The sequence below is a fragment of the Lactuca serriola genome, chromosome 8, assembly GCF_051521515.1.
Source record: "Lactuca serriola cultivar US96UC23 chromosome 8, Lser_US96UC23_V15, whole genome shotgun sequence".
Lineage (NCBI taxonomy): Eukaryota > Viridiplantae > Streptophyta > Magnoliopsida > Asterales > Asteraceae > Lactuca > Lactuca serriola.
The window spans coordinates 286,311,005-286,383,093 of record NC_136415.1 but is presented as its reverse complement, the minus strand read 5'-3'; the positions used below and the strand labels follow the sequence as shown (position 1 = coordinate 286,383,093).

At 37.9% G+C, this 72,089-nt stretch overlaps 1 protein-coding gene across 1 annotated transcript; it reads right to left on the bottom strand.

Annotated features, from left to right (window-relative positions):
* Positions 1-38,142: 38,142 nt before the first annotated feature.
* On the bottom strand, positions 38,143-63,469 carry LOC145068156 (uncharacterized). The gene is made up of 4 exons (XM_079015132.1): positions 62,561-63,469; positions 61,476-62,435; positions 50,888-51,823; positions 38,143-38,472 (listed from the first exon to the last, which is right to left on the bottom strand). The coding sequence occupies exons 1-4, from the start codon at positions 63,467-63,469 to the stop codon at positions 38,143-38,145; spliced, it is 3,135 nt and encodes a 1,044-aa protein (XP_078871258.1).
* Positions 63,470-72,089: the final 8,620 nt, after the last annotated feature.

Sequence of the window (72,089 nt, the reverse complement as noted above, 5' to 3'; positions counted from 1 at the left end):
CATACCAATAATAGTTATGGGCTTAGACATCTAATCCAACAGTCTCCCACTTGGATAAGTCTAAAATTATTATTGCACATGACTCCAAGATCCCGAGTAGAAATTGTAGCTCTTAAAGCCGCTGCCAAACTCTGATCTAGTCAAATGACTTGTCCATTAGATAAGGGATCATATATTCCTCCATTCTAGATATCGTATGGACTGAGACATGGATTATAATCATTCTCTCTGTCCATTTATTGTTTCCTTATTTCCGATTTATGACGACTGACAAATTGAACAAATCACATCAGTCCAGGCTTGACCAAGTACTTATGTAACACCCCGGATTCCCAGGTATTATTTATTCTTGTATTTTTGGGTGATTTGTGAGGAGACTCGGTGAGTTGGAGTCCAAACTCAACGAGTAGGATCGCGGTTTTGGGCGCGGGTTCGCGTCTGGACTCGGCGAGTCCAAAAGTGGACTCGGCGAGTCCACGCTGGTTAATGAAACCCTAATTTCCAGGGTTTAGGACCTATTTAAAGGGGCTTATGGCCGTCATTTGCGGCCACCAACCCCTAGAGAGAAACCCTAAAGAGATTTGAGCGTTTGGGAGAGAGAAGAGGCCATTGTTGACCTTTGAAGCTTTGTTTGGCAAGGAAAAGGAGATTCTAGCTAAGAGAAGGCAAGGGAGGTGGACATCCTTCGATTTTAGAGCTCAAAGCATCATCTTGGAGGTATATTTTGGCTCCCTTTTCTACTGTTATGATGAACATGGGGGTTTAGGGTTTCTTGACCCCTTTGTTGTTTAGATTTGATGTCCATTTCGTCCCTATTTGTGATGAGGCTTGAGATGAGATCCATAGAGGTCCAGAGAAGCTTTATTCCTTAAGCTTTATGAGGGTTCATGAGAGTATTGGCCTAGAGTTATGAGATATGGGGCTAATAGTTGTTGTTTGAGCACCAAGGTCTGGACTTTACGTGATTATCATGCATGGGGAGGCCAGATCTATGATTGTATGGAACAGATCTGACCTCAGAAGTGAGTTTGATTTTATGCATGGCATGGACTCGCCGATTCTGAAGAACAGACTCGACGAGTAGCATGAAGTTTGTCGTAACCACTCAGCGAGTGGTCTTGCCGAGTTGAGGGGTCGACTCAGTGAGTCAGGGAGAGTCAGGGGGGGGGGGGCTGAGTCAAGCCGGAACTCGCCGAGTTGTTCTTGAGACTCGGCGAGTTGAGTCGTGGTGGCCCCGCGATTCATGCAAGGTGGAACTCGTCGAGTTAGGGAAGTACTCGACGTGTCAAGAGAGGATCCAAGGGAGTCAGTGGACACGTATAGACTCGCCGAGTCCGGTCAAAGTTGACCGTCGACCTTGTTGACCTTTAGGGTTGAGTTCAGTTGTATTTATGGGTGTATTACTTTGTGTCATTAGGCGGAGGCTAGATCACATTTATTCCGAGACAGATATTTACCGAGATACCCGAGGTGAGTCTTCTCACTATACTTTACCTAGTGTGGTAATAGAGTTCAGAGACAGAGTATTATAGAGTTATATGCCAGTGTGATTGCATGCTATTATGTGTTGTGCTTGTGATATGTGATATGCATGATTCAGAGTTACAGAGTTGGGACTTTCGGGTCCCTAGAGTTAGGGCCAGAGGGCCCACAGAGAGTTGGGGCTGGAAGGCCCCACTGAGACACATTGACCAGAGGGTCAACAGAGTTACAGCCTCGAATGGCTATTATGTGATTAGTGTGGTATTTTGGGGAACTCACTAAACTTATGCTTACAGTGTCCAGTGTTATGTGTTTTAGGTACCAGTGATGACCGCGGGAAGGCGCCGGCTTGATTCGTACACACATATGGGATTGGATGTATTTTGATCTTAGGAGACATTTGTGAATTGAAAACATGATGTTATAACATTTTGTGAATGAATGGTTTTATTTAAAAATGTGTTTTCAAAAGTGAAAAATTGTTTTAATTTTTACGGCGTTACAAGTTTGTATCAGAGCCTAGGTTTGAGGGATTCGGGTGCACCTTCGGGCGTATCTGAACTTAAACCGAGGATTTGAGAAAAATTTTGATAATAAAACAAGTTTTCAAAATAAGAGCTTGCGAGATAAACAGAGCAGAGTCGTGTGTACGAAAAACCCGCGCCCGAACGGTGATAGAGACATTCGATGAGAAGTACGCTGCTCTTTCCGAGGCTGCTGTTGCTGCAGCCACTGCAGCTATAGCTGCGACGAGGCCGCAGCGTGGTGATGCGTTGCTATTCCGAGAGTTCAGCAACACAAAACCACCGGAGTTTGACGGGACCCAGGACCCGATTGCGGCGATGAGGTGGATTTCATACATAGAGGGGTTTTTCTTCACTTGCTCATCTCCTGAGCATTTGAGAGTCCGGTTCGCGCTGAACCAGCTTCGCTTGGGAGCAAAGGACTGGTGGAAATTTGTGACAGCGCACTATACGCCTGCTGAGCTTGCAGCAGTGACCTGGGAGAGGTTCACTGCTATGTTCCGAGATGAGTACGTTCCCCAGGTGGAAAGGGAGCGTTTGGCCCAGGAGTTTCTGACCCTCAAGTAGGGTACTGAGTCTGTTACGGTGATTATGAGGATGTTTCATGAGCGGGCGATGTTCTCCCAGAGCACGTGTCCTCCGAGCAGGCACGTATGAGTCGATATTTGAGCATTCTGAGGAGGGATATACGTGAGTTCGTGGCGAACTCGACGTACCGGACGTTTTCCGAGCTTCAGGCGAATGCCCGGAAGAGGGAGATAGAGCTGGAGACTCAGGCTAGGGAGGAGGCTGAGTCTCAGGGGAGGGAACGGCGACCGGTGCAGTCTCAGTCGGTAGCCAAGCGGGCCAAGCCCGCCGATTCGAGATCAGGGAGCCAGAGGGGCCGCACTTATGGCAAGTGCGGCAAGAGCCATGACGGTGTGTGCATAGCAGGGTCTTGCTACAAATGTGGCAAGGAGGGGCATATGGCCAAGGACTGCCCCAAGGGGTTTGCAGTATGTTTTCACTGAAACCAGACCGGACACCGGAAGGCAGAGTGTCCTCAGTTGTGGGGATCAGCACAGGGAGCACCTCAGGGATCTGCCCCTGCCGCCATTAGAGCTACCGAGAGTCGGCCAGTGAAGGCCGAGGCGCCGAGGGCACGAGGGAGATCCTTTCAGTTGACCGCGGAGGAGGTCCGCGCAGCGCCCGATGTCGTGGCTAGTATGTATTCTTTCGTGTATTTATGTTGAGATAGTATGCTTATATCATATTATGCGTAGGTACTTTTCTTGTGAATTCTGTACCTGCCTTGGTGTTATTTGACTCTGGTGCGAGTCGGTCTTTTGTATCTATGACTTTTAGTCAGCATATCAGTGTTAGTCGTGAGGCGTTGAGTCGGCCTCTGAGACTTTCCATAGTTGACGAGAGAGTGATATATGCCATGGAGGTGATCCGTGGGTGCCTATTTGAGATTTTCGGTGTTGAGTTCCCGATTGATTTGGTTCCTATTGCGATGGGTGATGTCTGTGTCATTATGGGCATGGACTGGTTGAGCAGATTCGGTGCGGTTATCGACTACGAGCGACAACTGGTGACCATACGAGACCCTAGTGGGGGAGTTCTTACGGTGTACGGCGAGGGTACACGTTCTGGGTCAGCGTTTTGTTCGGCCGCTAGGGTGAGGCAGTGTCTACAGCAGGGCTGTAAGGGCTTTGTGGTGTATGTGATGGATACACGGATTGATTCAGAGAGACCGAGGTCAGTTGAGGAGGTTCCGATAGTACGTGAGTTCCCGGATGTATTTCCAGAGGAGTTGTCGGGGCTGCCTCCCGTGAGGCAAGTGGAGTTCAGTATCGATTTGGTTCCGGGGGCCGTGCCTATTGCCAAGGTGCCCTATCGCCTTGCACCTCCAGAGATGTAAGAGTTATCCTCGCAGCTTTAGGAGCTATTGGGAAAGGGGTTTATTCGGCCGAGCAGCTTTCCATGGGGAGCGCCTATCCTTTTTGTCAAGAAGAAGGATGGTTCACACCGGATGTGCATTGATTACCGGGAGTTGAACAAGCTGACGGTCAAGAACCGTTACCCGTTGCCGAGGATCGATGATTTGTTCGATCAGTTGCAGGGAGCATCTTGGTTCTCCAAGATCGATTTGAGGTCAGGGTATCCTCAGGTAAGGGTGCGAGATGAGGATATCCAGAAGGAAGCGTTCAGGACTCGTTATGGGCATTATGAGTTTGTGGTGATGCCTTTCGGACTCACCAATTCCCCGGCAGTGTTCATGGATCTCATGAACAGAGTGTGCAGGCCGATGTTGGATCGGTCGGTGATCGTGTTCATCGATGATATTTTGGTGTATTCGAGATCCAAAGAGCAGCATGAGGAGCATTTGAGGGAGATCCTCGGAGTTCTGAGATCGGAGAGGCTTTACGCCAAATTCTCCAAGTATGATTTCTGGTTGCGAGAGGTCCAGTTCCTAGGGCACCTCGTTAACCAGAAGGGGATTTTGGTCGACCCGGCCAAAGTGGAGACAGTGATGAGTTGGGAGGTGCCGAGGACACCGTCCGAGATCAAGAGTTTCTTGGGGTTGGCAGGCTATTATCGGAGATTTATCAGGGATTTCTCCAAGAACGCTGTGCCACTCACCAGATTAACCCGGAAGGGTGTTGCTTTTTCATGGGGACCAGAGCAGCAGAATTCTTTTGAGACGCTTTGCCAGAGGCTATGTGAAGCCCCAGTGTTAGCCCTCCCAGAGGGGATGGAGGACCTTGTGGTGTATTGTGATGCGTCAACCTTGGGATTGGGAGCGGTGCTGATGCAGAGAGGGCATGTGATAGCATACGCACTGAGGCAGCTGAAGCCTCATGAGATGAGGTATCCCACCCACGATCTAGAGTTGGGGGCAGTGGTGTTCGCCCTCAAGATTTGGCGTCACTATCTATACGGGGTTCGGTGTGCGATATACACGGACCACAAGAGCTTGAAGTATTTGATGGATCAGCCCAACCTAAACATGCGACAGAGGAGATGGTTGGATGTGGTCAAGGATTATGATTGTGAGATCCTGTACCACCCGGGAAAGGCTAATGTTGTAGCCGATGCACTGAGTCGCAGGGAGGAGAGCACCCCGTTGTGAGATATATGTTTGAGATTGACCGTGATAGCTCCAGTGTTGGACGCCATTCGTGGGGCACAGGCTGAGGCTGTGCAGCCTGAGATGCAGAAGAAAGAGCGAGTTGTTGGGTTGGTTTCGGAGTTCGTTACCGATGGTCGGGGGCTTATGACATTCCAGGGGCGTATCTGGGTACCGTTTGTGGGAGGGACGCGTACCATTTTGATGGAAAAGGCTCATCGGTCGAAATTCTCGATCCATCTTGGGGCCACTAAGATGTATTTAGACATGAGAAGAGAGTATTGGTGGCCCTGTATGAAGAGGGATGTCGCGTGGTTTGTTGAGAGGTGCTTAACCTGCAGTAGGGTTAAGGCCGAGCACCAGAGACCACATGGTAAGTTGCAGCCGTTGGAGGTTCCCGAATGGAAGTGGGAGCAGATTACCATGGATTTTATCACCAAATAGCCAAGGACTGCTAGGGGAGTCGATGCAATTTGGGTGATTGTGGACAGGTTGACGAAGAGCGCCCACTTCCTTGCTATCAGTGAGAGCTCTTCCACAGAGAAGTTAGCAGAGATGTACGTGAGGGAAGTGGTATCACGACATGGATTGCCGATCTCGATTGTCTCAGACCGAGATGTGCATTTCACTTCCAGATTCTGGAAGAAGTTTCACGAGGAGTTGGGTACTAGGCTGCATTTTAGTACCGCATATCACCCCCAGACTGACGGACAGAGTGAGCGGACGATTCAGACGCTCGAGGACATGCTCCGGGCATGTATGTTGGATTTTGGGGGGAGTTGGGACATGTATTTTCCCTTGGCAGAGTTTTCCTACAACAACCATCATTCGAGCATTGGTATGACGCCCTTTGAGCTGTTGTATGGGAGGAGGTGTCGGACCCCCATTTGCTGGGGAGAGGTCGGGCAGCGTGTTATGGGTAGTACTGAGATCGTGCTTCAGACGACAGAGCAGATCCAATAGGTCAGACAGAGGTTGTTGACCGCTCAGAGTCGTCAGAAGAGTTATGCGGACAGACGCCGGTCCGAGCTTGAGTTTCAGGTCGGCGACTTTGTGCTCCTGAAGGTCTCTCCTTGGAAAGGAGTGATTCGATTCAGGAAGAGGGGCAAGTTGGGGCCCCGATATATTGGTCCATTCAGGGTGGTCGCGAGGGTAGGCATGGTAGCCTATCGTTTGGAGTTTCCAGCAGAGTTGGGTCAGATTCACGACACTTTCCACGTGTCGCAATTGCGGAAGTGTATAGCCGATGAGTCGGCAGTGGTACCATTAGAGGATATTCAGGTGGATGCGAGCCTGAATTATGCTGAGAGACCGGTGGCCATCAGAGATCGGAAAATCAAGGTTTTGAGGAACAAAGAGGTACCTTTGGTTTTGGTTCAGTGGCAACATCGGAAGGGGTCCGGGATGACTTGGGAGCCAGAGAGTGAGATGTGTGAGCAGCATCCGGAGTTATTTGCAGAGTGAGACTTCGAGGGCAAAGTCTAGTTCTAGTGGGGGAGAATTGTAACACCTCGGATTCCCAGGTATTATTTATTCTCGTATTTTTGGGTGATTTGTGAGGAGACTCGGTGAGTTGGAGTCCAAACTCACCGAGTAGGATCGCGGTTTTGGGCGCGGGTTCACGTCTGGACTTGGCGAGTCCAAAAGTGGATTCGGCGAGTCCACGCTGTTTAATGAAACCCTAATTTACAGGGTTTGGGACCTATTTAAAGGGGCTTATGACCGTCATTTGCGGCCACCAACCCCTAGAGAGAAACCCTAAAGAGATTTGAGCGTTTGGGAGAGAGAAGAGGCCATTGTTGACCTTTGAAGCTTTGTTTGGCAAGGAAAAGGAGATTCTAGCTAAGAGAAGGCAAGGGAGGTGGACATCCTTCGATTTTGGAGCTCAGAGCATCATCTTGGAGGTATATTTTGGCTCGCTGTTCTGCTGTTATGATGAACATGGGGGTTTAGGGTTTCTTGACCCCTTTTTTGTTTAGATTTGATGTCCATTTCGTCCCTATTTGTGATGAGGCTTGAGATGAGATCCATAGAGGTCCAGAGAAGCTTTATTCCTTAAGCTTTATGAGGGTTCATGAGAGTATTGGCCTAGAGTTATGAGATATGGGGCTAAAACATCATTTATGAGCAAATAGTTGTTGTTTGAGCACCAAGGTCTGGACTTTACGTGATTATCAAGCCTGGGGAGGCCAGATCTATGATTTTATGGAACAGATCTGACCTCAGAAGTGAGTTTGAGTTTATGCATGGCATGGACTCGCCGAGTCTAAAGAACAGACTCGACGAGTAGCATGAAGTTTGCCGTAACCACTCAGCGAGTGGTCTTGCCGAGTTGAGGGGTCGACTCAGTGAGTCAGGGAGAGTCAAGGGGGGGGGGTTGAGTCAAGCCGGAACTCGCCGAGTTGTTCTTGAGACTCGGCGAGTTGAGTCGTGGTGGCCCGACGATTCATGCGAGGTGGAACTCGTCGAGTTAGGGAAGTACTCGACGTGTCAAGAGAGGATCCAAGGGAGTCAGGGGACACGTATAGACTCGCCGAGTCGCCTTAGTGCACTCGCCGATTCCGGTCAAAGTTGACCGTCGACCTTGTTGACCTTTAGGGTTGAGTTTAGTTGTATTTATGGGTGTATTACTTTGTGTCATTAGGCGGAGGCTAGATCACATTTATTCCGAGACATATATTTACCGAGATACCCGAGGTGAGTCTTCTCACTATACTTTACCTAGTGTGGTAATAGAGTTCAGAGACAGAGTATTATAGAGTTATATGCTAGTGTGATTGCATGCTATTATGTGTTGTGATTGTGATATGTGATATGCATGATTCAGAGTTACAGAGTTGGGACTTTCGGGTCCCTAGAGTTAGGGCCAGAGGGTCCACAGAGAGTTGGGGCTGGAGGGCCCCACTGAGACACATTGACCAGAGGGTCAACAGAGTTACAGCCTCGAGTGGCTATTATGTGATTAGTGTGGTATTTTGGGGAACTCACTAAACTTATGCTTACAGTGTCCAGTGTTATGTGTTTCAGGTACCAGTGATGACCGTGGGAAGGCGCCGGCTTGATTCGTACACACATATGGGATTGGATGTATTTTGATCTTGGGAGACATTTGTGAATTGAAAACATGATGTTATAACATTTTGTGAATGAATGGTTTTATTTAAAAATGTGTTTTCAAAAGTGAAAAATTGTTTTAATTTTTACGGCGTTACAACTTAGGGGTGTCATCACTAAATCATCGAGAGGCCCATAGATATCGCTTTTATCCCTCAAAGGGTAAAAGGAATGGATAAACTTTGACTCATATTTTTTTCTACTACTTGTTGAATCATACACAAAGGCACGTTTTATAGCATTGAGTTACCAATGCATTTTCGTGGAATCAATGTATAACCAACTCATAGTCAACAACTCATATCTCTAGGTTTGAAGAATATAAGATATTATCGTCTCATGATCACTCGTGATAGAATCCATGAAGTGATTCAAATAAGTGTGGGTTTAATCCAATACTCAGAACTTATGAGCACTCATGAATGTTGTAGCAACTCTTGCTATGTCCAACACCTTAGACATCTACAAACCAACTTCATGACAGTCTTGCCTTAATACCTACTTCCGACGTATTATCGACTGTGGATGGTTTGAATAACTTAGTCATTCGGAAAGAATGACCTAGTTGTTCTGGAAGTCAAAACATGCAAAGTGAAACACAAGAATAATCGAATCCAATATGGTCTCAGAACTTATGAATATAAATAGAACACCTTTTATTTATCACCATATTGATTACACATTATTCATTGGATAATGTTTCAACTAATCAAATTTATACTTGAATCAAAACAATAGTCATGTCATGCTCTAAGCATACACACTATGTTTATCCAAACAGTAGTTATACCATACACCAAGTATGCACACTATGTTTGTCTATGATCTTTACTTTGTGGAATAGATCAATTGAACATAATTCCAATGATTCTCATTTCACAATCCCAAATCCTTATCGTAAATGTAAGAATTCCAAATTCCTACCATTTACCGAACTCTGTTAGATTTTAAACCTATATGCATTGATCCACTTTCAATGATTATGCACAAAGTCACAAAGACTTTTCAATAGTCATTACATAGTTTTCCAATGGAGATCAACTCCATGGTAACGAGGTCTCATATTCAAAGTACATTGCTTTGAACATCCTTCTTGCATTAAGTTTTTCTAATCTTACACAGATTGAATAACTTCCATTTATGGAGACATTTCCATATTCCCATTTTTACTATCACTTCTGAACAAGAGTTTCCTCTCTTTCGAAATATGTCAATATGGTCCTTCCAAAATTTTAGACTATACTTCCAACTATCCATAAGCAACCAATCTTTGGTAAACCTTAGATTGTCCTCGAAAATTGCTTAATCATTTTAGTCATATCCAATTCTAGACCTTTTCCCCTCTTAATGCCCCCATACATTCAGAAAATTTAGAAAGAATAAATATTATAGCACATGCAATCGATCCTATACCCGAAGCATGTTGGACACGATTCATGATGTATCACATAGACATGATTCTAGACTAGTCTTTTGCTACAATATTTTTATTTTCCGTGTTTTCATAATTCGACTATGAAGAGGGATGTCGTAATCATAATCGAATTTTGAGAATGCAATATATATAGAATTTCCTCATGTTAAACCATTCCAACATAAAATTCATATATATATATATATATATATATATATATATATATATATATATATATACTTGACTAAAGATGATTAAAATCTCAATCTAAGCTTTTAGAATTGAAATGAAGTATAATTTCCTCTCCCTTAATTATATCAAAGCAATTTTTTCCAATTGAAACTTTTGATTTCTATAATTAATATTGCTAACTTGCAACACTTATCATAATTATCATACTCCCACTAACATGAAGATTATTAGCATAGCACTTACGCTCCTACTAGCTTTGACATGTATCCAGAAATTAGCTAGAAATCAATACTTTATTGACTTTCTTACCAAAGTTCAGATTTCTGATACGAGATGCTTTGATAAGACTTTATCAAAATCATACACCTTTCCTTAGACAACTCATATGTGTGTCTAAACAATTTTAGAACTATGAAAATGGATGTTGTAATCATAGTCTCAACTGTTTAGACCTTTTCCATTTCTCACAAGTCTATGTTAGTGTGTCGGTTAACCACACACGCTCCACTAACGACTTTGAGAATGCAAATATCACAATTCCTATCTACTTAAAAATCTACTTAGTGAAAGCGTTTCCTCACCATCATTTTCATGAATCGGAGAGAAACCTTATGACACTTAGATTTTATGGTGTATGTGTTCCTATCCATGTGAATTTGTCAAAACCATAATCACAAGACAAGGTTAGTGACAAATTCAAATTCATATGGATTGAACTTGTGCAGTCTTAACTTCTTGCCACCTGGCAGCACAAGGGCCTGCCATTCCTTCCAAGTTGTTATGCAACCAATTGAGAACTTTCAAAACTCATATGAAAAGACAACTTTAACTGGAATGGGCACATAAATAGGAATAGGTCAACACGGTAGGTTATAAACCTCAAGTCGTGTGCTAGTGATAAACTACAGGTTTTATTCTTGATTAGTCCTTGAAACTCTTTCATGATCTTTTAGAATCCCACTATCTACTTGACATATAAGACTCTCTTGCCAAGTACCATGCCTTGACAAAACAAATACTCAAGAGATAGTGCGGATTCTTATCAAGACAAACACTTCACACAATTGGCATTAGTTGGTCTTTGTTTTATCCAAAACATCACAGCTTACCAATTTCAAATGTACAAGAATAGAACACATTTTACTCTTACATTTGACAAGTGTTATAAACCTTCTTTAAGATGTGTCACTCAAGTTACAATCTTGGAGTATGACTCTAAGACTTGTTTTGGAACGAAGTATGAATCATCTTCTTGATTTAACCATTTCAACAATTCATGACTCCTCTTTTTAGCCATAAGAATGCACCAAGGTGTCCCTAAAGGATTAATTGTGATATGGTTTCGTAAACATTAAGATGATCATAAAACATGATACTAAAGTACTCTCCCATCTTTTCAGATTTGAGAAACTTGTATCTTTCTGGCTAATTTGATTCTTCTTCTTTGTTCTACCATTCATTGAAACCTTTTCAATGTTTCAGAATTATACTTAATCCTGTAAGTATAACCATATTTACTAAACTTTAGTAAATCATGACTAATAGTCTTATCGATCCTTTTGTGGTGGACTTTGACCAGTGCACAAGAATATGTACTCCATCCCTTAGTCCTTCACTTGACTCACATATACATGTGAACAAGGAATTAGTCATAATTTTCCAAAGATGAAAATTCTCACTCATCATACAATTAACTTGCATGATTCCAAGTTTTGGTCCAATTGAAACTTGGGTGATGAGAATCTTTCCTTATTTGGTAAATTTAGACATTACCACAAATGAAAGAATCAAATTCATATTTCCAATATTGCTAGAAACATACAAACATCAATTTTCCATAAATGTTATTGCAAGGAGATATAAAATAAAGTAAAACAAAATTTTATTTATTTATAAAATACAGGAAATATTTTTTCCTTACAATGCAACTTTGAATGAAAAACTATGCTATTATATATTTCCTAGCAATCTATCATAACTCCTAAGTAGCAGCTCAGGAATCCGATCTTCGAACCATGCGATTGAAATCCATCTTCGTGATCAGATTTAGCATAATCTTCCTTTAAATTTCCTTCCCTTTGCTTGATCCTGCAAACATCAAAATGTAACCGAGTCATATTTTGTATTAAGAATCATCAATTAGGAACTTAACAGAGTTAGATAGTGGACTTCCCTGAAGCAGAGTCAAACTTTTTGATTCTTCCTTCACTCAGATCTTTCAGGTAGTTAGGGCAGCTTCGCAACCAATGTCCCTTCTCTCGACAATGAAAACATATAGACTCTTTGGGAATGGTACACGGGGCTATCACATACTTAGCCTTTCCCTTTACCTTTCGATCAACCGGGTTGACCAAGGCTGATCCCTTTCCATGAGGAAGAGAAAGCTTTTCTGGACTTCCAATGTTACCATTGTCAATGTCCATGAAAGTTTGAGAAATAGACCTTCCACCCATATTTGTTTGACCATTGCGCCAAATCATTTCTGATTCAACAGCAACAAGCAAATAATAAAGATATATTAGGGTAATGTCATGATCTATCGCACAGTAGTTCTTAATGAACTCATTATACGAATCAGGAAGTGACTGAAGAACGCAGTCAATAGCCAACTTCCTTGGAACAACGACACCCAACATTCTCAACCTGTCAATGTGTGACTTCATCTCTAAGACATGAGTACACACAGGTCTTCCATCTTTATGTTTCATTGCAAGTAGGGCTTGAGTGATCTTGAACTTTTTAAGTCTTCGAGCTTGTGGGTCAGGGAGAATAATTGGAGGAGATGGAGGAAAAGAACTATGATTTCCATGATCCAATCGCGAGACATCATCTTCATTAGGGAAGCTTGTTCCAAGAGATTTGGGAAGATCATAGTTGTGTGAACCAGACATATACAATGGGAGAAATTCAAGTTAGTTGATTTAAGTCCTTAGTAGAACACCCAATATGGAATATTAAGGCTAGGACACAACACAATATTTTATAACTTGGAAGAGGGATGCCGTAATTCAAGCTATAAAATATTTGAAGGTAGGCTAATGACAATTCACCAATTCCCACTATGAAAAACGAAATAGAAATTAGATTTTAATTGGTTTGAACCTCCTAGATCTTTTGAGATTCATTGAACTTTTCAATGGCATGTTTAAATCTCGATTGTGCCCTCTCAAGTTTGTGATTGGGATGTGTCACAAAAAGGTGTGAATAACCATGCAAATATACTTTGTACCCTCAATATTTACCACTTAATCGATGTGCCGATTAACCACACGCGCTCCACCGATCCTATGATAAACATTAAGTTACCCTTTGCCTACCTTGTTAATTCCAAGCTAGTGTGCTGGTTAACCACACGCGCTCCACCACCGACTTAAGCAAAGCGCAAAGTGTAATTTCATGGGTTTAGCACCAAATTCATATTTTCCTAAAGTAACTAAGATTGGGAATTTATAAAGGTTTAGTCCTTGTAGCACCAAATTCATATTATAGTCCTTCTCCCACCCGTTTGGCTAACGACCCTCCACCAGTCAAGGAAGCGGTGGGTGAGAGTGGACACCCATTAAGCTGCCATTTATTAGGCAACAACCTTATACCCCCTTATAGACCGGCATCATGAATGAGGCCTACTAACGATAAGACTGACTTGATCTTATACACACACACACACACACACACACACATATATATATATATATATATATAATTAACTTATAATACCATAAAGTATAAAGGTTGAATTTTAACTTTTAAAACTCTAGGGTTTGGAATTAAAGTGTGCGTGAGACTTAACAAATTCCAAAACTTGAGGGCAAGTTTTGAACTATTCACAAACTTTTGGATTTTCATAACTTATGAGTTTAATTAAGATTTTAAAAAACTTTTAATGTAGAGACTCTTGAACATCCATAACCTGAGGACAAGTTATGGAGTTCATAAAACAATTTATGATGAAAAAAACTCTTCAAATGTGTAACATATTCATTTTAATGGATCTTTAAAAGAAATGACTTTTGGTAATCCATAACTTGAGGACAAATTATGGACTCCATTAAAACATTTAGATCAAGAATTAACTAACAAACAATTTTGTAAAAAATTCCTATGATCTTCCAAAACTCATAAGTGTATGAACAATCATATCAACAATTTCAAGAATTACATAAACACACATGAAACTTGAAATTTTGATTACAACCTTGAAACTGGTTTACCATAATCATTACTACATCAAAAAACAGGTTTTATAAGTCTAAAACAGTTTAAGGTAATGATTCTAGACCAATTCCAGCCTTAAAACTCAAAGATATGCTGTCAGGGGGTCCAACTCGTCGAGTGCATGAACCAACTCGACGAGTTGGATGAATTTAGGCATGGACTCGTTGAGTCCCTTACTGGACTCGTCGAGTCAGCTGTCCAGATAGCATTCAAACTTCGATTTTCAGTAATTTGCAACAAGTATAAATGAAAACAAGCCTAGGCTCCGATACCACTGATGGGTTTTGAGCATTCTAACACTCCTATGGTGTATATGCAACCCTATAAACCTTGGATCTATGTTTTCTCTATTATACATGCAAATATTAAATATTCCAAGGTTTTATCCTAACTAGCATAATATAAAGAAACTATACCACAAATGTCTAGTTAGATAACATACCTTTTGATGAAGCTTGAAGTCTTGAACTTTAAGAGCTTAGCTCCAATAGTGTGGAAGCCTCAAGTGGAATCAAAAATCACCAAAAACACCTTGGAAACTTGATATAATAGTAAGCACACTAGAAATGACCCACTCTTGTTTTCTCACACATTAGTCCTATTTCATGTGCCAAAGACCTATTTATATAGTATGGTGGATTAGGGTTACATTCATGTAAACCCTAATACCCATGACCTTTCATTTCCATAGGATCCATGGGTTAAAAACTCCATGGACTATCCATGCAAGCTTAGCCCAACCTAAATGAACTTGGCTCATTCCATATATAAGAGTCCATATTTAATTAGTTTCTTTTTTATCACTAAATTAATTCTTGATCAATACTAATTAAATAATATGATTCCATATTAATATATTAGAACTTATTGTAAGGTCCTGAAAACGGATCTTTACCAATGATCAAGCAATCACACAATCAATTAGAATAAGAAATAAAGTAGAAACAAAATTGAAACAAGCTTGCACATGCTTATATTGCATAAAACGTCTGGTACAACTTGCACTGTATATGACCGTGAATGCTTGTGGCATCAACAACCATTAATGACCTAAACAACCCCTATATATAGTGGGCTTGAGGACTTGGGCCGGATTACTGGGTTTACGGCCGTAAACAGGTTTACGGCCGTAAACTCTCTATCAGGCCATAAACTCTAAACAACACACCAAAAACCTGATAATGACTCAGAAGAACTTATTACAATGTAAGCCTAGACCAAACCACTAACTAGACCCTTCAATCTCCCCCTTGGTTTTGTGCTAGCTTGAGCTCAATCTTTGTCAACCACCATCACATCTGACTTCCCTATTGATCCATTCCATATCTGTTTGTTAATGATCTCCCCAACCATAGATGTATACTCTTTGGAAGATGGCTCAAAGATGTCTTCTGCAACCTTAATCTGATGAAGGCTCAGCTGATATGTATCCCACTTTCCAAATTGAAGCAAGTCTCGTTTTTCGTACAAGCGGATGCATCCCTTCTCAAGTTTGATGACAGCAGATGCAGTAGTTTCATCAAACACCTAGTACTGCATGGTTCGCAGAGATCCGTCTGGATGGCTTTGGAATAATCGGAATCTGCTTAACTTGATTGGTAGCAGGCCACATCACAGTTCTAAGAGGTTGATTGGTCTTGGGATCAATTACACTTGGGTATATCTTAATGATTGACTTTGTAGTCTTCATTAAGGGAAAAACCTTGAGTACTTGATGCTCCAGGAAATGCTTGAATTGTGTAGCCTTGGGATTCTGAGATGGATTTGCAAACGAAGCCTTCGACAACTCTGAAAGATCAACTCTGGTCCAAGAGTGGAAATCATGAGCATCTTTGTACAACTCAATGTTGCCACTCTTTCGTCTTACGATCCACATGTTTAGTGTGTCGTGAAATCCCCATGAAATGATCCCAGACCTATCACCATATACATTCTTGAAGCCATTCTCTCCAAGATCTGTAACGGTGATCTTGGGTTGATCCCCAGGAGCATTTGATCCAAGCTCCTTTTAAATAGAAGTTGACCCTTCGCAACTGCTTTAGCCAATTTTGCACGTTTTTGGGCCAAAATACTCGGAGCTTGAATAGGCTCTTCTTCAAATCTATCAACAACACGTGATGTTTGAGCAGATGTCACAATGGGGTGAGCTTCAATGTGCAGATTGACCCGAGACTCATCAGCGGATGTCTTGAATTTGTCACCAAATTCCTCTTCAAGCTTTTTCTTCAATTCAAAGTAACTGGAAGTAAGGAGATTAAAGTGCTCTTGGAGGTCAGTAATCTGCTTAGTCTTCAAATATTTGTCTTTTTCAAGATTAGAAACCTGAATCTTTAGCTGCACATTTTCGTTCAAAAGCTCATTAACTTGGATACTGAGCTCGATGTTCCTTTGATCAAGCACATTAACTCTCTTCTGAAGCTCTTCAACGGCTGGATTATCTTCCCCTAAATGACCTTCTCTAAAAGGGACTCCTTTAGCTTTGTGAGAAGGCATAGAGATTTGTTCCTGGACTAGATGCAAGGCAAGCCGTACAAAGGCATCATCATGATCTGGCCGGGGAGGAGAAAATCTTGCCTGAGTAGAAGATCCACCAGCCTCAAAAGTGGTGCTAGGGCCTTCACTGAATGGTTCTGTTGAGATAATAGCAGGAGTGGTTGTTGGTGTAATTGATGTAACTGGGAGGCCTTGAGATAAACCAGAATCCAGAAGTCCTAGTCGAGGATCACATCTTCTTCTTTTTGAAGGAGGTTGTGGGGTCTGGATTGTTGCATCATCACCCTGAAGTGGTTATGTGGTAGGTGAAACAATATCAAGGGGAGGAATCCCTGATGTTGTCACCATGGGAGTTGTTGTATCAACCACTTGTTCTGTAGTAGGAGGTGTTGACTCGAGAACGTCATCATAATCCCTTATCTCAGTTGCTGGATCAACAACATCACTGATATTGTCAAGTAGCATGTTAAGATTAACATTTGACAAAAAATCATCATTACTTCCAAAGTTTGTCGGGATTTCATCTTTATCAAAACCCGTAAGATCAAAATCTTCATATAGATCAGTCTCAGTCAAATTCTTTGAAGACCCCTCATTATAGTCACTTTCGACCTGAACTAATGTCAGATAATGCTCCTCTGCAACAACAACATTTGGAACAGCTGTCTCTTCTCCTTCTCCTTGGTCTAACACAGTGATCACATCCCCTTTTGAGATCACCTTTTCTGAGGAAGTAGGTTAAGACGAAATCTTATCAGAGGATCCATGAGACTCAGATGCCTCATTTGGCTCAACAAATCTTCCAAATTTCACAAGTGGATACAATCCTTGGAACACGACTTTGCCCTTGCGGTTTTGCTTGATGAGCCCAACAATGTGAGGACCTACAGACTTCATATCAAGGGTCTCCCTCCTTGACCATCTCAGGAAATTGTTTGTTGATGAATAATTGAATGAACCTTGGATACATCAAGAAAGTATCCCGAGTTATAACGTTGATGTTGACCACGAACTCATCCAGGATAAATATCAAAAAGTTGAAGCCTATCCCTGCAACAAAAGAAACAATGGCTCCAGTGTTTCTTAGAGAGATTTCATCCGCACCAGACCTCTTGCCAGAGATGCAGCTCACAAACACATGAGCCAGGAACCTCCAGTATGGTGGCAAAAGCTTCTTCATGGTAGGAGGAGAGACGTCTTCGTACCCCATCTTCTTCAGAATCTTCTAGGCATCCTCTATCCCGATCTCAGTGGGAAAGCTAGGTAAATCATTGATCAGCAACGTTTCTCTAATGAATTGCTCAGTGGTCACAATTTTGCATCCCTTAACAATCGCATCCACAGTGATTGCTCCATTGTCATCTCTTCTCGTCTTAGCAGTCTGCCAGAATTCCCTTATGATGTTCTAATAGACCACAGTGTTCATGGTGATGGAAGAGGCTAGGCAACATTCTCTCAGACCGTGAATCATTGACCTGAATTCTCCATGTACAACTAGGATCTGCTAGAACAATCTCCAAGTTGTGCATATCTGCGAATTTTAAGTTTGCCATTTGATCTGCACTAAAACAGACTAAGTCAGAAAATAATGACATTTGAGCAAATAATCTCTCAATCGATTCAAATTTAGCCCAAAAAACCATTAATTATTTTATCCAAACTTGAGTTCACGGTCAACCAGGAGTTTTGTGGTCAAACTAGAGTTTACGGTCGTAAACCTGTGGCTGTAAGCTGAGGGCCGCAAACGGAGTTTACGACCGTAAGCTCCCTTGGGCGTAAGCTTTGGCCGTAAGCTCCGACGGACTAGTTTTTCGTCGATTTTAGGCTCAAAAGTCAACGATTTCATGAAACAAATACATATCCATGGTCGAAATCTTACTACCTTTGAGATGAACCGATCAATTTCACAGAGAAACGATTTTTTTTTAAGTTGAGAGAGAAGGATAGAGTGTTTGAGGCCGGAATCTGAAAAGTGAAGAGTAAAGTGTGTTTCCGACTGTAAACTCTCTTTTATATCCTTGACAATTTTACCTGTTGTCCACACAGTGTAAGACACAATCCAAATCCCAAATATTTTCAAAAATAAAACTTTTGAGGATTTAAAATTAAGATTAAAATAAACTAAAAGTAAAATAAAATAATTTCGAAAATTTTAAAAATAAACTTCGACAATTTAAAAAATAAAATAAAAATAAAAATAAAGTAATAAATAAATAAATAAATAAAAATAAAATAATTTCTAAATTTTTTTGTAAAAAAAAATTTAATTTTGATAAATACAAAATAAAATTAAAATTAAAATTAAAAATTAAAATTAAAATTAAAATTAAAATAAAATAAAATTGACTAAACTTATGTAAGCAAACATTGAATATAATTTTTTGACGTAGGGATCAAAGTTGTTAGACAGTCGTAGTCTACTTATCAGTACCTCTACCTTCATGTCCATGTCTGATTGATCGTCGGTATTGTGGTCCACTTAAACACGAAAAATTTTATAAGATTTGGACAAGCTAATAAAGACAAGACACTTTTGATTCTATATTATTAAATAAATTTCCTAGGGACCATTTATCTGACGATGACCAGAGATATTGTTGTCCACCTAAATTGAGCAGCGAGATCTACAGACAATCTGTCAGTGTTCAATTTTAATTGTACTAGAACATGTTTCCCGCTTCTTGATATGCTCCAGCAATCAAGGACTTCCAGGATACTCCTTACACCGGGAGAGCAGACAATTATTAAGAGAGAAGATATATTTAGAATGCATATGCTATACACCCAGGTTGGATTTCTTCCAATCACGCAGAGGGTGAAACATATGACTAACTGAAATTTTAGAGGATTGAGAAGAAGAATGATGCATATACTGTGTACCAGGTCGGATTGTAAGTCACGCAAAGGAGACAGTATATGGCTAACAGATAGAAAGAATTGCATAGATAGAAGATGCAGAGAGATAAAGTTGCATATGTTGCAGTCCAGGTCGGATCTTTCGATCACGCAGAGGTGGCAACATATGACTAACAGACAGAAAGAAAGAAAATAACTTTCTACAGACCTAACTTATCGGAATTCCCCAGTCACCCCATCAACACCGGAATTAAGGACAGATTCCGCACATCGAGGAAAAGTTAATCCACAGTTCTAGATACGGGTTCTTTTAATGTGACTAGTAAATTCCCATATATATCTCCCTGCTCAACCTATCAGAGCGTCATATTGTCAGGCTAAACGGATCTAACTAGTTCAAGATTTGTCAAGTCCTTGAATTCCTTAAGTTTAAATCTTTCTAGTCAAGTCCATTTGGAGTCTTTCGTGCCTACCGGCGCATAGAACACAAAGCATAGAAAAATTAATTTTGGTACGTTACGCAGATTCAGATTGCCTGTTATCACTTGATAATATCACTTCCCAACACCAAACTATCAGCAACATATTTTTTATTTTCTGATTCAATTTTTATTTGGTTTTTGTTTATTTCTCCCCCTAAATTTGTGCATGGGTGAGAATGAAATCACTAAAATGCGCAAATTTAAACTAATTCAACCAAAAATAAAATAGAAGACAAGAGAAAAAAATTAAAATTAAAAAAATAAAAGATAAAAAGAATAAATAAAAAAATAAAAATAAAAATAAAATTAATCCTCAAAACGAAGCATTTTCACGAATCCCACAAGCACATCGAATCGAGCTTTGTTAAAAGGCTTGGTGAATAGATCTACCACATTATTACCAGTGGGAACCTGTTCCAGCCCGATGAGTGAACGTTCATAACAGTCTCTGACAAAATGAATTTTGATATCAATGTGCTTGGTTTTGGACTGTTGGACAGGATATTTAGCAATTTGAATCGCAGCCTCATTATCACAGTGAATAGGGGTTTCTAGATAATTCAAACCGTAATCCAACAACTGATGTTGGAATCCAGATAACTTGAGAACAACAGGCAGATGCAACAATGTATTCTGCTTCAGCTGTTGAAGTTGAAACGGTGTGTTGCTTCTTGCACTGCCACAACACCAGCCTATCTCCAAGATATTGACACCCTCCTGAAGTGGATTTCCTGTCAAGCTCACAGCCTCCATAATTACTGTCAGAAAAAGCATATAAATCAAATTCGGAATTTCTTGGATACCAAAGACCCAATTTTGGGCTGCCTTTGATATACCGAAAAACTCTTTTGACAGCAATAAGATGCGAAAGTTGAAGATTAGCCTGATAACGTGCGCATTGACAAACTGCAAACATGATGTCTGGACGGCTTACAGTAAGATACATCAACTATCCGATCATTGATCTATAGTGTGTCTGATCTACGGATTCGCCATCAGTATCTGGAGTTAGTAGAGGTCTTTCGGCCATCGGCGTCGATGCAAGTTTAGCGTCTTGAAACCCGAAATTCTCAAGAATATCCTCCACATACTTAGCTTGATGTAGTAGAATTCCGGTTGAACTTTGTTTGACCTGAAGTCCCAGAAACATGGTCATTTCAACCAGCGAACTCATCTCAAACCTCTTTTTCATAACGCCTTCAAACTCTTTGCATAGCTACAGACTGGTAGACCCAAAGATAATGTCATCAACGTAGATCTGGACTAGAATCTGATCATTACCAACATGCTTGATGAATAAAGTTTGATCAATAGTACCACGAGAGTATCCATGCTGGAGCAAGTGCTTTTCAAGGGTCGCATACCAAGTGCGAGGAGCTTGATGTAACCCATACAATGCCTTCTCCAACTTGCAGACATGATTAGGAAACTTCGAGTTAACGAACCCAGGGGGCTGATTGTAACACCTGGTATGTTTTCTTCAATATATGTATTTTTCTCTGGGACTCGACAAGTTGGAGGATCAACTCGTCGAGTAGGGACGTGGTTGCGGACATTTTAAGTGACCGACTCGATGAGTCGGGAGACTGACTCAGCGAGTAGGTGTTGGATAAGTGAAACCTTAAATCTGAGGGTTTGCACCTTATATAAACAACTTAACTCAGCCTCCCTTGTCCCTAACACTCTCTTGAAAGCTTCATATCGAACCCTAGCCGTTTGTGTGTGAGTTAAGGCCATTTTTGGTGTTCTATTGTGGATTGTAAAGCTTGGAAGGAAGAAAGCAGCTTAGAAATCGAGTTGGGGCTTGTAGATCCGGAGATCTTACTTCATTTTCAACAGCTTCAAGGTAAAATGCCCCTGTCTTGACTCATCTATGTGGTTATTCATCTTTAACTTGGGATCTCTATGGATTTCTAAGTCATACTTCGGATTTGGAAGTGTTGAGTGAGTTTTGACTTCAGATATGGGCCTTAAGAGGGGTCTCATGGCATAAAGGTGCCAACTTTAGGTCCATGAGAGCCCCATGCACATTGTAGGACACTTTATATGGATTTTTAAGCTAAAAACCCCGTGAATGTGCAACAAGTTTGGAACTTTACGTATAAAATGGACATTAGGAGGCCAGATCTATGGTTTTGGTGTGTTAGACCTCATTTAAATCGACTGTATGGAATTGGTCAGGTTTGGACTCGGCGAGTTGTTCTTGGCACTCGACGCGTCGGTGACCATTATGCACCAAACCCTTTCTGTGAATGGGTAAGTGTTAGGAAGGAAGTCCCTTGTGGGTTTAAGCGCGAAAAGGGACCTGGAAACCATGGGACTCGGCGAGTGGTATCAGCAGATTCGGCAAGTCCATAGCAATCTCCAAATCTTTGAAGATGGACTCGACGAGTTGTTCATACAACTCGGAGAGTCATAGACTGGACAAGTTCTTAAGTTGGAGATGAACTCGACGAGTTCAAGAAGGAACTCGGCGAGCCGAATGAAGATGGTCCCGATGTTATGATTGAAGGGGAACCCGTCGAGTTTTTGCTAGACTCGACGAGTGGAGTCGGGGTTTTGTGTGGGATTAGAAAAGTATGGACTCGACGAGTTGGTAGGCCAACTCGGCGAGTCAGGTCAATTAAATGTTGACTTTGACCAATGTTGACTTTGAATAAACTTGGACTGACCTTGTTTAGGGTTGTATGTGATGTGAGTTGACTTGAAGGTTGTCGTGTAGGGATCGAGGAGTCGTATGGAGACGACTTGTGCGTCGAGGCTAGTTTAGACACTGCACGACATTGAGGTGAGTTACCTTCCAGTAGGGGTGGTTCTAAGGCCACAATGCCGGCCCACCAAAAAGGGGTATTTAGAAGATAATGGTCTTTGTGATAATTATCTTGGCCTGGTTATGTGTTGGTTATGAGGTTTATCTGGGTTTATGTTATGTGTATGGTAGGTATTAGTTTCCCTGACAGTGGTCCTTAGGACCCAAGGGTAGGTCAGTACCCGAATATGCGTGACTGTATGCTTATATCTGTTGATTGTATGCTAGTGGTAGGGGTGAAATAATCCCCAGTTACCGGTTGAAAGATACCGATGTTGATTACTGGTTGAAAGATACCGATGAAGGTTACTGGTTGAAAGATACCGATGAAGGTTACCGGTTGAAAGATACCAACGATATTGTATGGTATGTGGTATGATGGGGGAACTCACTAAGATTTGTGCTTACACTTTTGGTTTGTTTTCAGGTACCTCTTCGTCGAAGGGGAAAGAGCCGGCGGTGTAGCAACGCATCACACACACATGTTTCCGCAAGAAGTTTTTGGGACTGTACTCTGATTTTCAATACTTATGATGTTATGGTTTGAAATACAACATTATGATTTTGTAATGGGATGTTTTATTGAAAATGTTTTGGTAAAATGTTTATTAAATGCGTATTTCAAAAATGAATTTTTTGGCCTTGAAAATTGGGTCGTTACAAGTTTGTATCAGTGCCCTGGTTTGAGGGATTCGGACACACCCTCGGGGGTTTCTAGACTCAAACCAAGGGACTAAAGGATCTTTCAAGGAAAAAGAATGGTTTTCTAAAGTCTAAACTGAGAAATTTTAAGAAAGACGAAGTGTGTGATGCGTACGACCGGCCGGGCTCAAGTAAGTTTTCCGCAAGATACTCATACTTGTTATGTTATGTTATATGGTTTTGATTCAGAGAACTACATGCTAGAATAGGACTAAGGTCTAGGAGGATGCCTTGTGTGCCTGATATATGATTATGAGAATTGCATGCTAGTTACGGCTAAGGATCTAGGAAGGATGCCTTACGTGCCTGTTGTATGAGTTGTATGCTATGACTGTTTAGTCAGCAGTAGGGTGGCCTGTGTACGTTATGCTTGGTCTGGTTACTCAAAGCACGAATGCTGCTTGCTTTGTGCTATGGGGGTTCTGGCCAGCTTCAACTAACTAAGGAGCGAATATGTAACAGTGTCCGCAAGCTAGTTAGGGGGAGGTGGTGGGGACTCCTAGTGCAGCTGATGGCGGAGAGTAGGTCGGAGAGTGCCCTAGGGAAGCCTAGGATGAGGTCAGTGGAAAGGGTATCAACAAAAGGGACCTGGTGAAGTCGAAGCAATTCTTGAGGAAAGTACGTATAGATGTGCATGGTTGTATGGGCCTATACTACTGAAAGCAGAGGATCTGTACTCAAACCAAGGAGGGCCTAAATGGAACCGAGAAACTTGGAAGTATATGTGACCCTAACATTCATATGTTTATTGTTTCAGAATGGTGGTCACACGACATGGAGCGGGAGGTTCAGGATCCGGGTCAGGATTGGGCTTGGGGGTAGGATCCGAGCATGTGGATGATGAGATACATGAGTTCATCGCGTCCGAGATCAAGAGGGGTATCCTTGATGCGACACCAGTTATCTTCAGGTCGATCAAGGAGGGGATCATTGAGCTGATGGAGGATCGCCTCAAGGCGTTCCAGAGTGACATGGTGACCAGCCAGTCAGGACCACGAACACTGTCCTTTAAGGACTTCATAGGGAGTGGTGCGCCAGATTTCCACGGGGCGAAGGACCCCATTGCTGCTAGATGATGGATTGTGGACATTGAGTCTGCACAACTGACCAGCTTCTGCCTCGAGGGGTCGAAGGTACGATTTGCAGCAGGGTGTTTGAGGGACCGGGCTAGGGACTGGTGGCAGTTGGTTGGTGACTCACTGGGAGCCTCGGCTGTTGAGGCTGTGACATGGTCAGATTTTGTGACCCGGGTCAGAGCAGAGTTTGCGCCAGCTGTAGAGCTTCAACAGCTAGCCAGTGAATTCTTGGATATGAGACAGATTACGGAGGCTGTGGCAAAGATCACCGCCAAGTTCCAGGAGAGGGCTTTGTTGGTGCCCCAGTATGCGGGTGATGAGGACATGAAGAGGAACCACTACCATGACATGCTACGAGCTGACATCCGGGAGCATGTCAGTTTTTCAGCTTGCCCTACCCTGGATTCCATGATTCCCAGGGCTAGAGAGAGGGAGATTGATCTGGAGCACATCCGGAAGAGGAAGGCAGAGGAGGGGCAGACGGCGGGGGCTTCGGGGAAGAAGCCCAAGGGATTCGATGGTAGGCCGAAAGGCCAGTCAGGGCGGGACCGATGTGGGAAATGCGGTCCGTCACACGAGGGAGCTTGTCACACTGGACCGGGTTCAGGCTGCTATAAGTACGGCAAGGTTGGGAATTTTGGCAGGGATTGTACTGCCCCTACTCTGGCAATACAAATGTCAGACCTGATTTGCTGTCATTGCAATCAGAAGGGCGATAAAAAGGCCAATTGCCCTAGATTGGCAGCAGTAGCGGCGCCGACAATGGCGCCGACTCCAGCGACAGGGCGGGTTGTGGATGGCCGGAAGGTCAAGTTTGAGGCTCCAGTGGTTCGGAGCCGAGCATTTCAGCTGACAGCCGAGTAGGCATGCGCTACACCCGATGTGGTGACGGGTATGATTTCTTATCCTCATGCTATTATATTATGTCGTTGTGATTTTGATATATCATGTGCCTTGTTTAGGATCGTTCCATGTGAACGGAATCCCAATTCAGGTGTTGTTTGAATCGGGTGCCACCCGATCATTTGTCTCTCTTGCGCTTAGCAAGAAGTGTCTTTGGCCATGTTAGATTGCCCTCTAGAGGTCGAGATTACGGATGACCGGTCGGTACGAGCATCGGAGGTCTATCGGGACTGTGTTTTGAGGCTGTTCGAGGAGCGTTACCTGGTAGACCCGGTTCCTATTCCGTTGAGGGGGAACAAGGTGATTATAGGCATGGATTGGTTGAGCCCCAATGGGGCAGTGATAGATTGTGCGCATCAGCTGGTTTGGATCAGAACCCCAAGTGGGGGAGAGTTGGTAGTTCAGGGCGAGAGGCCACAACAAGGACCGGCGGTATGTTCAACAGCGAGAGCTAGACATTACGTTCAGCAGGGTTGCGCAGGATATGTCGCCTGTGTTATGGACACCCGGGAGGAGGGTAAGGCAACAGTGGGCGATGTGCCCATGGTGCGTGAGTTTATGGACGTATTCTCGAGGAGTTGCCTGGGATACCTCCGGAGAGGCAGGTGGAATTCAAGATCAACCTAGTCTCCGGTGCAGCTCCGATAGCCAAGGCACCGTATCGGTTGGCTCCTACTGAGATGCAGGACTTGTCTATACAGCTGCGGGAGCTGTTAGACAAAGGATTCATTAGACCGAGTAGTTCTCCCTGGGGAGCCCCGATTCTGTTTGTGAAGAAGAAGGACGGGTCGCATCGGATGTGTATAGATTATCGGGAGCTGAACAAGGTAACAGTGAAGAACCGTTACCCACTCTCCAGGATTGATGACCTCTTTGACCAGCTACAGGGAGCATCTTGGTTCTCCAAGATTGATCTGCGTTCAGGATACCATCAGATGAGGGTCAGAGAGGAGGATGTACAGAAGACTGCGTTTCGGACGCGCTATGGCCACTACGAGTTTGTGGTGATTCCCTTCCGGCTCACCAATGCTCTTGCCGCGTTCATGGACTTCATGAACCGCGTGTGTAGACCGATGTTAGACCGGTCTGTGATAGTGTTTATTGATGACATCCTGGTTTACTCCAAGACGCAGGAGGAGCATGAGGAGCATCTGCGGGAGGTTCTGGAGACTTTGAGGAGGGAGAACATGTATGTTAAGTTCTCCAAGTGTGAGTTTTGGTTGCACGAGGTGCAGTTCCTTAGGCACCTCGTCAACCGGGATGGGATTTCAGTGGACCTGGCCAAAGTGGAAGCCGTGATGAGATGGGAAGTTCTGAAGTCTCCATATGAGATTCGGAGTTCCCTAGGATTAGCCGGCTACTATCGGAGATTCATCCAGGATTTCTCCAAGATAGTCGTACCCCTGACCAGGCTAACAAGGAAAGTCGTGTTCTTTTGTTGGGGGCCTGAGCAGCAGGCCGCATTCGAGACTCTAAGATAGAGATTGTGCGAGGCACCAATCTTAGCCCTGCCATAGGGCATGGAGGATTGTGTTGTATATTGCGATGCATCCATCTCAGGTTTGGGCGCAGTTCTGATGTAGAGAGGGCATGTCATCGCCTACGCGTCGAGGCAGCTAAAGCCTCACGAGGCGAATTACCCGACGCATGATTTGGAGCTGGGGGCTATTGTGTTCGCCCTTAAGATTTGGTGTCATTACCTCTATTGGGTCCGCTGTACCATCTACACGGACCATAAGAGTTTGACGTGCCTCATGGATCAGCCGAATCTAAACATGAGGTAGCGTCGGTGGATAGACGTGGTGAAGGATTACGATTGCGAGATCCTTTACCACCCGGGGAAGGCAAATTTGGTGGTTGACACGCTTAGCTGCAAGGCAACGCTGATCATGGATATCTGCCTGAGGATGACAGTGGTGACTCCGCTGTTGGAGCAGATTCGGGAGGCCCAGCAGGAGGCCATGAAGGAGGAACATCGGAAGAGCGAGCGGATCGTGAGGCAGGTTTCCTCTTTTGACTATGATAGCCGAGGATTATTGACACTACACCGTAGGGTGTGGGTGCCATACCACGGGGGTGTACGCCAGGTTCTGATGGAGGAGGCGCACAAATCTCGGTTCTCCATTCATCCCGGGGCGACGAAGATGTATAGGAATCTTCGTCTGGACTATTGTTGGTCCTGCATGAAGCGGGATGTGGCATGGTATGTAGAGCGGTGCTTGACCTGCAGGAAGGTCAAGGCCGAGCATCAGAGACCTCACGGCAAGATGCAGCCGTTGGATATTTCGCTATGCAAATGGGAACACATCACGATGGACTTTATCACAAAGCTTCCCAGGACCGCACAGGGAGTGGATTCGATCTGGTTCATCGTCGATCGATTGACCAAGAGCTCCCATTTTATCCCGATTCAGGAGAGTATTTCGGCCGAAAAGTTGGCCGACATTTATATCAGGAAGGTGGTGGCGCGACACGGGGTGCCAATATCGGTGATTTCAGACAGAGACGCTCGATTTACTTCCAGGATCTGGAAGAAGTTCCATGACGAGCTGGGAACCCGTCTGCATTTTAGCACCGCTTTTCACCCGCAAACAGATGGACAAAGTGAGCGGACCATCCGGACTTTGGAGGATATGTTGCGGGCATGTGTCTTAGACTTCAGAGGTAGTTGGGATACTTACCTTCCTTTGGCTGAGTTCTCGTACAACAACAGCTATCACGCGAGTATTGACCGTCCTCCCTTCGAGATGTTGTACGGGAGGAAGTGCAGGACCCTGATATGTTGGGGTGAGGTTGGTCAGAGGTTTATGGGGAGTACCGAAGTGGTACTCAAGACTACGGAGAGGATCCAATAGGTCTGGAGCAGGCTTCGGACGGCTCAGAATCGGCAGAAAAGTTATGCCGACAAGCGCCGATCAGACTTGGAATTCCAGGTCGAGGATATGGTTCTCCTGAAGGTGTCACCTTGGAAGGGTGTCATCCAATTCAGGAAGCGGGGCAAGCTGGGCCCTAGGTATATCGGACCTTTCAGGGTTATAGCCCGGTTGGGCAAGGTTGCGTATAGGCTGGATCTGCCAGCCGAACTCAGTCAGATTCATAACACTTTTCACGTCTCCCAGTTACGGAAATGTTTGGTGGACGAATCAGAGGTGGTACCCTTGGATGATATTCAGGTTGACGAGAGCCTGAACTACATCGAGAGACCGGTGGCGATTCTTGACAGGAAGTCAAAGGATCTGCAGAACAAGAGGGTGGATCTGGTAAAGGTCCAGTGGCAACATCGAAAGGGCTCGGAATGGACCTGGAAGCCGGAGGACGAGATGAGGGAGCATTACCCAGAGCTTTTTCAGGATCGAGTGGCAGACTTCGAGGACGAAGTCTAAAATAAGTGAGGGAGATTTGTAACACCTGGTATGTTTTCTTCAATATATGTATTTTTCTCTGGGACTCGACGAGTTGGAGGATCAACTCGTCGAGTAGGGACGTGGTTGCGGACATTTTAAGTGACCGACTCGACGAGTCGGGAGACTGACTCGGCGAGTAGGTGTTGGATAAGTGAAACCCTATATCTGAGGGTTTGCATCCTATATAAACAACTTAACTCAGCCTTCCTTGTCCCTAACACTCTCTTAAAAGCTTAATATCGAACCCTAGCCGTTTGTGTGTGAGTTAAGCCCATTTTTGGTGTTCTTGTGTGGATTGTAAAGCTTGGAAGGAAGAAAGCAGCTTAGAAATCGAGTTGGGCCTTGTAGATCCAGAGATCTTACTTCATTTTTAGCAGCTTCAAGGTAAAATGCCCCTGTCTTGACTCATCTATGTGATTATTCATCTTTAACTTGGGATCTCTATGGATTTCTAAGTCATACTTCGGATTTGGAAGTGTTGAGTGAGTTTTGACTTCAGATCTGGGCCTTAAGAGGGGTCTCATGGCATAAAGGTGCCAACTTTAGGTCCATGAGAGCCCCATGCACATTGTAGGACACTTTATATGGATTTTTGAGCTAAAACCCCGTGCATGTGCATCAATTTTGGAACTTTACGTATAAAATGGACATTATGAGGCCAGATCTATGGTTTTGGTGTGTTAGACCTCATTTAAATTGACTGTATGGAATTGGTCAAGGTTGGACTCGGCGAGTTGTTCTTGGCACTCGACGAGTCGGTGACCATTGTGCACCAGACCCTTTCTGTGAATGGGTAAGTGTTAGGAAGGAAGTCCCTTGTGGGTTTAAGTGCGAAAAGGGGCCTGGAAACCATGGGACTCGGCGAGTGGTATAAGCAGACTCGGCGAGTCCATAGCAATCTCTGAATCTTTGAAGATGGACTCGACGAGTTGTTCATACAACTCGGCGAGTCATAGACTGGACAAGTTCTTAAGTTGGAGATGAACTCGGCGATCCGAATGAAGATGGTCCCGATGTTATGATTGAAGGGGAACCCGTCGAGTTTTTTCTAGACTCGACGAGTGGATCCGGGGTTTTGTGTGGGATTAGAGAAGCATGGAGTCGACGAGTTGGTAGGCCAACTCGACGAGTCAGGTCAACTGAATGTAGACTTTGACAAATTTTGACTTTGACTAAACTTGGACTAACCCTGTTTAGGGTTGTATGTGATGTAAGTTGACCTGAAGGTTATCGTGTAGGGCTCGAGGAGTCGTAGGGAGACGACTTGTACGCCGAGGCTAGTTCAGACATTGCACGACATTAAGGTGAGTTACCTTCCAGTAGGGGTGGGTCTAAGCCCACAATGTCGACCCACCGAAAAGGGGTATTTAGAAGATAATGGTCTTTGTGATAATTATCTTGGTCTGGTTATGTGTTGGTTACGAGGTTTATCTGGGTTTGTGTTATGTGTATGGTAGGGATTAGTTTCCCTGACAGTGGTCCTTAGGACCCAAGGGTAGGTCAGTACCCGGATATGCCTGACTGTATGCTTATATCTGTTGATTGTATGCTAGTGGTAGGGGTGAAATAGTCCCCAGTTACCGGTTGAAAGATACCGATGTTGATTACCGGTTGAAAGATACCGATGAAGGTTACCGGTTGAAAGATACCGATGAAGGTTACTCGTTGAAAGATACCGACGATATTGTATGGTATGTGGTATGATGGGGGAACTCACTAAGCTTTGTGCTTACAGTTTTGGTTTGTTTTCAGGTACCTCTTCGTCGAAGGGGAAAGAGTCAACGGTGTAGCTGCGCATCACACACACACACACACACACATGTTTCCGCAAGAAGTTTTTGGGACTGTACTCTGATTTTCAATACTTATGATGTTATGGTTTGAAATACAACATTATGATTTTGTAATGGGATGTTTTATTGAAAATGTTTATTAAATGCGTATTTCAAAAATGAAATTTTTGGCCTTGAAAATTAGGTCGTTACACTGATCAACATAGATTTCTTCCTTCACCTTGCCATACAAGAAGGCTGTCTTGACGTCCATTTGATAAACCGTGAAATTCATGTAGGAAGCATATGCAAGGAAGATACGAATAGCCTCCAAGAGAGCTACTGGAGCATAAACCTCAGTATAATCAAGACCCTCGACTTGTCAAAACCCGCAAACCACCAATCTAGCTTTATTTCGCACTATAACTCCAGAATCATCCTTCTTGTTTCAATAGACCCAGCGTGTGTCAAAAGACTTTTTTCCCTTTGGTAACTCAACCAATTTCCAAACCCCGAGCTTTTCAAACTGATTCATCTATTCATGCATAGCATCTACCCAGCTGGGTTCATTCAGAGCCATTTCAACATTATTGGGCTCTATTTGAGATATAAATCAAGAATAGAGACATGTATTGACATCTCCAATCTGACTTCTTGTTTTAACTCCGTCACCCAGCTGGCCAATGATGTTCTCGATCGGATGATCACGTTAAATTCTTGAAGGTATCTCCTGGCTGATATCATTAAGTGAAACGGGAAGATTGTGAATATTGACACCTCCATCATTTGCTGAGTGTTCCACATTAGATGTATCAGCTACAAACTCATTAGAAATGTCTTCAGGAAAGAGTCGTTCCATAAAAGTTGAAGTGACAGCAGAAGCATCTCTAGACATGAACTCTCTTTCAACAGGAGTAAGAGGTGTAGCATCAGCATTAGGTGTATCATTTTGAACTGGAGATTTTGGATTAGCAGGTGATACAAATGACTCCCCCTTAGGTGAAGCAGAGACTCCCCCTCATATGGTGAAGAGGTTACAGTTGGGGGTCTGTATACAACTTCTTTGTCTTCGTCTTCAGAAACATTCTTCGAACCAAAGGAAAACCCAAATGAACTATCCGAAGACACATTTATAGACTTGAAAAGTGATGTGTAATCAAATAACCAATCTGGACCCACTTGAGCATCTGTTTCATTTTCCTCAAACCAACGCACATCATAGGACTCCACAATCTGCTTCATCTTCTTATTGTAGACCCTATATGCGGTGCGTGCAGCATACACTACAAAGTAACAATCATCGGCTTTGGCATTAAACTTTGGGTTGGACTCTAGGTGAAGAAGGGTGCAAGGGCAGCTAAATACACGGAAATGACTGACTGATGGCTTGTGACCATATAGAATCGCATACGGTGTCTTCATCTGAACTTTGTTGATCAACACACGATTCTGAGCGTAGCAAGCAACATTAATCGCCTCAGCCCAAAAGAAGACAAGTAACTTGGAGTCACACAGCATCGTCCTTGCAGCGTCTTTTAAAGTTCTATTTCTCTGTTCAGCAACACCATTTTGTTGAGGTGTGTGAGCGGAGCTGTATAGATGCATAATCCCTTTTTCTGCGCAAAAATGGTCTAGAATAGAATTCTTGAACTCTGTTCCGTTGTCGGTACGAAACGCCTTCACCCGATTATTGATTTGCTTCTCAATCAACACTACAAATTTCTTTATCAGATCTGAAACCCCAACTATGTTGGATAAGAAAAAAAACCCAAATAAAACGAGAGAAATCATCAATCACAACCAAATAGTACGAACTTCTGTTGATGCTTAGGACGTTGATTGGGCCGAACAAGTCTATATGTAATAATTGAAGCACCTGACTGATTGAGTTAACCTGTTTTGGCAGGTGTGGTTTTCTATGATGTTTACCCTGGGCACATGACACATACTTCTCAAAAGTTAAACAATCTCTGACAGGTAAACCACAGACCATCTCATTCTTTGCAAGACGATTTAGGTTTTGGGCATTAGCATGACCGAGTCTTCGGTGCCACAGCATTGCGTTTTGTGCTGAGACCTTCGAAAAGAGGCAAGTGACTTGCTCAGGAATGTTGCTATTCATATCAATAATGTAAGCATTTCCATCCCGCTTAGATTTGACTAGAATCCACTCTTCTGGAATGACAATGCCTGGCTTGAGAATCATACACTCCTTGTCAGTGAAATGTGTAGAATAACCTTTGTCGCATATATGAGACACCCTCAACAAACTATGCTTTAACTCGGGAGCAAAGTTGACATTCTCAAAACATAACACTCCATTTGTAACGGTTCCTCTCTGAGTGATCTTTCCACCTTCTCCACCCGCAAAGGAAACATATCCCCCATTAAAATATTGAATGTTGTTCAATTGGGAGATATCTCCTGTCATATGCCGGGAGCAGCCGCTGTCGATGAACCAGGGTCTGACGACATTTCTCCGCAACTGTCCCTGAAAAATGTGCGGGATCATTTAGATTTGGGAACCCAGGTCATCACTTTCCCGGGTTGACCCTTCATTTTCTCAGATTTATCATTATTGACTAACTTTTCAGAGGGTGCTGATGATGGATTGGAATTTATTTTGGGCATCCATTGGTAATTAGGTTTCCTAACAGTCACTAATGGTTTTGATATAAGTTTCTTATCAGTTTGCATTGAGCACTTGGGTTTTCAACCAGAAGTGGTTGAAGCTCCAGAGCTGCTCCTCGACGAAACCGATTTTGGCGGAGCTGTGTTTGGTTTTGGCAAACTGCTTGGGACTTTGCTATGAAAAACCTTTTTATTATTTTGAAAAACTGCCATTTTTCTACTACGATCATCCTTCCAATCATCATTCCGAGACAGAACTCTAGAGGACTTTCTAGTTAAAGACCTTCCTCTAAATTCGTTCTCTCCTCTTTGTGACGTATAATGTACAAACATTCTATTTGGACAATTCCTAGCTATATGACCACCAATACCACAATTGAAACAAATTTGTTTGTTATTATTAAAACATGTACTACCTTTTTCAGATTTATTTTCCATATCGACATCCTTACTTTTCTCACATGAACGTGAACAAGAAGTAGGTTGTGAGATAAGTGAGGGAATATCAGATGGAGTGACTTGTGGAAACGGTGAGTTTTTATTTGTATCATTACAAGCATCAGAATTATCAAACATCTCACCAAACACTTTAAAACAATTCAAACCAGTATCAACAGGTGCAGAAAAATCACAAAAATTATTGTCACTTTTAACATCTGGAAAAATAAATTCTTTATTGGAAACTAAAACATCAGGTTCAGACTTAGTTTTATTATCAGAAACAGATCCTTCAACTTCATGCTTTGACTAATTTAAGAATTGATCTGCAAGGGAAGTAGAAACGTTAGTATTTTCAACATTAATAACCCCTCCTGAAACAAAACATGTAGGTTTGCCATAAACCATGAAGGATTCATTGGCAATCTCCTCATCAGAGACAGGGTGATACTGATAATTGTGATTGAAAGGAGGAGGCACTTTATCGTATCCCAAACCCTTTTTCTAGTTTTGTTTAAACTGTAGGCAATGGTCAATCATGTTGGCAACTACCTCGCTTGATACATCATATTTTTTAAAACCAAAGTTTGCAGTATCAAATTTATTTTTTAATGTATCAATCTCAACAATTAACTCAATATTATGTCTCTTGATATAATCATAGTTTTCACATTTATTAATGTAGTCTTCCTAAAGTCTCCTAAAGTCTTTTATTTTTGTCTCTAATTGGGCTTTCAAGGGTTTTTGACCTTTTCTAAGTTGATAGCCCTCATATTTAAGGTCCTCAACTTCTCTGCGTAATGATTCTATTTCCTCACGAAGAATTTTAACGTAATCAATACAAGCTTGAGAACAAGAAGGAAAACTTACCTCATTTTTCTTCGGTTCAGAAGTAAAAGATACCATCAACTCAAACTGAAACTCTATCATCTTTTCTTCAGCAGCAACACTATCCACGGAAGCTTCATCCTTAACTTGGGCCAAGTGATCATTTTTAGGTTTTGAAATGTTTAGGGCCTGAATCTGGTCCTCCCAGTCAAAAGACTGAGCAACCATAGCTTTCTCACTGTTGACCTGAGCACCTCCCCGAATATTTCCCACTGCAACCATTGTCTGGTCAGTGTTTAATCTTCTATCTGGCTTCGGGCACTCACGAGAAAAATGACCTAGCTCGTGACAGTTGTAACAACGCAACTTCTGTGACATCCCCTAATTTCTCGGCCAGAAAAGACCGATTTAATTTATGCTTTTTAAAATCAAATCAGAGAAATCTTTATAAAAGATGTTGCGGAATTGGTCCCCAAAACAAAATATGATAAAAGTTTGTCAAAACCTTTCTTTAAGAAATATATCATTTCCTTTTATATCAAAACCTCGGGATATCATGTTCCGATACAGATCAAAAGCATAAACAAGACATTATAAGCCTTACGACAGTTATTTGTAACTACTAGCCTATAATCCAAAATTCACTCATCATCATCATCCGACTATGCTCAGGGTCCTCTACCTGTAATATAAACAACTGAGCGGGTCAGGCTTGGAAGCCTGGTGAGCATATAGGGTTTTCAACCCACAATACATAAATTTATTATGTTTAAACATCAATCAATCAACCGAATTACCCCAAACCCCATCATTTTATTTATTTCTTAAGGGTTTACCCTAAGAATCAACTATCACTCCTTCCTAAGGATTCATCCTAAGGAATAGACACAAAGTCACCTCGTGACCGGGGTTTATACAACGGGCACTAATTCCATAGCTGCCAAAGTTTACTTAACATGTGCTAAGTCCATAGCTCTCGTTTATCGACAGTATTATTTACAGGTGTTCTCTCCTGCAATATATGTCAATGGGTTTTAGAGTACAACAAATGAACATATAGTTCATTACACCTACAGGTTGCGAGCCTGCTAGTGTTCCATAGACTGTCTAGAATAGTCCATGGTTGTCATCCATACTCTGCTGAATGACGGGGACCAACATTTTGGGTAAGTGATTCTCTCAAATTTCACCACTCACCCTCAACTCATGATCAATGTTATTGATCATCTCCTTTATCCAACTCACCCTTCATCATACCCACTATTTCATCTACCCATGTTTTACCCAACATTTTTTGTAGATAAAAATACATATATAGTTTAAATTATTTAAAAACATGTATAAATCATTCCTTCAGCACCCATCTCAAATAAACAAACAATATATATTCACACAACACGTATTTTATGTATAATACTTCATATCTATGTGTAAGGTGAAAGTAACTACACACTCACTTGATTTAATGAAAATCGGGCAACAATTCGTTTCCTAAAACAATCGTTTCTAATAAAACCGGGAGTTTTATTGAGAAACCAGGCTCTGCGAAAGGTCGGGCTTCGAAACCAAAAAGATAAATTTTCCGGGCTTCACGGGCACTTCGTGGCGTATTCCGGGGCTTATAATCGATACCAGGGCTTCGGGGGATGATAATATGAAAAAAATATGGAGAAAGGGGCTAAAAATGACAAGTTTTCAAAATACCCCCGGGAGGTCTCGCACCCTTCTATTTATAGGGAAGAGCTTCTGATCGGACGGCTGAGAAGGAACCACGTCTCGCAGATCCGAGGGTTCACAGGGAAGGCTCGCACGAGGGCTGCGCGTGCGAAGGGCTGCTGGCTTCTTGTTGTTGGTCCGAGGCGTGTGTCCGATGCGCAGGTGGTCAGCATGTGCGAGGGTCTCGGTGGCACTCGCTGATTGGACCGCAGAGTCGTCTTACACGTGCGAGGCTCGGAGCTAGGTGCGAGCTTCGGATTGGTCAGCAGCCTCGGTTTGGACAGATGCTCGGTTCGGATTGGGCCTCCTTCTTGGTCGAATCAAAAGCCTACACACGGGTCGGATCACGTGGGTTGAATGCGAGGATCACGTGGCTACTGTTCATGCGAGGGTGACTCAGCAGATTTTGATGACTCAGCAGGACACGTGACACTTTTTCAGCGAGGGTGACGTGGCAACTCGTGACTATGCGAATTTTCTCGATTTTCGCGCCAAAACTTCTAAAATCCAGAACTTTTGCATACGAGCTCCGTTTTTGACGTTCTTTATATGCACGCGTAGCTAAAATTACGCTCTACAACTTTCGTTTAGACTTCGTTGGCTAATTTTGACTTTAAATTTTATATTATTATTTTTAATAGACCGGGACAGGAAATCCGTTAAAAATTCATAACTTCTTCATCCGACGTCCGTTTTCGTCAGACTTTTTACCGTTGTGCTCCTAATGACGAGACCTTCAATTCTCGTTTAGGTTGTGTCAAATAAAAATCACTCGATCTAAAATTCGAGTTTTTAGCTGTCTACTGCTAAGCTGAAACTTCAAAAAATCATAACATCCTCATACGAAGTCAGATTTGGGCGTTCTTTTTATCGAACTTCTCGGTTTAACGAATACTATGACTTTCGTTTAGATTACTAAGGCTAAAAAGTAGTTTATCAAAAACTCACTTTTTATGACATTCGGCACCATGCCGGTTTTGTCGCGAAACTTCGACAGGTCATAACTTCTTCGTTATAACTCGGATTTCGGCATTCTTTGTATCCCCGAAATCCTTGTTTCGACCACTACAACTTTATGTAAAGATATAGGACTTATCTCACACTTTAATTTTGACGCTTATTTTTATTTTTAATTAATTAAACCCTAATAATTAAGCATAAAACACATAATTCACATAAAATTCACATAATTCCTTTTCATTTCTTCTAAATGAGTTACAAAGGTTAACCTAGACCATTATGTCAATATTAATGCCTAGCCTAGAAACACGAGCGTTACAGCTTCCCCTTACTAAACCCCACCTTTTTATCAGCGCTTATTCCCCATTTATTCTTCCCTGTCTTCTTAGCAAACTGATTCGCCCTGAACACTGTCATGGCAATTTGCCATGTAATATCCATTTCTTCCACATCTTCTGGATGAATCTAATCCGGGTCAGCAAACAACATTTGTGGCGGAAGATCTCCAGCTACAAGAGCATTGTAGCAGTTAACAAGTTATGTGGCGAGAGCAAGATTTTCATTACTTTCTTTGGAATTTGAAGAAGAAGCCACATTTGAGGAAGGAGCAAATTGAGGAGCAGCAAATGATTGGTTATGAGAAAAAGGCATGGATGATGTAGCAGGAATTGAAGTTGGGAAAAATGTTGAGGCTGAGTAGGTTGAGCAGCAAAATATTGACCTGGAGAGGGATAGGTGAGAGATGAGAGAGCCTTGTTAGAGGAAATCCCAAGATATGCAGTTGAATATGAATTCACATGGTTAATCTCTCTCTGTTTATCATCAATATCACAAGCCTTGATGATCACCATCATTTCAGCAAGAGTAAGGCGATTTAGATCCTTGGTCTTCTTAATGACAACTACATTCATGTCCCATGACTTTGGAAGAGCATTCAGTAGCTTTTTATTTATTTCGGACTTAGTCAAGAAGATCATGGCTATAGTCATCTCAGTGGTGAGAGTTGTGAATCGCTGCAACTATGCCTCTAGGGTTTCTCCAGGAATATAGTTGAACATGTTAAACCTTTGACGCAGCATATCCTGGCGGGTTTCCTTCATGTCTTCATTACCTTCATATACCTCAATCAGGGCTTCCCACAAAGCCTTAGCTGAAGTATACTCTCTGAACCCTTGAGCTATATCAGGAGATAAAGCCATGGTTAGAGTGGCCAAAGCCCTTTCCTGTTTTTCCACTTTCTCAAAATCTTCATCTGTGTAGTTTTCAACTGCTTTGTTAACTACTTGCCCTGCAACAGTGGTGGTTATTCTGACAGGATTCTTGATGATGCTTCTCCAAATCTTGAAGTCCTTCATTTTAATATATTTTTCAATTCGGTATTTTCATTTAGGAAAGCCATCTACAGACAACAGTCTTGGAATGCGTATAGTGGTGCCCATGACAAAATCCAGGCATGTGTTTGGCTTTGAGAATCCATTGATTATTAAAATTTAAAAGCAAAAATTTAAAACAGAACTTATCAAAAATGAGTTTCCAGGCAACACTTGAATTTACGGTCAAAGTAGGATTTACAGCCGTAAACTCAGTTTACGGTCGAAAGCTTACGGTTTGGGTGTCTACGGCCGTAAACTTAGTTTACGGTCGAGAGTTTGTGGTTTTTGAGACTTAGATTACGGTTATTGAATGTGCTTGGTTTATAGTCCAAGAACAATGTTTACGGCCCAAGAATGTTTTTGAGTTTGCGGCTGTAAACGGAGTTTGCTGCCGTAATCTCTTGGCAGTAAGCTCCCAGAAATCCAAGAAAGCACGTTTTTGGATTAGACTTGATTCCCTTTAGCGGTAAAACACTAATTCCAATCTCAAACGGTGAAGAAAACGCCCAAAAACTTGATTGCAAGATGCTTTGACACTGGTTTTCCTCTGATACCAATTGTAAGGTCCTGAAAACGGATCTTTACCAATGATCAAGCAATCACACAATCAAATAGAATAAGAAATAAAGTAGAAACATAATTGAAACAAGCTTGCACAAGCTTATATTGCATAAAACGTCTGGTACAGCATACACTGTATATGACCGTGAATACTTGTGGCATCAACAACCATTAATGACCTAAACAACCCCTATATATAGTGGGCTTGAGGACTTGGGCCGGATTACTGGGTTTACGGACGTAAACAGACTTACGGCCGTAAACTCTCTATCAGGTCGTAAACTCTAAACAACACACCAAAAACCTGATAATGACTCAAAAGAACTTATTACAATGTAAGCCTAGACCAAACCACTAACTAGACCCTTCACTTATAATATATTAATATAAATCTTAAACATACTATTCTCAAAATACTATGCATATTTGTTCCGGTAAAGTGCAACCCAAATGGACCATGCTACTCTCAGGTCAAATACATACCAATAATAGTTATGAGCTTAGACATCTAATCCAACAGCTCCTACCTGGCTAGTCACCTCTCCCCACCAATCACGGGCTAGATCCCTCAACATATACGAACCAAAACCCACCTTTGCCACATCAAGGCAAGAACTCGTGCATTGGGCATTCTCTACGTCCGCCACCAAGCATTGGCTAACTATGGGGTCCCTGACCCCAAAGAACTCCGGTGCCCCGCACGCCTTGAACTCCCGGAACAAGGGAGTTTAAGCCCCGACCTGGCCCGCAACAATCTCGACTCTGAATGCCTTGAGCCTCTCCACCATAATCTCCATCATCTCTTCCTTGACCGTCCCAAAAATCACTGGGGTAGCGTCAAGGATGCCCCTCTTAACCTCGACTGCAATAAGCTCACGCAACCTCTCATCAATGGGCTCGGTAGTGTCACTTGACCCAGACCCAGATCCTGATCCTGATCCTAATCCCCCTGCTCCAAATCGTGTCACTACCATACTGCACCGCAATACCATAAAAAATAATGATCAGGATGTCCAAAGAGGGGATCATCCTTCACCAGTTCTCCTTAGAGCTTCCAGATCTAACATTGGTTCGGGTACAGGTCCTGTGCTTTTAGTAGTACGGGCCCAATACTACCTTCCACACCTACCTATACATTCCCCAAGGCTCTACCTGATAACTCCAGTTTGTCCCAGAACAAATCATATCTCACAAGCTACCACATATCTCAAATCCAAGGCTATCCTAAGATCTCCTCCACCCATATCAAACTAGAACTCAATCATAACAAGTTTCCTTATGCATGCAAATTATACACAGAACAGGATCAAATAGCCTTTCGAATAACAGACCCTACCCTAAGACCACAACCATACAAGGAACATGAAATAAGGCCAAATCAATTATTCTGAGGCTATAAGACCCTAACTGTATACAATTTTGAAAGCATACACATAGCAAGATTCATACAATTATCATAACTCAAATATAAGTATGGCATGGCTAACATATTGGGGAAACTACTTACTTGGCTTGACCGATCACGCGCATTGCACCCTCCTTTTTTTCATTTTAAAAAGATTTTAACTTTTATTTTTGAAAACAATTTTAAAATTTCCTTAGCGATATATCACCTAATTAATTATCTATCCACACACACACACACACACACACACACATATATATATATATATATATATATATATCATGAAATGGGCCGGCCATGATGCCTTGGATCCATTGGTATGGTGAGAAGACCCACCTCTCAAAATGCTGAACTGATTAGATATGATCAGACAAGTCCTAATGTGTAGCTCCAACTCAACTGCCGACAATCATCATGTGACGGGTTTGTCAAAATCTCGAAATACCAAAAATATCCTCAAAGTCAAACTTGGTCAATCGTTGTCAAAGTCCAAGTCAACAGTCAAGGTCAACACTCCATGTTGACCCCAACTCGTCGAGTGCATCTAGCAACTCGTCGAGTTCCCTCAGAGTCCAGAAAATCAGGACAAACTCTAGCCAACTCGTCGAGTTGTCCCATCAACTCGTCGAGTTCACTCAATATCCAGTAGATGGGAAAACTCGATCCAACTCATCGAGTTGGCAGATCAACTCGTCGAGTTTTCCCCTTGTTTGCACATTTTGATGATACGTTGATTACAAGGACTCTAGGGCTTAAATCTAAGGTCTTAAGGTGTCTAGAAGGATAAAGTTTCCAACTTTATCCCCTAGAATCACTCTGAATACTCTAAAATACTTAACAAAGGGTGGAAAACTCAAAAGTTTATCCATATGGTTAAAGACTCTAGGGATCCGGAATCCCTTCTTTCTAGAGCAGTTTCTAATCCTCAAAACGATCCAAAGATGGAGACTTTATGGACATGCATGTCCAATGCATGTCTTGAAGTCAAAATGGCCAAAGAGGGAAAATATACCCTAAAACCCATGCATGGCATCCGTGCTTGACCAAAAGCTAGATCTAGCCCACTATGGGGTCATTTTGCCCTGGAGATTCATAAAGTTGCAAACTTTATGAACCCCATGCATGCAATCAACAAGAATGATAGGAGATGAAGAGTAAACTCAAGATCTAGCCATACTTAAAGATAAAAATCGAATCTTGGATGCTTACAATAGTCCACAAGATGATCAAGCTCAAGAGTGAGGGCTTTGTTTATTGGAGCTTCTCCTTCTTCTCACTATCTTCTTCTTCTTAAGCTCCAAAAGACACTCTAGCTCACAATATGGGAGAAAATGGAGATTAGAGTTTAGCACAAATGTTCTTAGGGTTTGGAGGCTGATGGAAGGTCAACCTCAAGGTTTTAAGGAGATTATATAGTGTGCAAACCCTAAAAATTAGGTTATCCGTTTACAGCGCCTACTCTTCGAGTTGAACCTTCTAACTTGTCGAGTAGGTCCTGATTTCCACGTCCCATAAATGAACTCTACTAAATGAGTTGGAGCTCTCCAACTCGTTGAGTTCCAGTCTAATGCCCTAAAATTATGAAAAACAATTGATACCTGAAACGAGCGTTACAACTCACCTAGTAGATGTGCCGCTTAAAATATTCTACCCCAACCAACCAAATATCCTTCAAATTTCAGCAAATATCTCTAACTCAAGTAATCTATCATTTAGTAATTCATCTCGTATAGTATTCAATGACTTTGGTTGAGTGACTCATGTGTTCCTCTCGGCTAACGGAAAGTTTATAAATCACCATGTTTTTTTAATGGAGGATTCTAATGGCATCATGGTGAAAACCATTTAAGTAAATCAAAACCACCATTAGTCATTATGGCGTGTGTCATTTACTCTTTGCATATTATTCCCATATAAACAACTATTAAAAATTTGATTTGATATCCGGACAATCAATCCCATCGTATGCATTCCTAACATAATTCCAGTTCTTATACCTTTTTTCATTTTAACTACTTTAACTTATATATAAATTTTAAAACACAATCTTATATTAATTTTTATAATTATATAATTCCATTTTTAACCATTATTATATATTTTTTACCTTTTATCTATTTATATTGTAGTATCAATTATTTTTTTTATAACAAAAAGTAGATTTGTTATAAACTATAATAATTATTGTATTTTTATTTATTTTTCATTAGTTTAATATTAATGAGTAAATTACAGAAATAGTCAGATTCGTAGTTTTGATATTTAAGTTTAAGAATTGATAAGTTGCACCCATATGGTTTATAAATATTGAAGTTTTAATCGTTGCTTCATATAAAAAAAAGACTAATTTACCATTTCTTTTATATTTTTATTTTTTTTAACAATTTATTATTATTATTATTATTATTATTAGTAGTAGTATATAACAATTTATTTGTTCTTTATTTTATTAGAATTTCTATTGATTTCTTATCAAATTATTTTAATTTTTTTAAATTAATATTCTAAATTACATATATATATATATATATATATATATATATATATATAATATTATTATTATTATTATTACTATTTATTCTTAGCCTTATTTATTTATCTTTGTTTTTGTGGTTTAAAAATCTTTTAATATATTTGACGTATTATTTGAATATACGACTTAATATTGTTTTTTTTTTACATTTTATTCAATCACATTATATATCGTTTTTTATTTTTTGCTCTAATAAAAAAATTAAAATAAAACCCCGCGGATAACTATCAAACATCAAATATAATTATTTAATGTTGTTTTTTATATATTTTTCATCTACATCAGTTGTTTATGTGCTTTATTTTTTATTCGGCTTTAAGAAGTTTTATTATTACGTTTTAAATGAATAATCTTAAATATTAGGATAAACAACTATCATACCGTCGTAACAATTATCAAGATAACAATTATATTTTTATTAAAAAATAATCTTAAATGAAATCTACAGCTTATTAATACTCATTAAGTAGAGGGAGGTGGTCTTTTTCTTGTTTTCTAATTATTAAAATAAATAATAAGTATTAAATCCAGAAAAAAAAATGAAAGAAAAATGGAAAATAAATACACCAAAGGTATTATAGTCATTTCAATTTTCGAATGGACAAAATACGTAACAAAACTAACTCAAAAAGACCAACTATCCAAAGAAGTTAAAGTTTAAACCAAAATCCGAAATAAATACATATCACGGAGTATTTTTGCAGTTTTGTTAATAAATAAAAACTAATAATAAAAGATGAAAATATGTAATTAAAATATATTATTTGGTTTATATATATATATATATATATATATATATATATATATATATATATATATATTAGAAAAAGAAAATATAAAATGAAAAAGTAAAAAGAGTTAAATATAAAATAAAGTTGTATATATAAAATAAAATTTTATAAATCATTTGTTAATGTAAGTCATGTCAAATTGGGTTATGAAGTCAATGGTTTTGATAAAGTGGTTTTGGGGTTGGATGAAAAAAAATGTGCTATAAGTACCTCTTTAACTAATTTTACTCTTTTTAACATCAATCTAATCAACCTTTTACTATTGATTTGACATTGTTTTTTTCTTTTTTTCTTCTTTTTTTTCTTTTTTTTTTCTTTTTGTTTTTTTTGTTTTTTCTTTTATTATTATTATTATTATTATTATTATTATTATTATTATTATTATTATTATTATTATAAATTTCGATAACCATATAAAATTCGGACAACATGTTAAAATTCGGACAACATTATAAATTCGGACGACATTATAAAATTTGAACGATTATATAAAGTGGAAAAAAATAAAGTTTGTTTTCAATCCGCATAACGCACTACGCAAATGTAATAACGAACCAATTAATATATCTGTGATATATAAAGACAAACTTTACTTTTGTTCCGTTTTATATAGTTGTTTGAATTTTATTATGTCGCCAAAATTTGTAATGCTGTATGAATTTTAATATTTCATCCAAATTTATAATGTCATCCGATTTTAAAAACCGATTTATAAAATATAAAATAAAAAAGAATTAAAAACCGGTTTTATATAGTCGTTCGAATTTATAATGTCATCCGATTTATAAAATGTTGCTCGAAATTTTTTATAATAATAGTAATAATAATATTATTATTAAAATATATAATAAAAATAATTAAAAACCGATTTTATATAGACTTTTGAATTTTATAACGTCGTTTAAATTATAAAATTTTATTCGAAATTTATAATAATAATAATAATAATAATAATAATAAATTAAAAACAACAAAAAACAAAATAGAAAAATAACAACAATAACAACAACAAAAGACAAAAAATTAAATCAGGGGGTGCAATTGGAAAAGGGAATGGGTAATTATAAAAAACCCCATTCTAAATACACAAAACAGATTCCAAATGTACGAACAATTGATTGAGTCGATATATGTTTGTTAAGAATCGATATTTTTAATAGGGAAGTGATTTGTAAACAACAGTTTATGTATTATATAGTTATACGATACAACATTTTAAAGCATCAAATGTTGTAAATGGAGAAAAATTGTTGTGTACAAATCATCTACCTTTTTAATATATTAAAAAATATATTAATGTATACTTGGGCATAAACGACCGTTATTCTAAATTAATAAAGATGTTACTTTTCAAATTTTGTAGTAAAATGTCATTGTATTTATACTGATTTTAAGATTAAACCTTATACTTTACAACTTTAGTTTATATATATATATATATATATATATATATATATATATATATATATATATAAAGAGAGAGATCAATTCAAATATTTCTAACAACTATTGTGTTTCTTAATACACCAATTAGAAATTAACAAATAATTAAATAATTAATTAGTTAAATAATTAGACTGTGATTAGTTTCTAGATTGTACTTCAAAATATTTAATCATTTTTTTGGAAACATCAGAATCAGACATATATAAGTTTGCTAAATTTAAAAAAAAAAAACAATTTTTTATTTATTTATAGGGATCTTAATAATTATAAACAACTAAACATAAACTTGATTTTATTAATTATCAGATATTATAACTGTAGAATTGTTACAATTACTGTGTGTTGCAAATGGAGAAATGTAGGAATTCAGGCGAACGACATAAACAGTTTCCCATCCAGCAGACCGTGATGATCTGTTGTGACGCCAAAGTAGCAAAATAGTAGGCATTGGATATGCTTCATGTAAATCAACATTCACATAATGATCACCTCTAACAAGAGCAATAACAACAACTCTATGAGTTTAGATGCCTTGGGACCAAGCCAGAGTGGAAAAATGTTGATGGACTATCTTTGCTTAGAAAAATAACTGTTACACTATACTTGTTAGCAGTGAGAAAGCTAGTAACCGGTATAATCAACCAACGATCTTTTGGTCCGAAACGTGATCCATTGAAATTCAATGAGTGATGTATGGTGTTTAAATCGTAATAAAAAATATGTGCGTACTCAGCTGGGTATGCTAACAACTCATTCTGTAAATCTAAGCGGATTTGATGCCAATTATCTTCACTATAACCGAGACACACAGCTATTGCACGAAATTCACAATTTCCATCTCCCCTCACGTTTTGTATGTTTGTGACATATTGATGAAATTCACATGGAATTTCATTCATAAGTGGATCTGAATTATACATTACTTGTTTTTGGTTGAAGTACGAGTTATGCATCGATTGTTCCTGATTAAAAGTTGAGTTGAACATTGGAGGTTCTCGGAACGAGGACGTACTGTGCCTATCCGGTTCTTGGTTTAGATCAAACAAATTAGACCGCATATAATCACGCGTATAAGTAGAAATACTACGTCGAGACTGATATTGAGTTGGTGGCGCTTGAGTCGGTTGATCTTGATGTGGTGGATCTTGAGTTGGTGGGTCCTGGTTTAAATCGATATGGGTTTTCTTGAAAAGTTTCTTCTTTAAGGAGGGGCATCCACGAGTAGTTTTGTGAGTAACAGGTTCAGAAACTGAAGTTGTTGACGACGTGATTAAGTTTAGTAACTTCCTTGCTAAACTTAACTTAACATGTCTTGATTGTTTTTCGTAATGATCATTAAACATATTTACCTCAACCGCACAATCAAAATTGTCATATTCTAACGATTTTCAAATATTTATTTCTATAATTAAATATACCGAAAATAAATGTGAAAAAAAGTATTTAAAGATTAATGTATTCTAGAAAATGTTATAAATAACATGGGGTGAGACAATGCGACAATGTCAAACTTCTATAATTAGGATACATGGTAGCAAGCTACGACATATTTTAAGACGTGACATAAGATATTAATTTATTTTATATAACTTATAATTTTATCTATAAATATAAATGTTTTCTGCTATTATCCAATTATATATATATATATATATATATATATATATATATATATATATATATATATATATATATATATATATATATATATATAAGGCTTGACAGTTGACGTAAGGATGGTTAAATAGATCATGTTAGAAACGAGTTAAAATTTTTTAAATAAATCGGTCATTAAAATTATAAATTTAAAATGATAAAATATATCATAATAAAAAATAAACTTTATTGAAAATGGATTTAAATTCATAATGAAAAAAATACCAAACATTAACATAATAATAATAATAATAATAATAATAATAATTATATATATATATATATATATATATATATATATATTATGGAAATTGTTTCTTATGAACAGTGAACTTCCACAATTTTTGTCTATTTTAGTCCCTGGACTTTATGTTGTTTTTTTGGCAAAATTGGTCCCTGTACTTTGGCAACTTTGGTCATCGTTTTTTAGCCATTTTGACACTTTTGGTCATTGTAATCGTTATTTTTATATTTTTTAGGAACCTTTTAATATTTAAAGTTTGGCCACAAAACTTTAGCGGTTTGCCAACTTGATCCTTTTTCTATTTAGGAACCTTTTAATATTTAAAGTTTGGCCACAAAACTTTAACGGTTTGACAACTTTGGTCCTCATTTTTTAGCAATTTTGACACTTTTGGTCCTTGTAATCGATATTTTTACATTTTTTAGGAACCTTTTAATATTTAATGTTTGGTCACAAAACTTTAATGGTTTGACAACTTTGATCCCTTTTCTATTTAGGAACCTTTTAATATTTAAAGTTTGACCACAAAACTTTAACGGTTCGAAAACTTTGATCCATTTTCTAAAAACTTGCTAATTCATACCGCTTTAATTCTTTAGCCATTTTCACACTTCTGGTCCTTGCAGTCAAAACTTTTACATTTTTTCATAAAAACATGAACAAAATGGTCCGGGGCAAAGCCCGAGCTTGTCATCCTTGCACTTTCTACGTCTATCATATTTATCGATTCGGAAACAACATTGAAAGCTTCTGGCCCCCGCGTAGCAGGATTAACCTTTCTAGTTATTATTATTATTATTATTATTATTATTATTATTATTATTATTATAAATTTGGTGTATATTAGAGGACCCTAAATGAAAGTTTGACAAATAAGGATTAAAAACACTGATTGATTCACAAAGAAATGCAATTCAATGCCAATATACGAATAATTCGTGTATATAATATAAGAGGACTCTTTGGGGTTAAATGAGTGTGAATGAGTAACATCCTTTTTAATACATCTTTTCTTTAATGATCTACTCTAATAAATAAATGTTTTTTACCACATGTTAGATCCTTATTCAATTTGTCAAATGTCATTTTGTTGTTATTTTGAATTAATTTGTTTTCCACATGTCATTTTATGAGTTTTTATATTTTAATAAACTCTACATAATATTTTAATGTAATAATTACAATAAATGTAGTAATAAATTAATATAAATTTAATTAATGGACACACCTTCTTATTTTAAAATTCCTAAATTAAAGCTAATTAGTTTATTTTGTTTGTTTATTTAAATTTAAAGGATAAAAAAAAAATCAATTTTAATAATTCATTATTTTTCTTATTTTATTTTTTAAATCCAAAGTTCTTAAATATTTACCTTTATATTTAATTTTTTTAATTAATTCATACAATACATAGGTCTTACACCTAGTATTTTAATATATAAAGTTTTAAATTCGTAGGTTTTAAAATACTTACAAATATATGAATAGAAATATCCAATAATCTAACGTCTTTTGCCATCTATCCATAAAATTTGTGTGTATGTGATAAATGCCTATAATTCGTAAATTAAGTGAACACGATTAAATATAAATTTTAATTAAAATAATACTAAAATAAATATTATTATGATATTTCAAGGATTATTTTGTAGATTTTAGAAACTTTGTGAGTGTTTATATATTTAAAATCGGTTAAAATTTTAAGAGAAATTAAATATCCTCTTACCTTTTGATCTTATCAATCCTCCTACCCATTTAAATGATGACATGTGTCATATATTAATATCCTAAAATATCATTAAATGAGTATTAAATGTTACATATGTCACCATTTAATTTGGTAGGAAGATATCTAAAAACAAAAAATAAGAGGATATTTAATTTCTCAAATTTTAAAGACTTTGTAAATTTTGAATCTATTTTCCAAAATGGAAATGTCCAGTACTCTAGTTTGTCAAATCACTTACTTATTTATTTAATTTTTTTTAGAAAATTATAAAAATAGTCATCTTTCCTAATCTTTTTGTAGAAAATAGCAAAAAAAAACTCAAGATTACAAAAATAACCATTAAAATCATGGATGGATTAGGATCATCTGCGATTTTGTTTTCTAATTTGCGAACGTATAAGTTGTTAAAACGGTGTCATGCATAAACGACTTATACGTTTGCAAATGGACTGTCCAACTGTGAACATGAGACCATCTGTGATTTTAGCTTTTTCAGGATATAAATACCTTAATTTTTTTGGAGTACTCATTTTTCTTGATTTTTGTTGGGGAAAATTCTCTCGGAGAGAGCTATGTTTTAGAAATGTGATAATCATATGATTTGTGTTAAAAAAAACTTATTTCTGATGCATCTTGAAGTTGTACATTTGCATTTGTAAGGTTGTACATTCGGTCTTCATACTTTATATTTGTAGTCAACTGATTTTTGATGCAAGTATTATGTAAATATATTAGACAATTGTGATATAAATATGATTTGTGTTATAAAACTAATTTCTAATGCATATTCGGTTTTACATTGTATTGTGCGTCAACAAATTTTTTCACTTGGAAAAGTGCGCCCGAGAGATTTTTCCCAACAAAAATCAAGAAAAATTAGTGCTCCAAAAAAAGTATTTATACCCTAAGAAAGCGAAAATCGTAGATGGTCTCCCATGTTCACAGATGATGGACAGGTCCATCTGCGAACATACAACTCCCCACTGCACGAACCTGCTTTAACAACTTGTACGTTTGCAAATGAGAAGACAAAGTCGCAGATGGCCCTAATCCATCTACGATTTTAATTGCAATTTTTGCAATATTAGGATTTTTTTGGCTATTTTGTAAGAAAAATGATTAGGAAAAATAGCTACTTTTATAATTTTGTCTAATTTTTTAAGTTTAGTCAAAGTTAAAGTGGATCTATACCTTGAATAAGCCGACCCAAAACCCAACGGGTTATCTCCTTCACCCGAAAAAAAACAAAATATATTTCCACCATTTTTGTACATTCAAGCTTCCATTTTTCCATAAAACTACGTAATAAATTTAGATAATATACTCAAAAACATATCACCGTTTCCTTTATCATTACAATGTGACAATGACACATAATTCAAATTTCAAACATCTAGTTTGTTAGAGATTACCAACCTAATCAGATTTTGAATTCTGATACATGAATCCATTTTTTTGCCGAAATAGAACACAAGGAATCAACTAGACACTAAAAGACTACACTAAACCGGATAGACAACGAAATTAACCATAAATAAGAGGAACATACTTTAATTCCAAGCAAAATACCGAAAATCTTTACAAACTTTCTTCTCCGATTTTTCTGTCCCTTCTTCACCGATTTCCAAAATTCTAGTGGTGTTTTCATTGAGCTTTTCGAGCTTTATATAATGCCTAAGCTTGCTTCGTTTATAATCTACTCAAGAGACCGAATTTAATTGATCATTATAGATGACGATTTTGGTGTTTTATTCCCTTCATTTGCTCCCAATTAAAACTAATAACACCTAATTATATATCCAATTATTATAATAACAAATAAATTAACCAATATAAAAATATAATTATTTGGGCTATCATAGTGACCAAATATATACAAATAAAAAATATACTACCCTTTTAAGTCATTATCCTAATCTAAAACATCATTTTTTTTCTTAAGTTACTTAGAATTCATACACAAAAAGCTTAGAGCAATTTATAATGTTGTTATATACAATCAGGTAGTTTACATAAAATGACTTACTTGAAAATCCATCACATCCTCAATTGTGTCAATGATTGTGCCCATTGTAGGGCGTTCCTTTGAATTCAAGCTTATGCAATGATATGCAAGTTCTTTGAACCTATGAAAACAACGGCTATCAATTTGTTCTCTTATGTCTGGATCGATTAATTTCTCTGGTTTCTCATTATAGTAGCGTCGAACCAGATTTATCAAATATTGTGGGTTCCCATCTATAAACTCCGTTAGATGATAAGTCAACCTCCCACTTAACAGTTCAAACAATACAACTCCAAATGAGTACACATCCGACTCTTTAGAAAGGATGCCACTTTCATGGTAAACCGGATCCAAGTAGAAGTTGGTACCCGCAACTTTTGTATAAAATTGGGTAGATTGTTGATTTCTAGGACCTTCTTTTGATAAACCAAAATCACTAATTTTTGCTTCTAGATTTTCATCTAGCAATATGTTCCCACTCTTGATGTCTCTATGTATTACTCTTTTGTCTTTCCCTAGACCCGAGTGAAGGTAATCGATTCCTTTTGCTGCCCCTAAGCAAATCTTGAGGCGTTGCACCCAGGTTAGGCAACGCCTCTTTATAGGGTTTTCGAGATGAAAATCAAGGCTATGGTTGCTTGCATACTCGTAAACTATAATCATTCTCTCGTTTTCATCACAATAACCAACAAAAGGGATGATGTTTGGATGGTTAAATCTGGAGATCAACCTAAGCTCAGTACGGAACTCGTTGTTTCCTTGGTGACATTCAGGATCAAGGCATTTAATGGCAACTGTGAAATTTTTCCTAAGTTCTCCTTTGTAAACAACACCAAATCCACCTTTTCCAATCTGGGTTTCTAAATTGAAGTCTCCCGTTGCCTTTTTTATTTCTTTTAGGGGAATTAGATAACTATCTAGGCTTTGTGTAGTATTTGTAGAAGGTGCTCCGTTATTCTGTAAAAATAAACAAAGAAAACTTTGCTTAGAGATTTCATGCCATTTTTCCCTTTCACATAAAGTTAAGGAAAATAGTAGGAGTCCTTTACATGGTTTTCTATTTCTTTCTTATTTTTGTGGCATGACATTATATTGTTTTTAATCATGGTGTAACCTTATTATTATTTTTTATATAAGCACCTAATTACATGTTTTTGAAAATATTATTCTTATTGCAATTTTGAAAATATCCACTTAACAAATGTTTGCCAAGTTTTGCTTCTAACTGCCAATCACTTCAAGATTAATTGAAGCAGATGAGGTTAATTTAAATATGGAACAACTTTTTTGAAAGTACTCTAACGTGATCACACATAAATCACTCAATGATGGTTGACAAATGTCTACAATGCATCACAAACCATATAATTAGATTTAAAACTAGTCAAATTCATGTTTGAGATGTTAATACTAAACTATCAAAGTAATCACCAAGAGTAAATAGAACATGATGATGAATATAAAACTTATAGCTAACATGAGATAGTAAATTTTTATTTACATAAGTGTTTCTAGTTATATCAATTGGCCTTTTTAATTTTTACTTATTATTTTATAATTTCAATTTATTAACTTTGTTTACTTAAGGGACATAAAGAAAAATTATATTCATTATAACAAATATATTATTAAAATGATATCATCAACATATTGAAAATGATAACTCTAATAATGAAAAATATTGTTATAGAGCATTGGCAAAACTAGCAGACAGTTTGAAGCTGGAAGTAATAATTGATAACTAATAGCTGAAAGTTGGTTGTAGTTGGTAGCTAGAAGTTAAAAGTTAGAATATGTAGCTTTTATTTGTGTAAAAGCGTTTGAAAAAAGTAGTTGTTAGCTTTTAAAGGTATAAAATTAAATAAAATCCAAAAGCCAAAAGCTCTGAAAAACTACTTGAAGTAGATCTTTTGGATTGACAATTTAAAATAAAAGTTAAAAGTTCATAAGGACGAACGAAGCTTTCTTCGAGCTATTGGTAAAAGTTAAAAACTAAAATCTCCTAAAAGATTCGTGTTAAACACGCTTATAGTATTGAAAACCATTGATGTTTATTCAAGGATATCTAGGCAACTAAGTGTTTATGATGTACATGATTTATCACTTTTTAATACATCATTCATCCTTAACTTCATTGTTGTTCAAAACACACCATTATTACTTGCTACTTGATAGATATGTCTAGTCTAACTAGTCTTTAGGCCTGAGTTGGCACATCCCCTTGACATCTCAGGCGACATTGGTACCTCTCACGATTCTTTGGTAATCTTCTCTGATCAACATAGCTTGACAAGCAGTGATTATAGACATATATCCTCAAAATTTCAAAGTTTGATTCTCAAATTTGTGTGGGTTGTAGTTTAAGGATACATAACACTTTACCACTATATAACTATTGCAAAATTTTTATCCGAATCTCTAATAAACTACATGGAAATGTTGTCAGGTCTATGCATATTTTGACACATAAAAATATTATTGATATGTTTATATAGCCAAGCAAGATATGCATACAAATACAATCGAATGTTTTCAAATACACAAACAAACTAAATATACATAGCCCTTGTTTTTCATCTTCCAATCATGTTTTTTCTTTTCTCCATCCTTTGTGTACATGAATATGTAAAAATACCATAAGTATGACCTAATCTAACTAAATTAAAGTTTTAAACTTGAAATTATCAAAACTAGGACTACAAAATTTGTGATTTTAGGCGTTCAAATTATGAGAACGGTCATAGTAATAATGATTTAAAATAGTTTTGAGTGATTGAGGGTTTGTTAGATCATGTGAAATTGATTGAGAAAATAAGAATAAGAGATGTTAATAAAGGGGTTCAAGATTACAAGAAGATCAAGAGAAACGATGTAAGAAAGTTATCCTCAGCTAGAGATAAAAATAAAAGATACATATGATTTAATATAGTGGATTAGATGGAGCTTGGTGCTTATCTTATTGATGGGGTTGGGAATTATGAATGTTAAATGTTCAATTGAATTATTCCAATGATACAACACATGCAAATAGAGAGGAATGCACAATTACAAAAGACAAATTAGGAATATACAAAGATCGTACACCAATCTTTTACTAATAATAAAACTCTAGAATATTCTGTTTGAAGGATTGATTTTATTGAATGATGGTTGTGATGCTATAGTGTTGATACGCCGCTGCAAGATGGTGGTTCCATCATAAACTCCAAATTTTGAAGGATTGATTTCACAAAAGAAGTCTAAACACAAAAGAGTATTTTAAAAGAATAGGTCTACTTATTTGTCTTTATAAAAATAGAGGTCATTCATATATATATATATATATATATATATATATATATATACACATATATATATATATATATATTCTTTTGTCAAAGGTGGAACTTTCAAAATTTTGACAAAATCAACCCCTCAGCAGCATGGAAAATTTTTAAATGTCTGAATTGTTTTATGATGTTCTTCTATTTACACTCTTTTAAATAATATATTGATCATATTTCATATATTATTATTATTGTTGTTCTCTTCTTAATATATAATTATACATTTACTTGTTGTGAGACCCATGTATTACATGAGTTAATTTAAAAATAAATAGATATAAAAGTATAAATATTTGAGAACTTTAAATTTATAAGAAAATAAAAAAAAATGAATTATTAAAACTGAAATATTTTTTTTATATTTTAAATTTAAATAAATAAACAAAAGAAATTAATAAGCTTTAATTTGGGAATTTTGAAATTAGAAGGTAATTTCATTAATGAAATTGATATCTATTTATTACTACATTTATTGTAATTATTATATTAAAATATTATATGAAATTTAATAAAATAAAACACCTATAAAATGACATGTTGAAAAAAATTAATTCAAAATAACAAAAAAAATAACATTTGGTAAATTGAATAAGAACGTGACATGTGACAAAAAAACAATAATTTGCTAGTTGTGAGACTCGTATGTTATACGGGTTGGATAAAACAAAAAGTTAAATATGAATGTTTAAACAAAAGTTTATTTAAAATTGAAATTTTAGATTTGAAATTTGAATTTTTAAAATTTAAATTTAAAAGGAAACATATTAAATAGAATACATGAGTAGTAATATTGTAATTTATTGATTAGTTTCAATTTAGGAAATTATTAATTGAGGTGTAAATATGATGTGTTAATTAAGAAAAGATAAAAAAAAAAGAGAAAATATACATGAAATAAACATTTATTAAAAAATACCAAAAAATGATATGTGTCCAAATTAATGAGAGAGCGACATTTGGTAAAATTATTTTCATTTATTAGGGATGATTAGATTATATCCAGTAATTATAAAAGAAAGGGTCTATGTCAAAAGTAGAACGTGTATAAGAATATCAATATGTAAGTTAGCATTGAAAAAAATTTAAAATCTAAATCATTTTCTAATGTTGTTTTAAAACTCTTTTAATTTATATATTAATCATATTTCAAGTATTATTATTTATGTCGTTCCCTTCTTAAGTTTTACTTATACATTTCGTGTATTTGATAATTATAAAATAAAAAGTGTATTTATAAAAGTCTTACTAAATTGAGTATCATGTATTTTTATTTTGTTAAAAATGGAATGCCTAAGGCCGGAGGGAGTGGTCTCGACAACAGTTGAGCTCGTGTTGAGTCACTTCGATAAAGACTGCTCTACCAACCCGACATGTCGAGCATGACGCTCCAACTTGACAACAACTTGCAGGGTCTCTCCCCTCTCTTGTTACACCATCTCTCTTCTCTTACCTCTCGTTTCCTTCTTATATCCTCCACTTCTCACATCACTTACCTTGCCATGGTAAAAGTGTCTCAGCACTACCATCATCCTTATTCGAGCTAAGGAGGAGAGGCTTCTGGTTTCAGTAGAGCCTGATGAGAGCTAAGGAGGAGAAGCTTGTGGTTGAAGTAGAGCCTCATGAGCTTAACACCATTCCTCCTAGCCTAAGTGTGCATGGTAGCCTAAGGGTGCATGGTGTAGAGGCATTTTGGCAAGAAAACGAAGTTGGCGTTAGGGGTGACGGTCCCTTGCTTCCACATGAAAATAGGTCATCATGTGAAGGCTAAACATATTCATCAAAGTTATGAAGTTGTTGCTTAACATCTATAATTAAAAAAATATATATATTATTTTTATGACAATGGGGGGGGGGGGGGGGGGGGGGGCTTAATCAGTTTGAAGACTCTAAGCGAACAAAAAATATGGGGCCATTTGGATAATGGAAAACTGGAAAAGAAGTGAAACACATACCGTTTGGCGTTGAGGATTTGAACAATTGAGAGCTAAAAAAGAAGATAAATGTGACGATTTATTTTTCAAGATCACACTAATGTGTCTCATGCGTTTTGTCTTCAAGAATCAAGATCGCGTACTTTGTGATGTGTTGGACAATTAGTAATTGACTAACTGAGATTTGAGATATATTAATATTGGATTATAAGTTTGAAGAATATGAGTCCTTTTGGAATTGGGGGACCTAAGTCATAATTTATAAAAATATAAGGTTGAGCCACCCCTATTTTACCTCTTATATACATTCTTTACCCAACTCAAAAAATCATACCAACTATCTTCTTTCCTTTCTACTCTCTTTCATTTCATTCTAATTCTATCAAATTCAATTGAAATAGATTCCAACTGTAGAAATTCAAAAAAAAAAAAAGAAAAAGAAAGAAAAAGGAAAGGAAAGAAAGAAAGAAAGAAAAAAGAACCAGTACTACCCTAAGAAAAAACCATCAAATCGAAACTGAAATGCAAATTAAATGTCAGTTCCCAAAACCTAAATCTCAAATTATACTCAACATAAGTTCAACCATAACAATTTCAACCCTAACAAATCTATAACCAATTTGCAGTCTCTCAAGACTAACCTCGGTTATAGTCCTTACCAAATCTATCTAAATTTAGTTTACATTACTAACACTTCTCATTTCCATGAGCCTATAAACGAAGAATATATTGAGGAAACCCAACCCACATATAAAAACCAAAACGAAGAGTTTAGTGAAGAAACCCCACCTCATCACAATAGAAAACATCATAACCCTCGAGAAATTTTACCCAATGGTTGAATTGATTCACATAGACAGAAAGTAGCGTTAAACAAAGCTTTTATGAGTACATCGGTGGATTATGAAAGAGGACATCATTAACGATCAGATGCATTTTAGGACATAGTGGTGGAGGATTTTAAGAGTTGAATGCATGGTAGCAATCATAATAAGCACCAAGTGAACTCCAAATTAAAGGATTTGCATGCAAAAATTAACAAATTCAATTGCATCTACAATAACGAATGCAACATCCGTCAAAGCGAATATCATATGTTAATGTGTTAAAGGCGAAAAGTAGTATGTACCACAAGTTCTTTGTGAAACAGTTTCCATATGAGGTGACATGTGATGTTTTGAAATACCATGATTAATGGATTACCATTGGGTTGACGGATACGTGACAATCCATCTATCATCCATAAAAAGAGTAAAACATATGATTTCCAACACATACACAAGTGGATCGGATGCCTAATTTTCAAGTCATTTCGATGAAAGGGTGATTATGTTATGGGTGCAAAGTTTCAAGATGGGGTAACAATGTTGACACCATAACCGCAACTACTTAAGGCTAACAAACAAGTAGGAACATCCTCGAAGCCGAATGATATCAGAATCCTCATGGATGAAGTCGGTTAGCTCACCAAAATAAACGACAAAAAAGAAGAAAACAAGGAGTGCTACCAAAAGGATAAATTCCACGATTTATAAGAGGAACCGCAAAAGAAAGTCGTGATATTGGAGGACGAGTTACACATGATGGAATAAAATGATTTAATAAAGATTTACAACTTTTTCCTAAATTGCATGACCATTTGAGTGAATGGTAGCTGAATGTAATGGGTGGCAAGCATTGAATATGGATGTGAATTTTAGAAATCTTTTTAGATTTTAACTAGAAAATGGCACTTGGCTCCACCTCTTTTGGACTATGTCATAGAAGTTGAAAATCGGCAAACTTTAAAAGATGTGTTGAAAGTGTAAATCGCCACAAATAAAGGAGAAACCCGACAACCCCTAAAATTAGATGTCAAAAATGTACAATCAAAAGAAAAAGAACATTGACCGAGAAAAAAAAATATTGTGGCTATAATGTGAAAGTTGTCAAAGTTAGAAAAATATGGTGGCAAACGTCTAAAGGAGTTTTTTTTTTTTTTTTTTTTTTTTTTTTTTTTTTTGTGTGTTTTTATGTCAAAATGCAAAAGTTTTGATTTCAAGGTTGAGAGGTGTCAAAGTCACTAAAAAATTATGACAAAAACATCAAAATATAAAAGTTAGACCGCAACGACGAAAAGTGTTAAAGTCACTAAAAATTTGTGGCAAAAACCTAAAGATATAAAAACTTAATCAAAACTTAAAAATATAAAATTTTTTACTTCGAGGACGAAAAATGTCAAAGTTAGCAAACATTTGTGGCAAAAACCTAAACCCAAAAAAAGTTACTATTACTAAGAAAACTTAAATTTAATATATATATATATATATATATATATATATTATCATTTTAGGATTTTATTTATTGTTTTAATTACCGTATTTAAGATTTTAATTTTCTTTTGTTTGTTTTTTAACGATTTTACATCAAATACTTAGGATTTTTATTATCATGTGTACTTTGTATTTTTTTAAGTTTAGTTTTATTTATTGTAATAGATAAATATTTTAATATTTTTTAAAACAAAATGGAAAGTGTTGGCAAGGTTCTAAAATATGAGTTTATTAAGGAGTGGATTAAAATAGATAAAAATGAGAAGACATAGAGAAAAAACTAACACCTATAGTAAGACAGTAATATGGTTGGGAGGAATGACTCCATCCATTAACCATCCACTAAGGCGATGTTTGTTTTTTTGTTTGCAGTTGCATGACCACTTCTATCTGCGTTGCGCAGACTACACACATACATATTCCCTTGTAAATTGTTTGTTTCTGGAAGTGCGTAGACTTAAAAATGTTTACGCGTGATCTTCTTAGCATAGACATGGACCAATGTCTTCTAATGTCCTCATAAGTCCTTTTAATCTAAACTAAAAAAACGTATGCCTTTTTTTTTTCTTTTCTCTCAACGTCTCCAATATCCATCGAAACTTTCCTTACCATCGACGGCTCCTTCTACCACCAACTTTCTTCAACCTCTTGACTCCTCTTTGTGTCGCCTCCGTTAAGACCATAACTGTCTAATTGTACCATCAGACACTGTTCCTTCCTGCTTCGATGCTACTCCTTCCTTCGTCGGATCTGTTGTCCCATCTTAACCTTAATTGTGCCTTCGTCGGAATTTCATTCTACTTAGCTAAAGTTTCCTTCTCCATCACCACGTTTGTTTCGTTTTCCCTGGAATTGATTTTGTGAATCTGATTTTTATGAATTTGATTTTCCTGGATAGTTTTGTTATTTTATGATATTATACATGATAGCTTCATGCGTTGACTCTGATTTGGAATGATGTTTTGTTGAAATTAGAATTCATAATTTGTTAACTGTGATTGAATTTCTATGTTAATTTTTGATATTATACATGGTTGCTTCATCGGTTGAGATGATTGGAGCTGATAGGATTGATTGTTGATTTGAGATTCAACTATTCTTATTCATGTTTTACATTGGTGTTTGCAAGTAAAATTCTCATTACTTATGTAAAGCTACAAAAGGGAAATTCTAAAGGTGAAATAAGTCATTTAACTCAACGATTTCGATCCAGAATACATACTTTTATTACACAAATAATACACATTGGGTATTACTATTGTTGTATAGTAGTCATGTTTGGGACTAATTTGTTCTTATTCTCGTGATTGATTTTTTAAACTATCAGCTAGCAATGGAAATTCAAGAATTTATCAAAATTAATTATGAGGATCATGTAGATGAGAGTAATGCACCAACTAAAAATTATCATGAACTTGGAGATTGATGTTTGGATAATTTTGTAATGTAATGTAGTGTGGCTATGTTAATTCATTATATGTAGATTGTTAAAACTTTTTGTATTAATGTCTTCAAAATGATCATTTTAATTGCTCGATAATGCAATGAAAATTGTTAAAACTTGTACATTGTATATAAATAATTAAAATTTGTTTATTAATCATTGTTTCAAAGTAAGCTTCAAAAAATCAATTGTTTTTTTGATAGTCTACAGACTTTAAAAAACAAACAGTCTTCTTCTTACAAACTGCAAACATTTGACCCACCTTTTTTACTACAGAAGTCTATAGATGTGGTCTGCTGACTGCAGACATAATGCTTTTGAAGAAAAAAACAACACCTAATAGAACTTTCACAAAAGCAAACTGTTGAAAACATGGAAAAATCTTAAATATCTAAATTATTTTTGATTTTTTATTTCAACTCATTTTATTTATATAATTGTCACTATTTCAAATATTATAATTTAGGATGCGTAGTTGGGAAAAACCCTAACATTTTTTTGGTTGGATTCGGCCACAACTTTTACGTATAGTTATCACTCTAGCCTACTTAACTAGTTTCATGGTTAACTTCATTATCTTTTTTTGCAAACTTGGTACCCATGGTTTGCAAAAAGTTTTCAACTTACAATCCAAAAAAATTTCAACTTACACCACATGTCCTGATTTTGAAATTTTCCGGCGAGAATAGGATTCTCCGGTGAGACTTTTCTGGCGACAGGAGGTTGAAATTGAAGGCATGGGTTTTTCGTCGATGGAGAGAGAAGTAGAAAGATGATAGTGATTTGGAGAATGGAGGCGTAGTTGAGGCCGTAATAGTCGTTTTCCGATGAGGGTGAGCTTTCGACAACGAGTCTCTTCGGTGGAGCTAGAGATGGTGAGGTTAGCTGGGTTGTAGTCTAAGGGTGGGGCGAACATAGGAGAGGCCTCAATTTGTGGCCTAGCAGCGATTAAGGGGTCGATTTTGAAGTTACAGGTGGCTGTGGCGGTGGCTGTTCTTCGCCGTGGAGACCTAGACGGGATTGGCGACGTGAGATGACAAAGTTGTTATCAAAGCCATGGAATGATAACTCTGCGTAAAAGTTGTGATCAAAGCCATAAAAAATGTTACGGCTTTTTCCAACTACGCGTGTAAAACTTGAGACTTTTATGTTATTTGGCATAATTTATTTATACCCTTTCATTCTTAATATTTAATTATACGTTAATTATATTGGGTGATTATAATCAAATGCGTCTATGTATGAAAAAGTCTTTACAAAAATGTGGCTCATTCATACCTTTTCTTTTGTCAAGTGTGGAATATTTAACAAAACTTTGACAAAAGCAATACGTCTCTGCCATGGATTTTTTTTTTAATATCTACGTCATTTTCTAATGTTCTATTTACACGCAGGGAAAAATTTTAAATATCGAATTAATATATTTATGCCGTTCCCTTCGTCATTGTTAAATTTATATTTATTATATTTGGAGTGTTGATAATAATATATACACTTTAAAATTCGAGGGGATGTAGATGAAACTCTATAAAACCAATGCTCTACGTTTATCATTATGAAACTTCAATTCAAAAAGATCTAAATCAAAAGACTTACTTGAATATCACGTGCTTCCTCAATCCTGTTGATGATCCTTTTCACCGTAGGGCGATCCTTTATGTTCAAACTAATGCATCGATACACTATTTTCATAAAGGCACGGAAAGAATGAATATTAATTTCATCCCTTATAGCAGGATCAGTTAAGATATCCAATCCATCTTCATAATATCGTCGGACCAAATGTATCATTGTTTGTGGCTGATTATCACCACCGATTGTCCTTCGATAATATGCTGGCTTCCCACTTAATATTTCCAATAACACCACCCCAAATGAGTAAATATCTGACTCTGTCTTTACAATGCCACTTTCCTCGTAAATAGGATCCATGTAATATCGGCTACCAGCAGGGGCATCATAGAGTTGTGGCTGATTCCGGCTGACTAATAGTGACAAACCAAAGTCACAAATTTTCGCTTCCATATTGTCATCTAACAATATGTTTCCGCTCTTTATGTCTCTATGAATTACTATGTTGTCCTCTCCAAGACCCGAGTGAAGGTACTCGAGTCCTCTTGCTACCCCTATGCAAATCTTGAGACGTTGTGTCCATGTTATGCAACAACTCCTTTGTGGGTCTTGGAGATGATTATCCAGGCTTCCATTGGTAGCATATTCATATACTATAACCATCTCATTGCTTTCATCACAGTAACCAATGAAAGAGATTATGTTTTGATGGTGGAAACTAGAAATCATCTGAAGTTCATTATGAAATTCATGCTCGGCTTGGCGATTATCCTGAGCAAAGCGTTTGATGGCTGCTGTTTGGTTTTGCCAGCATTCAGAGAGCTGTACCTTGTAGACGCGAGTAAATCCACTCTCTCCAATACATTTGTGTGGACTAAAGTTTTCGGTGACAAGAATGATCTCTTTAAGTGGAATTAAAAAGCTTTCAAGGTTTTGGTGTTGGTAGCTTTGTGTGGGATTAATGACTGAATTAGCTTCATTGTTCTGTCGATATAAACAAATTAAACAAAGTTTGCTTAGAGAAATTTATCATGTATTTTTTCACGTAAATTTACATTCTTGCATATGAAACTAAAGTTTCTTCAAAGAATATAGATTGGGAGACTTACTTGAATATTGAGTGATTCCTCAATGCTCTTGATGATCTTGTCCATAGTAGGGCGATCCTTTAAGTTCCAACTAATGCATTGATATGCAATTTCCTTAAACAAATGGAACGAACGACCATTAATTTGATCTCTAATCTGAGGATCAATCAATATGTCCAATCCGTCATCATAATAGCGTCTAACCAAATTTATCAGTGTTTGCTGCTGATTATCACCGATGCTCTTTCTTTGATAAGCTAACATTCCACTCAACATTTCAAACATTACAACCCCAAATGAGTAAACATCAGATTCTCTCTTGACAATGCCACTTTCCTTGTATACAGGATCTAGGTAGAGGTTGGCACCGAGAGCAAAGTCACACACGTATTGGTGTTTTCGGTCAACTAATAGTGACAAGCCAAAGTCACAAATTTTTGCTTCCATATTATCATCTAACAATATGTTTGAAGCCTTGATGTTTCTATGGCGACTCTCTCCAAGACGTGAGTGAAGGTACTCAAGTGCTCTAGCAGCCCCTATGCAAATCTTCAGGCGTTGTGCCCATGTTAGGCAACTGCTCTTATCGGGGTCATGAAGATGATGAGCAAGACTCCCATTGATAGCATACTCGGAAACTATAATCATTTCTTTACCTTCATCACAATACCCTATGAAAGGGATGATGTTTTCATGGTTGTAGCTAGAAATCATTTCAAGCTCTTTAAGGAAATGATGTTCTCCTAGGTGACTGGTAAGGGGTTTTAATCGTTTGAAGGCAGCAGTCCGGTTTTGCCAGCGTTCAGAGAGGTCTCCTCTGTAGACATTTCCGTATCCAGTAAGAGTTTCTGAACTGAAGTTTTGGGTGGCCAAGTGGATCTCCTCCAATGGGATCAGAAACTTTGTGAGGTTTGCTCTAGAAGAAGACATTGTTTTGTATGGCTATGGTGATTCTGTGAATATAATCAGAATTGAGTTTGTGTAAAACACAAGGTGCTAGCATCGACTTATATTGCCTTCGGCTTTAATAACATCATAAAATAAAACCATTGACTAAAGTTTAGTTTATAATAAATTCCCACCACTTCAATTGTTATTATTTTGTGATAACACCTAACCCTTTGAGTTTGGACTATTCTCTGATTGGATTATTCACAACATTATTAGGTTAAAACTCATATATTACACGGTTGACATATTTAAAATATATTTATTATTTTTTTCCAATGAATAAATAACAGGGAATAAACCATATCGCTCATACTATATGGAATAAACCATACAGTTTTTGTTTAACTATCTAATGTAAACCATACTCTAAAGCAAAGAAATAAAAAATGCATCAAAAGCTTACCAAATTCTAATACTTCATTTGGGAATATGTCATATACAACAATCCTACAAACCTACAACTAAAAAATAAGTTTACAATACAACATGAAATCATCTGTCGTCAAATGTCAAGCTCTTCATCATCACTAATTCCTTGCTGCAAATTTTTTGGATCGAGCCTCACCTTCAAACCTTTGCTTGAATTTCCAACCAACTCAATCACATGGGTGTTGAGTACTCAAGTTCACAAAAGAGCAAAGAGCAATTGTTGAATCACTTTAAAAGATGATATATAGATACTACAACTAAGGAATTGCATTTTTAAAAGAAACAAAATGTATGAATTTCAAAGAGCATAAAAATTAAATTTTCAAAAAACAGATGATAAAAGCAAAATAATCCAACTTGTGTTTATATATTAAGTATGTAAGTTGGTAAAACATGGAGATTAAGTTTACAATTTAGAATATTACCTGCTTTGACCATCCTCTAAATTAGATAACATGCAAATCTGAAAATTCTACATGTGATGAGATAACTCTCATTTTGTTTGCCACATGTGTAAAGATAAGAAACGATGATTAGTTTAGTTCAAATACAAGATAAGTATTGTTGTATTTAGGATCTTCAGTTGTAAATACTTAGTATATAAGATACCAAACCCTCTGGGTAAATTTATGCCAAATATATAGTTTTCACTTGGTATCAATCCATCTGATCTCTCTGCATCGAAACCCTACCTCAATCTCCGGCTCTTTTGGTCTCCTTACAAAGAGTATTTCTCCATCATGTGTGCACCTGTGAAATCTTCAACCATCGCTATCGCCATATCTTGCAAGTTGACCCGCACCAACTTCTTGTTGTGGAAGGCACAAGTGATTCCTATCCTACAAGGTGTGCAGCTGTTTGGCCATCTTGATGGCACTATGTCGGCGCCTCTAGAAAAAGTGGCTGCAAAACTTAGTGCTGTTGGAAAGGAAGCAACGGAACCCCCAAAAGAATCGCCTAACCCTGATTATCAAACATGGGTCATTCAGGACCAGGCTGTGATCGGAGGTCTCTTGTCCTCCATGACTGAGGGAGTTCTTCCCCAACTTATTCAGTGCATCAGCACCGCTTAACAATTGTGGTCATCGCTTCACATAATGCTCTCTGACTAGCATCCCGGAAATTCCATCCAAATTCGCACTCAGCTCTCAACAACAAGAAAGGGGGACATGACTGCTGCTGAGTACTATCAGAAAATGACCAGGTTTGCTGATACAATGGCAAATATCGGACAACCGATGAATGATGAAGAATCGAGTATATGCTGGCAGGATTAGAACCAGGACATGGTGATTTGTTTACCACCATTACCGTCCTGAGCAATGAACGGAAGGTATTGCTTCCTGAGTTCTATTCCTACTTAATAGCGCATGAGGCTCAAGTTGTTGCCATAGGAAACACAGTTGAATTCATGTCTTCCACAAACAATGTTTCTCGTCAAGAAACAAGCAACAACAACAATACACCTCGTCGCAACTACAATAGATTTAATCAGCGACGCAGAGAAGGTGGCCGTGGAAGAGGCCGTGGGCGTGATCGAAATAGTGGAGGACCACGCTGCCAGGTCTGTGGTATACCAGGTCACACAATTCTCACTTGCAGAAACCGTTTTAATCATGCTTACCAATATGAAGATTATCATAGTGGGAACAACGTGTGACATCCCCATTTTCATGGCCAGAAAAGACCGATTTTGTTTATGCTTTGTAAAAATCAGAGTACTTCTTTTAACAAAAATGTTGCGGAATTTGTTCCTAGAAAAATACGATAAATACGTTATCAGAACATTTTCGAAGAAACGTATTTTATTCATTTTAAAACATTTGGGATGTCATTGTCAATACAGGAACATAAGCATAAACGGAACTTACATTTATTTACACTAGTGATCTACATCTCTTTAATCTCTCAGTGTAATGTCACTTCATATCGACACCTATGATATAAATAAGCTGGAGTGGGTTAGGTTGGGAAACCTAGTGAGTACATAGGGTTTTCAACCCACAATAATATAATTATTATGTTCAATCATCAAACAATTAACCCAATTACCCATCCCCATTATCTTCTTTATTCCTAAGTACCTTCCCTAAGGATTTATCCTAAGGGTCGTCTCCTACATCATATTTACCTCTCATCTCCTTACATCGCATTTCCTTATATGTTTGTTCCTAAGGACTCTCCCTAAGGATCATCGCCTACATCGCATAGACATTATTGATTCAAGGATTAATCCATCAATACGTGCCCAACAAGGGTTAGGGTATCATCGCATGAATACGTAGTTACAACATCACCTGAACTCGTAATTCATAGTAAGGGGTTAGAGTATTATCGCATGAATACGTAGTTACAACATCGCCTGAACTCGTAATTCATAGTAAGGGGTTAGAGTATCATCGCATGAATACGTAGTTACAACATCGCTTGAACTCGTAATTCATCACCTACAGGTTATGAGCCTGCTGGTGTTTCCACGGGGTTGTCTATATTAGTCCGTGGTCGCCATCTATACTCTGGTAGATGACTACATCTCCAAATTGTCGGACAAGGTTGTAGTATCCTACATCACCGATTCATCATCACCTATCTATCCTCACCTAATTATCATCACCTATTTCTCGTTATTTTATTTCATCACACACCAACTATTTCATCTACCAATGTTTTATCCCAACATATTAGTAGATATAAATATACAGTTTAAATCATTTAAAACATGTATAAAACGTTCATCCAGCATAGACAGCAAGTATTCAGATAATATGCACACATAGCACGTAGTTTATATAAAATACTTCATATCTATGTGTAAGATGAAAGTGACTATGCACTCACCTGAAAGGTGGTGACTCAGCACTCGGACAACGCTTCGATACTCTCAAAACAATTTCCTTCGATAAAACCTAGTATCAATACCACTAGGGTTTAGTCTAACGATAACTGCGAGAAACTAATAGTCTGACTATTATTGTTATTATATAAGCGTTAAATAACACTCAATATAACTCATAATAATAGCCCAAATACTCATTATAAGTTCCTAATAATGTTACTATATTAAAACATAAGCTATACTAAAGATAGGGTAGGCATAGCCCACTTACAGCGGGTTTTTCTCGAAAACCGGGCTTCACTGGAGCAGCGTTTTCGAGCCGAAAGACCCTTTTTCTTGGGACTCCAGGAGCCTCGGGGCTTCCTTCAGGTGCTAGGGGGTTTACCTAGACTTTAGGGGGGTTAGGATAGGCTAGAGAGAGAATGTAGAGAGAGAAAGAAGTGGGGAAAGGTGTGAGAAATGAGAGAACCCGACACTTCTATTTATAGGGTGAAATCCTGATGGACTCGCCGAGTCGGTGCCACGTGTCGTCATCTGATGGCTTTCCTTGAAGAGAAAGCCTTGGCCGATATTCAACCACGTCACCCCTTTTGCAGCAGCACCCTGCCGACTTCTAAACTCCGTAACTTTCGCATACGAGCTCCGTTTTTGACATTCTTTTTTTCCACGCATAGGTAAAAACAAGATCTACAACTTTCATTTAGAATCCGTTGGCTAATTCTCTACCGATCTCAAATTTAACAGTAGGAGGCGTTTAGACTGTTAAATGACCGCGAAGAATTCGTAACTCCTTCGTACGAAGTCCGTTTTCGTCCATCTTTTTACCGTTGAGTTCCTATTAATGATATCTTCAACTCTCATTTAGGTCGCGTAAGCCAAAAACCGCTCGAACTAAAATTCAAGTTTCAGGCTGTACACTGCTAAGCCGAATCTTAGAAAAATCATAACTTCTTCATACGAAGTCAGATTTGGGCGTTCTTTTTATGGATTTTCTCGGTTGAACATATTCTACAAATTTCGCTTAGATCACTAAGGCTAAAAAGTCCTCCATCGTAAATTCACTATTTACGTCTCCCGATGCCGTGCCGGTTTTGCCGTAAAACTTCGGCGGGTCATAACTTCTTCGTTATAACTCGGATTTCGGCGTTCTTTATATGTACGAAAACCTTGTAACATATACTAAAACTTGGTTAAGATTATTTTTTCTAAATAATCTTTTATCGAAAAGTCATTTTCAACCCTTATTGCCTCTAAATTGACTAGCCCGGATCTGCGGGTGTTACACAACGTGACAACAGTAAGACACAATCCAGATCCAAGTTGGGATCCAGATTGCGGAGCAACTGATCACTTGACCAGTTATCTTGATCGACTCCCCAGCCAAGAATGCTACCAAGGGAAAGTTCAAGTCTATGTAGCAAATGGTGCAGGTTTGTCTATTTCACATATCGGTCATTCAATAATTTCTGGTTTAAACAGACATCTTGCTCTCAAAAATATTTTACGTGTTCCTCATATTAACAAGCATCTTTTGTCTGCTCAAAGACTTGTTTCTAATAATCATGTGTTTGTTGAACTTTACCCTAATGTTTTCTTTGTTAAAGACATTGCCACGAAGAAAATCCTTCTACTTGGTAGAAGCAAAGGAGGTGTATATCCTATTCCTATCAGCCAGTCTAGAAGGCCTCTACAGCGTCATGGTTTGTCAAGTGTCAAGGTCTCCACTTCTCAATGGCATCAGCGTCTTGGTCATCCCACTGCAACAGTTGTCAAGAAAATTTTAAATTTGAATAAGTTAGGTCGTTCTTTTCATAATGAGTCAGTTGTTTGTGATGCATGTCAATCTGCTAAGAGTCATCCACTTCTTTATTATAATTCAGTTCGTGTCACCAATTTTCCACTTGAGCTTGTTCATACTAATGTTTGGGGACCTGCTCAAGTGTCGAATGGAGGTTTTAAATATTATGTTAGTTTTTTGGATGACTACAATGAATACACTTGGATTTATCTTATCAAACACAAGTCCAATGTTGAAAAAGTTTTTTTATAATTTTCAAAATCACGTGGAACGCCTATTAAACACAAAGATTCGTAGTTTCAATCCAATTGGGGTGGTGAGTATCATAAACTACACCAATATTTTCAAATAGTAGGCATATCTCATCGGGTTTCCTATCCTCATACGTCTCAACAAAATTAACTGGCCGAACGAAAACATCGACATATAGTCAAAAAAGGCTTAGCCCTCTTGGCACACTCGTCTCTTCCACTTTGTTTTTGGGATGAAGCCTTCTTGACAGCTTGTTATTGAATAAATCGAATGCCTAGTCGCACTATTAGTAATACTACACCTATTACAAGTCTTTTAAAAAATATTCCCAATTACTCTTTCCTTCGTGTATTATGTTATGCATGTTGGCCAGCTTCATAGAAATATAATACTCATAAGCTTAGTTTTCGATCTACCCTGTGTGTTTTCTTAGGGTATAGCTCCATTCATAAAGGTTACAAGTGCTTGGATAGGGAAACTGGTCGAATTTATATATCACGAGATGTCATTTTTGATGAGCTTCATTTTCCTTTTGCATCCACTAAAAATTCAGTTGTCACATCTCAAGTGTCTGATCCCGTTTCTTTTCGTCAAACAGAACCGAAAATTATAAATGATCATATGCGAAATTACAACTTATCTCTTTTGTTAGCTAATGATTGTGATGCAGTTATAGTTACGCCACCTCCGGTCAATATGCTACCACCACAGGCATCCTCTTTACTGCCCAGTTTTCCTCCGGAGCAACACTCCTTGACAGATGAACTAGTGTCATCTTCATTGCCAAATCAGTCCATGTCACCTCCATCACCAGCAGCACCGTCAACGCTCAGTTCACCATCTTCAGATCTAAAGACGTCCTCGCCATAGCTATCGGTCCAGTCACCAACTGAAGCCATATCTCCGATTCCCATGGATCCTCTAGATAATTCTCCTATTGGTGTTTGTACGCGGGGACAAGCTAATAAGACGTTTCCACGAAAATTTACGGATGGTATTGTTCTTTATGATCCCACTAAATGAGCATTTGCAGTTACTACCCCTATTTCTTATCGTAAGGCTATGACATATCCTGCTTGGTTAATAGCTATGAATTATGAATTTGATGCCCTAAAGAAAAATCAAACTTGGTCCCTTGTTCCCTGGCGCAAGAATGTCAATATTGTTCGGTGTAAATGGGTGTTTAAGCTGAAACAAAAATCCAGATGGTTCCACTGACAAGTATAAAGCTCATTTGGTTGCTCGAGATTTCACACAATAGTATGACATCGATTACCAGGGCACGTTTAGTCCTGTTGTTAAGCCCGCTACAATATGCCTGGTTCTTTTTCTTGTTGTCTTTTGTGGTTGGAATCTCAGGCAAATAGTGTTGGATTTGTGTCTAAGCTCGTAACCATATTTGGTAAGTACTTGACCCGGTTGTGCATAGTCCTTTTGGATTGCTTTCACCAAAGCAACTTGACAGGGTGATTTTTGAAGAGAGAGGTTATTATGGTTTATTAATATATTATATGAATAATATATTAAAAGAGAAATCATATAGTTTAATTAATATTAAACAATAATTAATTATGTGGCTAAAAGACATTAATTAAATAAATGGGACTAGAACTGTCAATTGTGTGATAGTTGAATATTGGGCTGGGAAGCCTTATGGATTAGGCATGAATGAAATTAAGGATGTGTCCATCCTAAATTTCGGCCATTGAGGCCTTATTCCAGAAGGTTCCTGAGACTACTTAAGGCCTAAGTTGTCCATTAGGGCTTTGACTGAAACCCTAGTAGCACAATTATAAATAGACCCCTAAGGCATGAGTTTTCAGAACCTGGAACCCTAGAAGAGTTCATAGCCGAGTTTGTGCCTCATCCCCTCTCTCTAATACCAACCTCTTTCTTGTGGTGTTTGTAAGCCATTAGAGGAGTGACATTTGTGACTCTAAGCTCAAAGACAAGAAGATTCACACCATTGTTGAAGAGGTAATCATCTAGATCTGATTTTATATGATAATTTTGAAGTATGTATGTTGGATCTAGGGTTCATAAGTCTTGGATGAATTGCATGTACAATAGAGAAACCAAGATCCAAGCTTTAGGGTAATTTGCATGGGCACATAGGATGTTCTTTTGTATAAAACCCATCAGTGGTATCAGAGTCTTGATTGGTTTCTATTGTATTGATGCCTTGTATGTTCATCTTGCTGAAAATCGTTTTTTTGCCCTCTGTCCGACCTAACTGGGCAAGTCACTTGCTGCACTCGGCGAGTTGGCCCGACTCAGCGAGTCGGGGAGTTAGACAGAGGGGTTTTCGAGATTTCTTGTTGTTTTGCTAAAGGATAATTACCAAAATTGTTTTTGACTAATAAAATCTGATTATTATTATTATTATTATGTGATTATCTTTACCAAAACAAAAGATAATTACCAATTAATTGAATAATAAATTCTTTATATGATAAAATTTGATTATTTGATTTATTTGATGCATTATCTTGTGAATAAAATGGAATATGTCAAATTTAGATAATCATTAAATTAAATGTATGATTTAAATTGTTTGTTATTTGATCCTATGTATTTTGAGAAGTTCAAAACTTGCCCTCAAGTTTTGGAATTTAAATTTTTGATTAAAAGTTTAATTTGAATTATTTAAATTTCAAACCTTAGAATTTTATTAGTTTAAAATTCACCCTATACTATTATAATATTATAAGAATATTTATTATATATGTATAACTTAAATGCTAGTCTTACCGGTAGTAGGCCTCATTCACAAAGCCGATCTATATGGGGGGTATAAGGTTATGGCCTATAAAATGGCCATTTAATGGGTGTCCACTCTCACCCACCGCTTCCTTGATTGGTGGAAGGTCGTTAGCCGAACGGGTAGGATATAGAAAACCCTTTCCTCATTAAAAGTATAATGAATTATAAAGTAACTAAATGTTTTTACAAAATTCTCAATCTTAGTTACTTTAGGCAAAAGTGAATTTGATGCAATTCCATGCAAATTACACTTTGTACCCTTGATAAGACGTTAGTGGAGAGTGTGTGGTTAACCGGCACACTAATTGGGATCTAAACAAAGGTGGAAAAGGGTGACTCAATGTTTGTCATAGATCGATCGAGAGCGTGTTGCTAACCGGCACGTCGATTAGGTAACTGTCACATTGAGGCACCATGTATATTTGCATGGTTATTCACACCCTGTTTTGTGATCCTCGACATCCCAGTCAGAAATGAGGGGCAATGTTAGATGCCATTTTATGCATCTTATAGGGTAGTTT

Excerpts from the sequence above, each read along its gene's own strand:
- LOC145068156 (XM_079015132.1), bottom strand. The coding sequence starts at position 63,469 with ATGTCTTCTTCTAGAGCAAACCTCACAAAGTTTCTGATCCCATTGGAG. Across the intron at positions 62,436-62,560 it reads AGGAATCACTCAATATTCAA|AACAATGAAGCTAATTCAGT; the intron begins GTAAGTCTCCCA and ends TTATATCGACAG. Across the intron at positions 51,824-61,475 it reads AGGAAGCACGTGATATTCAA|AATAACGGAGCACCTTCTAC; the intron begins GTAAGTCTTTTG and ends TTATTTTTACAG.